The sequence below is a fragment of the Triticum aestivum genome, chromosome 6D (genome assembly GCF_018294505.1).
Source record: "Triticum aestivum cultivar Chinese Spring chromosome 6D, IWGSC CS RefSeq v2.1, whole genome shotgun sequence".
In the NCBI taxonomy this organism is placed as follows: domain Eukaryota; kingdom Viridiplantae; phylum Streptophyta; class Magnoliopsida; order Poales; family Poaceae; genus Triticum; species Triticum aestivum.
Genome location: NC_057811.1, coordinates 414,970,721 through 415,042,809, shown reverse-complemented (window position 1 = coordinate 415,042,809; position 72,089 = coordinate 414,970,721). Strand labels below are relative to the sequence as shown.

Genomic DNA, 72,089 nt, shown 5'->3' with positions numbered 1-72,089 from the left:
CACCAGCAACACACATAAATAGTCCGGAGAGTCATGGAGGTGATGTGGAAGGTACTCAACCCATTGATCGCCTGAAGACAAAGGTACTTGAGTGCAGTACAGCCACGGAGCAGGCGCTCCATGTCACCCTTTGAGAGGCAGACGGCGACGAGCTCGAGGTGCTTCAGTCGTGGTAGAATAAGAGCAGGCGCGTATTAAGGGGCGGGAAATGGCAGTTCTTGAACTTCGCAACGCGTAGCGTGGGCGCGAGACGGAGTGCGGACGTTGGCAGTGACCGCATATGCCCATCATCAAAATTGAGCTCCTCGAACTGATCTAGGGTGGGGGATCGGAACTAGTCGTCAAGCTTGGCTCGGTCCTTGCCGTTGGAACGGAACTTGCCCATTCTAAGGCCTTTGGTTGGGCCAACGTGACTGCCGAGGATCTTGAAGAACGCATCCAAGCTTTTGCGATAGCCATGGCAGAGCTCATGGGTGTCGATGAGGTCGAGAGGGCTGGAGTTCCATAGGGGGCGCCACCGCCGGGAAAGGAGGGTTGTCTGCACCGCATATTTGATTGGGAGGAGGGAGATGATGACTTTCAACATATCATCGGGGAGGCTGCTGATGAAGTCTAGGCCTGCTGGAGTCGCTTGCGGTTCTAGCTCGCCCCGCCTCCGCTTGTTGGCAGCCCCGTTCTCCACCTCTGGAGTCTCCTTGTCAGCGGCGCTTTCTGAGAGAAATGGGAGTACAGGGAATATTTAGTTAAAACAGGGCAATAGAAAAGTGTATTGGTAACTAGAAGTTATTAGGTAGGAATATAGTAAGAAAAGGGAATAACAATTGGTTGCTTAAATACTACACAATTCATTTGACATTGCTGGGTAAGTCAACATGCAGATAGTTGAAAAGAAAACTTACTTCGAACAAAGTCTGGACGGATGATTTTGTCGGGGAAGTTAGCATATATCTCATGACCAGGCCCTTTTATGTGCAGTGCAATTTTAGTGCCAGCTTTCAGTACATAAAACTTTGCAATTTCTTTCCAAAAGCCAGTGCCAAAATAGGAGTCACCACGTTCATCAAGTCTTACAGTAGCAACGATTGTAAATCCATGGTTTGTGTGCAGTATGACATCCGTGGAGCCTTGATCTATGTAAAGGGAAAAATTGTGCACTACATAATCTGTTGCATAGCAAGGGATGTTCTGCAGAAAATGGTAGGATTGTTAAAGAAAATATGGTAACATGCAAATATGGGCCCAAATTGAAAGAACTGTACAACAGTTAAAATCGAAGGACAAAAATCTATAATTAAACAGATAGGGTAAACATGATATCATGGAAATGTGAGAGTAATCGAAAGAACAATACATCATTAATTTGCCTAATATAGAAAGAAGAGGGGAAAATCCCCTTTGACGTATATGGTGCATGTGGCACCTTTTATCCAAATGTAGCAATATTTAGAATATGTTCAGGAAAGTAGGCCATGCCAACCGATTTAGGGTGAGATTGAATATACCGCATGCGTCCTCAAGTTATCTGGTACAGGGAGATGGAATCTCTGGCGGCGGTCGCAAAGTCCTGAAGTGTCGGTGCACTGTACATTCTATGAATGAAAGAAAACCGTCAAATCAGCTCGAATAAAAATGAATTCACGGCGATTTCCGTTGGGTGATTAAAGGAGGCAGATGAACTGGGATAAGAGATGAGATAATATCTCGTTAAATTAGTTACCTTGTCGTCCATGAGAAAGAACCCTCAGTACCGCAGATTCCCCCAACCGAGCGGAGCTGGGTCGACCGCGAGCAGCGTCGAGAAAGTCGATGGCGATAGGCGGCGGCAAGCGGAAGTGGCAAAATGCGGTGAGTTTTGCCGGCAGCCTGGCGGCGGCGACAGGCGGCGAGCTAAGTGTTTACCACCGCGATAGGCGGTGCCATGGTATAGACGTGGAGGAGCTTGTGCAGGTGTGAATGGGGAACGTACTGGAGGGGCCGAGGGGGTGGCGGGCGGGGTGAGGGTTTTTGTGACGTGGGGATGGTGAGGGTTTTCTTTTTTCTTTTTTGAATTGGGTGGTGAGGGTTTTCTGTCCCACAAAGAATTTTGGGGGCGACGGTTTGCTAGAGCGAACCGTGTGTGATTGACGCAGCAGGCAAAATGAAAGTCATTGCACACGGTTCCAATTTTGGGAACCGTGTTTGATTGGTGTACTACCTCTGTCCTGGTTTATTGGTCCCCCGTTGTATTATTTACCAAAATTTGGCAAAATATTTAACATACTCAGACATAGATAATAAGCGTACACGTACATAAGCATAGTTCAACCATAAGTACATAGTTCAACCGTCATTAAGCATACTCAAGCGTACATAGTTTGATCCATCCCACATCTCATCTCACATGCGGCCGGCACGATCCTGAAGCTTCTCCAGGTACTCGGCGTACGCGCCGTGCGCCACCCTGCGAGAATACTTCTGATTGAAGGAGCCAACGGCTAGTCCTCTTGCATGTGCCAGAACACTTAGATACACGTCATGAAGCTTCTGGTTGCAAAATGGGCATCCATAGCCGCCGTTCCAGGTCCTAATACGCCTGTTATGCATTCCCGCATAAAGCTCCCTCAGGATTTGCCTCTTGTACCTCCTCTGGCCATCTTCATCCTCGCTGTCCACATCGTCAGACAGCACCTATACAAATAGTAAAACAAATTGGGCATCAAATCAATTATTACATGCCGTGAAGTAGGATTAGGAATTTATGCCTATTTATTTATACATATCCAGAGATTATGGTTCGATTTTTAAGCACACTCGTCTATGTATAGACCAATCTTGAAGAAAATAATGGCACAAACATATGTAGGTCATTCAAAATCAATTGTCAAGCCCTGGCTAGGAATTATTAGCACGAACACTAATCCTAGTCAGATTACTAGCAGAAATCATTTGCACAGATGAAACAACTAATCACTTATCACCTGTGCCATTCAAACAATCAATACACTACACGGATCTAACGAAACTTACTCAGATTTCATGGATTGGGAGAACATAACCATAGGATTTCTATTCCAAAAAGGGGGAGGCAGGAGTAACCAGAGAAACCCTATGATCTATTTGACACATAAATGGGTATAGATGACTAACCAGCTGTCCGTCGTCGCCGGAGTGGTCGTCGGAGTCCGTGTGGAACTCCGCCTCCGGATTGGAAGCTCGACGCTGTCGACGACGTCAGGGTGCAGCGATAACTTGCCGGCGGTGATGGCAACCTCTGTCTCCATCTCCACGCCGTGCTCCGGTGCTTTAGCTGCCCCGGCGTCGCCACTCCCTCTGATGGGGTGCTTCAGCGCCATCCTCATACACTAACGGCTTTGAGGACTGAGAGCGGCGTCAAGGATGCAAGCGGAGAGAGAGGATTGCGTGTGCGTAGCGAGGATGGGGGGTGCGGCCGCTCGGGCGCACCATTAATATGGAGTAGTGGGAGTTGTGCGAGAGAGGCGGGCGGCGGTCAAACCGATGGCTCGCCTCCCGGTGAGCCTGCGCACCAGACTGCTGGCATGCCTACCAAAGTTTCACACAGCTACTCGCACGCCTCCCAATGACACTGCACAGCGAGAACGCCTCCGTCAATTCACACACCTGCACGCACGCCTCCCCGTCTGCCTGCGCGGTGGACTGCTCGCATGCGTCCCGTCAACTCACGCCTGCTCGCACGGCACACGGGTCGCGCGGTGGAACGTATATTGTTTTTCTATTTGGATGATTAATGTTGCCGCTTTATTGCTTAACCGAAGCATGGCACGTATCCATTGTTGGTCTAACGCTCATGGTTCGAATAAATAATCCATTTGGGATATTGGTTCCCAATTATTAATAATCTCTCGTCTGTAATTAGATAAAGATTACATCAAAACTGGTCTCAAATTTGACAAAAAAAGTACAATGCCACTTTGTATTGGTGTCCATATGACAACACGATAAGTTTCATGAACTTCAAATAAGTTTTGGATGTACTAGAATTTAAAAATCAAGATTCTCAATGTTTGAAATTTGTTTCACGGGAGTAAACATGCACCCAGTGAGACACATGTGTTTTTGCAATCCATTTAGGTGCACTGTCACGTGTGCATGTAGCTCAAATTTGATTTTTGCACATTATACCCATAGAAAATCAATCAATCAATGTACTAAAACGTCTTAATGATCTCTGTGATTTTTTGAAATTAAAACGTCCCTCCTTTGGTAACATGTATGTTCACCGCGGGATAATTAATTTAACATGCATCGTAGTTGCGGTGGATTCGCGGTGTGTGTGTGGGTGTGTGCGTCTGGGGGTGGCGGGTGGCTCGCAGTACACTACGAGTTGTGAGCCACCGTGTGGGTTGGCCGTTTTGTTAGGCAGGCCGGTGCCACATCAGAGTCGTGAAATCGTTATTTAAAACATTACACAACCCTTTCATACATAAATGTTTTGGCCACATGCAGTCAATGGTTGTCCTACACGACACTCGATACTCGCGTGTGACGCTTTCTGTGGGCCCGCGAGGTCGTCGTCCATCACTTTGACGAACAGCCGACAGTGAGGTTAATTTGACCAGCAAGGTAGAATCTTTTTTGTTTGTGTTATGGTGGTATATAGTACGCGTCGAAGAGGTGGGAGGGGACTAGCATATATACTATACGTACGCGTCCGTGAACAAGTACACCTCACTCAGTGTCGGGATTTTTTGGTTACTGAGGCACGTGCCACATCAAAATTGTGAAATTGGTTATTCAAACATCACACAACACCTTTTTGGGCCACATGCATATCCTAGCTAGGACACTCACGTGTGACGCTTCCATCTGTGGGCCCACGAGGCCATCGTCGATGCATGCATGCATCACTTTGACCTACATCGGGAGAGGTTAATTAATTTCACCATCGATGAGGATTCTTTTGGGTTGTACATATATTACGGCAGGAGCATATAGTATGCGGTGAAGAGGGGGGAAGGGGACCATCATATGTAGTACGCTTGATATGAACCTCACTCTGTGTGGGTGCATGGTTTACGGTTTTTGAGGCATGTGGCACATCAAAGTTGTGCATTTTGGGTATTCAACATATATATGTTTGGCCCACATGCAAAGCGGTGGTGGTTGTCCTCTCGCACCCACTTAAGCGGTTATCAGCGATATCGATGCTTTCCATCTGTGGGCCCGCTTGGTCCATCACTACTTTTTGCCTGACAACAAGAGAGGTTAATTTGACTTAGGAGGGGATTATTATTTTTGCTCTGGGATGACAAGCATGATACAGTTTGAGCACACACACATGCATGTGTATGCAAAAATCCCTCCCATCGAGTCGAAGTGGCTAGTACAACGACACATCATGAACCGATCTCGCTCTGTGTGGGGAGCTAGTGTACGATTTTTGACACACGCGCCACATCAATGTTGTGTATTCAAACATGCATGCACGCATCACCTCCATACATATGCATGTAGTGGTTGCCTTCGAACGATACACTCCCTCGCGTGGTTATCAATGACAAGCCTATATATTCATGGGCCCGCGTGGACATCCATGATCACCTTGACCAACAACAAGATAGGTTACCATGGCGGATTCTTCATTTGGTTCGTGTTATCGTAGTATAGGTCATGGTGAGATTCAGACCTAGTTAAGTTTGAGCGCATATACTATGCACACATACATGCATGAATCCCCGTTGTTGGCTTGAAGTGTGGTATAACATACATATGCATCGTCAACCTAACCCTCACTCAATGTGGGGATTTCTAGTTCTAAATCACGGTGCCACATCAAAGTTGTTCCATTGTTACTCAAAAGCACACCTCTCCAGACATATGTTTGGGCCACATGCATGCAGTGGTTGTGTTCGGGGACTAGCTACTTGCGTGATTATTGGCGAGCTAGCCCATCTCCGGGGTCGCATGGACGGCCATCACTTTGACCAACAACAAGAGAGAGGTTGTACGACCAAGGTGGATTATTCTTGGTCCGTTTTACGATCCATCTTGGTGAGATATATGCCTCTCTGGCCCGCCGACTGAAAGTGTGTGTGTGTAGGGGGGGTTGCTACTTCGCACTTTGCTAGGTGAACCTCAATTGGGGGGCATGCATTCATAGCTTAGGATTCCCTTCGTGGCAACACGAGGGAGGTGGGGGGGCTGCTAGCTACTTCGCACTTTGCTAGGTGAACCTCGGTTGGGGGGAGGGGGCATGCATTCATAGCTTAGGATTCCCTTCGTGCCGACACGAGGGGGGCTGCTAGCTACTTCGCACTTTGCTACGTGAACCTCGGTTGGGGGGGCATGCATTCATAGCTTAGGATTCCCTTCGTGCCGACACGAGGGAGGGGTGGCTGCTAGCTACTTCGCACTTTGCTAGGTTGAACCTCGGTTGGGGGAGGGCATGCATTCATAGCTTAGGATTCCCTTCGTGCCGACACGAGGGAGGGGGGCTGCTAGCTACTTTGCACTTTGCTAGGTGAACCTCGGTTGGGGGGCATGCATTCATAGCTTAGGAATCCCTTCGTGCCGACACGAGGGAGGGGGGCTGCTAGCTAATTCGCACTTTGCTAGGTGAACCTCGGTTGGGGGGCATGCATTCATAGCTTAGGATTCCCTTCGTGCCGACACGAGGGAGGGGGCTGCTAGCTACTTCGCACTTTGCTAGGGTGAACCTCGGTTGGGGGGCATGCATTCATAGCTTAGGATTCCCTTCGTGTCGACACGAGGGAGGGGGCTGCTAGCTACTTCGCACTTTGCTAGGGTGAACCTCGGTTGGGGGGCATGCATTCATAGCTTAGGATTCCCTTCGTGCCGACACGAGGGAGGGGGGCTGCTAGCTACTTCGCACTTTGCTAGGTGAACCTCGATTGGGGGGAGGGGGCATGCATTCATAGCTTAGGATTCCCTTCGTGCCGACACGAGGGGGGTGGGGGCAAGCAATACCGTGCGCTTTGCGAGAGAGGTGCCACATCGAAGTTGCATTTGGTATTTGAAAATCAAACCACCCTTTTGATACATAAATTTGGTCCACATGCAAGTGTGTTCGTGTTCTGACCCTCTCCCGCGTCATTTTTCGCCAAATTTATAAACATTAGACAAGTCAGATGACGAACAGACACGGTTCACTCAAACTAACCGCGCGCCATGCCGGTGCACCTGTCACGCACACATCCGCACAGTACATTGGGCTCCACGAGGCTCCCCCTCTCAAAAATATCTGCCCGCCTCGAGGGTTTTTCTGTTTCATAACACACGGTTGTTCTCTTCGGACCGTGTGTGATGTTTCTTGTTCCCAATCCCGCCTGCATCCCTAGAAAATATCTACCCGCCTCGAGGGTTTTTCTATTTCATAACACACGGTTGTTATCTCCGGACCGTGCGCGATGTTTCTTGTTCCCAATCCCGCCTGCATCCCTAGAAAATATCTACCCGCCTCGAGGGTTTTTTCTATTTCGTAACACACAATTGTTATCTCCGGACCGTGTGCGATGCACTATCATCAAAATTTTCAATAACCCGGCATTTGAATCCCGCGTAGTAAAATTTTCAGTACTCGCGTCATTTCCTCAAACACCTCGCGCCCCCCTCCACACACACACCAAAACCTCCTCGGGCGTGCGCGCGCGCACACACACACCCTCCCTCGCTCAAAACCCTAGCAAGGTCCCCGCCGCCGCAAGGCCTCCATTGTCAACATCTGCCGGTTTGCCCGTGCAGCTTACCCACCGATCTCCATACCCAGGCCGCCCTGAGTTTCTTAGATGACGCCTACCAAACGCCCCCTTTCCCACAGATCCCCATCCCCCACTCCAGAGCGTCGCACCCTAAGCCCGGCTACGCTTCCCGTGGAGCTCGAGGAGCGACTGGCCCAAAATAGGTGTATAGCGGTCTCTTCGCCCGACGTCGCTGAGGAAGCTGACGACCATTACTGGCGGTAGGCACTCAAGCAGCAGGCTAGAGTATGTGGGCATGTCTCGGCCGCCGGCTACGACATCAAGGTCATCGACAGCGACGGCTGGAGGCGGGCTGTGTCACAGGTTAAGTGGCCCACCCCCAACCCCTCGGGTTCAACCGCTGTTGATCTCATCCATGGCCCCACCGCTGATCTCCTCTGGCTCGCTGTCAACAATTTGCCATTCTACATCGCCTCGAGCCCCTTTTGTCATTTCTGAAGGACACGTTCTGCGACGCTGGCTTGGGATCCACAGCTTCCAAGTCAGACCTCATCGACGGCGGCCACGAGGAGGGCACCCTCTCTGGCTCTTCCAAGGGGAAAGAGCCCATCTGCTCTTCCAAGGGGAAAGCGCCCGTCTGCGACATCAGGGAGGGCACCCTACAGCCGTGCTCTTCCAAGGGGAAGGAGCCCATCTGCGACAACATGGAGCGCATCCAGGGTCCGTGCTCTTCCCACGGGAACGAGCCCATCTGTGACAAGTGAGGAAACCCATGATTTGTTTTGCCGTGCCTCTTCACAGGGGGAAACCCATGATTTGTTTTGTCGAGTCCCTTTTGTAGTGTAGTGAGAATATGTCCAATTTTAATTGCTATAACTGGTTGTTTGCAGTATGCCTTGTTTATTTCAGTTGTTCACAATGTGATGCTCTATATGTGCAATTATTTACTGTGCAGTACATTTCATCAATCCAGTTTTAAACATACCGATAGGAATGCATATATTTGCTTGATGTTAAGCCTGTTATAGCTAGCATATGCCTCTTTTAAAGTTTTTTGATTGTTCGGTTGTTTGTAGTTAGCATATGTTCAGTTTCAAATGCTATCTTTGGTTGTTCGTAGTATGCCTAGTTTATTCCAGTTATTCACAACGTGATGTTCTATATGTGCAAGTATGAACTGTGCAGTTCAATTTCATCAGTACCAGTTTCAACAATACCACTATGAATGACTACATCTGGTTGCTTCATCTTGTAGTTAACACGCCTTTTCATTTTTATTTAGCCATAACCAGTGTACTTAGACCGGCACAATACCAATTTGAATGACTATGTTTGCTTGTTGTTAAATGTTAGGCATGTTGCAGTTAGCACACCTTTCCACTTGTTTTGCTTTACTAGCGTGCTTAAACCTGCACACTGAAGCTATGTTTTGGAGATTATTTTGTCTGCCATGTATAATTTTGGTTGATGTTTAGCCTGTTGTGCTTAACATGCTTCTCGATGTACCTACACAGGACAATTTTGGGAACGACTGTTGTTTTCCATCGAGGTTAGTTTCATCCCGTGGCTTATATCTGCTCACTGTTCAGGATATCGGTAGCTGGTACCATATAGGCCGGCGGCTGATAAGGGACTAATAGGTGAATCGGACTTTTAACTGAATATATCTGCAACCCATTTTTTCGTTAGGTTAACTAGGGCCATATGTAATATATCTGAGGCTACATAGCAACATGCACTGTACTTAATGTCTAAATATGCAATCCTAGGCTACATAGCAACAAGGAAGAGTGTTACATTAATGTTCTAATGATGTCTAGATATACGTAGAAGAGCAGCAGTAGCAACAGCAACAACACAACCCTGTTTGGATACTCAACTTAGCTAGAGGTTAGAGTTAGTTTCTAGCTCATTACTAACCCTAAACTAACTCCATCCAAAGAGTTGTCTGAATGGCAAGGTTAGATTGACAATAAATGCACTAGGAGAACTAGCTCCAATTAGCACCTCTTGGGTTGGATAGTTTTTTGGGTGGGTTATAGATGCAACTAGCTCAAACTAGCCCTCATGTTTAGATATACTTTAGGGCTATTTGAGCCTGAACTAGCTCAAACTAACTGTAACCCATGGATACAGCAGTAGCTAATCAGCCGATAATTTGTAAGAATGAACTAAACTCCTTCCGGCCCATAATATAAGATGTTATTCATCTAATATGTGAGTATATTGGATGTTATAAGATACTCCCTCCGTTCCTAAATATTTGTCTTTTTAGAGATTTGAAATGGACTACCACATACGGATGTATATAGACATATTATAAATGAGTGTTGTACTACATCATTGTGCAATTGTTGTTTAGCTTCTAATATTAACTTGGTGCTTTTAGGTACATATGTCATTGGTAAAGATCCGTGTTTCGACCCTTTCTGCGTATGGGGCAATGAGATATCGATGAACCAGCATCAAGTGAGGAAGCTGATAAAGATTGTTAGTAAAATGGGTCCAAAGATGGCAATTAAACTATTTGTTTACACTTTATCTAAGACAACAGCGAACTGCAGGATGGTAAGTAAGAACTCTGCAACCTTCTTTTTACTGCCCATAATGAGTTGTGTTAGATGACAACGTCTGGATCTTTTTCCTTTGCAGTGGTTGCCAAAGCAGTTTACTCAAGATTATCTCTCAAACTACATGATTGGTGGGCATGCAAAGGTTAAAGTATTTCTACCAGAACACGATGATTATCTAGATGTTTTCATGAAGACCGTGGAGGATGGGCGGTCGGCCATCACAAGGGGTTGGACTAGAGTCGTGTGTGCCTTCTGCATGGAGGAGGGCACAATATGGGCATTCCGCTTCACCTTGTTCAGCAACCAGAATATATTTCGCCTCTTTCTTTACCGTCTTTAATAGACAAGTATACAACTGTGGTTCATCATTCTTTATTTAGTTCTTATGTAATTCTTGAACATATGTACCTATGAATCGAATAATGCATTGGTTGTTTGAACCTGATGGATATGAATAAAGCTGTAGCATACATTCAAATTCAAATCCAAATCAGGTACAATTTGGAAAAACAGCAATTAAATTATGGTGAAATTACGCTCTCCAGGTTGTTACGGCACACACGGTTGGTAAAACACAAACGTTTGTGATATGCACCATAATCCGAGACGGTTCACAGAGAGGAAACGTGTGCAAGCATGCACATAGTTGTCGTTTGCAAAGCGTGTGCGATGTCAGACAATATCACAAACGGTGCGGGCAAACTAAACATTTGTGTTAGTTGCCTTATCGTACACGATTCGCAACCATGAACTATTTCTGATGAAGTATGCATCATAAATGTTGCACCACAGAATAGCGTGTGCGACAGTTGTCGTGTACGACAATGTTGCGACGGTCCCACATTTCGTAATCCTGTCCGACACTCGTACGACGATTAGCTAATCTTCTTAACGGTGAACCGTTTGTGATGGGCCGCGCATCATACACATTCTATAATAGTGAACCATTTGTGATGGGCCGCGCATCATAAACGTAGCACCACAGAATACTGACTGCGATGGCAATGCGAGCAGAAACGAGTAGGAGTACTGTAGGGGCCCTATCCTTGACGGTTTCTGGGTCGTGTGTGAAGGACCCCCCTATCGCCCACACTCACTTGGCGACGGTTCCAAATGCCGTCGCAGAAAGGGATTAAAAATGGTTTGTTTAGGACCGACGCGTACCAGTGTATGTAACCATAATATGTGTTCTTTCCCCTCTTGGTTGTTGCATCAAAGCGGACACCGTTGTTTTGGTTGGTGCTCTTTTGATCTTGGGCGATCGTGTAAAATGTATTCCCATTTATCTCGTATCCTTTGTAAGTCAATACAGTCGAAGATGGTCCCCTGGCCAACGAGTACAGCTCATCAGAAACAGTGTTGTCACCTCTGAGACGTGTTTCCAACCAACTGCCGAAAGTCCTGATGTGTTCACATGTAATCCGGTCGTCACACTGCTCCGGGTGTTTGAAGCGCAGAATGTTCTTGTGTTCATCGACATACGCGGTCACCAAGGTAGAGTTCTATAGAACTGTGTAGTGTGCTTGAGACCAAGAATGCCCGTCCCTACATATTATTGAGTCCCCTCCTAGTGTGCCTTTTCCAGTCAATCACCCCTCATACCGCGATTGAGGGAGACCAATCTTCTTAAGGTCAGGAATGAAGTCAACACAAAACCCAATGACATCCTCTGTTTGATGGCCCATGGAGATGCTTCCTTCTGGTCTAGCGCGGTTACGGACATATTTTTTTAGGACTCCCATGAACCTCTCAAAGGGCCCAGAATGACAATCTCGTCGACTAGATGAACTAGGACGTGTGTCATGATATTGAAGAAGGATGGTGGGAACACCAGCTCAAAATTGACAAGACATTGCGCCACATCACTCCTTAACCTTTGTAGGATTTCTGGATCGATCACCTTCTGAGAGATTGCATTGAGGAATGCACATAGCTTCACAATGGCTAATAGAACTTTTTCCGGTAGAAGCCCCCTCAATGCAACCGGAAGCAGTTGCGTCATAATCACATGGCAGTCATGAGACTTTAGGTTCTGGAACTTTTTCTCTGCCATATTTATTATTCCCTTTATATTCGACGAGAAGCCAGACGGGATCTTCATACTGAGCAGGCATTCAAACAAGATTTCTTCTCTTCTTTGATAAGAGTGTAGCTGGCAGGACCTTCATACTGCTTTGGAGGTATGCCGTCTTTTTTGTGCAAACGTTGCAGGTCCTCCCGTGCCTCCGGTGTATCTTTTGTCTTCCCATACACGTCCAAGAAGCCTAGCAGGTTCACGCAGAGGTTCTTCGTCACGTGCATCATGTCGATTGAAGAGCGGGCCTCTAGGTCTTTCCAGTAGGGTAGGTCCCAAAATATAGATTTCTTCTTCCACATGGGTGCACGTCCCTCAGCATCATTCGGAACCGATAGTCCGCCGGGACCCTTTCCAAAGATTACTTGTAAATCATTGACCATAGCAAGTATGTGATCAGCGGTACGGATGGCGGGCTTCTTTCAGTGATCTGCCTCGCCTTTGAAATGCTTGCCTTTCTTTCGACATTGATGGTTGGTCGGAAGAAATCGACGATGCCCCAGGTACACATTCTTCCTGCATTTGTCCAGGTATATACTTTCGGTGTCAACTAAACAGTGCGTGCATGCGTGATATCCCTTGTTTGTCTGTCCTAAAAGGTTACTGAGAGCAGGCCAATCATTGATGGTTACAAACAACAACACGTGCAGGTCAAATTCCTCCTATTTGTGCTCATCCCACACACATACACCGTTTCCATTACACAACTGTAAAAGTTCTTCAACTAATGACCTTAGGTACACATCAATGTCGTTGCCGGGTTGCTTAGGGCCTTGGATGAGAACTGGCATCATAATGAACTTCCGCTTCATGCATAGCCAAGAAGGAAGGTTATAGATACATAGAGTCACGGGCCAGGTGTTGTGATTGCTGCTCTGCTCCCCAAAAGGATTAATGCCATCCGCGCTTAAACCAAACCATACGTTCCTTGCGTCACCTACAAACTCCTCCCAGTACTTTCTCTCGATTTATCTCCACTGCGATCCGTCAGCGGGTGCTCTCAACTTCTCGTCTTTCTTACGGTCCTCTTTGTGCCATCGCATCAACTTGGCATGCTCTTTGTTTCTGAACAGACGTTTCAACTGTGGTATTATAGGAGCATACCACATCACCTTGGCAGGAACCCTCTTCCTGGGGCACTCGCCGTTAACATCACCAGGGTCATCTCATCTGATCTTATACCGCAATGCACCGCATACCGGGCATGCGTTCAAATCCTCGTACGCACCGTGGTAGAGGATGCAGTCATTAGGGCATGCATGTATCTTCTGCACCTCCAATCCTAGAGGGCATACAACCTTCTTTGTTGCGTACGTACTTGTCGGGCAATTCGTTATCCTTCCACTGCAGCAATTCCTATACGGTACCGAGCTTTGTGTTGCCATCTTCGCAATTGGGGTACAACCCTTTTTTGTGATCCTCTAACATGCGATCGAACTTCAGCTTCTCCTTTTCACTTTCGCACTGTCTCTTTGCATCAACAATGACCCGGTGGAGATCATCATCGGGCACATCGTCTAGTTCCTCTTGATCTTCAGCTTCCCCCGTTGCAGCATCACCGTATTCAGGGGGCACATGGTTGTCATCATCCTCTTCTTCTTCGCTGTCTTCCATCATAACCCCTCTTTCTCCGTGCTTGGTCCAAACATTATAGTGTGGCATGAAACCCTTATAAAGCAGGTGGGTGTGAAGGGTTTTCGAGTTAGAGCAAGACTTCGTATTCCCATAGCTAGGGCATGGACAACACATAAAATCATTCTGTTTGTTTGCCTCAGCCACTGCGAGAAAATTATGCATGCCCTCAATGTACTCGGAGGTGCGTCTGTTACCGTACATCCATTGCCGGTTCATCTGCGTGCACTATATAATAACAAACAATAATAAAAGTAAGAAAATTATACAAGCATCTATCTAAATCATACAAGTAAGAATTTTTTTCTTTTAGAAAGAAGATAAGAATAAGAGGCTCACCACGGTGGTGCCGGCGACGAGATCGGCGCGGGCGATCGACGGCGGTGAAGCCGGGGACGGGACATGACGGACCGGTAAACCTAGACAAATCTTGAGGAATATGGAGCTTGGAGGTCGAGCTTGGAGAGGAGAAAGCTTAAGTAGTATGGCTCGGACATTTGATCGAACACCTCATGTGCATAGGAGGTGAGCTAAAGCACCACGAAGCTCTCCCCTCGCCGGCCAGAAAAAACTGAGCAGTGGAGTGCTCTGTTCGCGGGCGAGGGGGTATATATAGGCACCTCATCGGTCCCGGTTCGTGGCTGGAACCGAGACTAAAAGCCCCCCTTTGGTCCCGGTTCCAGCCAAGAACCGGGACCAATGATTGTGGGCCAGGAGCGAGGCCCATTGGTCCGGTTCGGGTCTGGAACCGGGACCAATGCCCCACGAGGCCCGGCCGGCCCCTTGGGCTCGCGAACCGGGACCTATGCCCCCATGGGTCCCGGTTCATGACTGAACCGGGACTAATGGGCTGGCCAGGCCTGGACCAAAGCCTTGTTTTCTACTAGTGGATGCTGGGGCGGCGGCCCTGGTGGAGATAGCGCGGTGCTCGTGGGCAGAGCCCGTGCCTTGGTGTTGCCCGGTCACCATGACCGTGTGGGCGGCGTGGTTGCCGGGGTGTGGCGTTCGGTGCCGGTGAGTGTTGGCCGAGGTGAAAACCTGTTCTATCTTCGGACGGACCGGCGATGGCAAAGATCGTTCCCTTCTTGAAGGCGTCATCGCGGCTCTCATTACCCGTCAGGCGGCTCCAGGGGAAACTCTGATCCTTGGATTGGGTGGTGGTGGCGCTCCGATGTCGTACCCTTCCTGAAAGCGCAGCCTTGGAGCACATGGTTCGTCATATGTAGCTTCACCTCTGCATGGTGGTAGTACTAGGGATGATGTTGCCGCGCTCAGCGCCTTGTATCGTGCCATGGATGTGTGCGTGTGTTGCGGTGGCGTGGCGTGTGTTTGTACTGGATGCTTGTTGATTGGTGATTTATATACAAAGCGGGGCGAAAGCCTTTTCGGTATTGTTTTGGAAAGCACTATATTACAGTAACATATTATGTTATCACTTCTCATTAACTATATGACACATAAGTAAAAAAATCGAAGTGCGCTATGTTACCGGCTAAGTTACTTTCACTATGGCTAGCCTTATCCGCGGGATTTGACGAGCAGTTCCGGCATGGCGGACCGGCGGCACTGTGCGGCGCGGCGCGCGCATGCATGCATGCATGCATCATTCTATCCAGCCGCTCCCGCCTGGGGATTCGGCCTCCCACCTGTCCACGTCTGCCTGCCTACCTCCTCGATCCGCCCGCCCGCCTCGGGGTCCGATACGTCCCGCCTGCTCCTCCTCCCTCCTGCGCGCCCAGCCCGAACGAACGGAGGGTCGGTCGGAGTCTAGGGCCTAGCTAGAGGTCGTACTCGTAGTACGTTGCGCGTGGGAGTGAGAGCATCCAAAGGCATCCATCCGGTCGCTGTTGGCGGATGATCTAGCAAATCTCGCTCTTTTTTAGCTTGAGGGCCTTGGGGGAACTGGCCGCCCGCCCGTCGTCCCCGGTGGTAACAGAGGTCAACGTGCTGGGTCACCAAATCAGAAGCTGTAGGCGGGCTTTACCGTACACACGTGACAGCGCAACTACTCAGTTCTATACGCTTTTTGTAAGTGGGGAATTCAGGCTATTTTTGGTGGTGAAAACGGGGACATTTTGGGGGTAATTTAGTTCAGACTGTTTTCCTGTGGAAATGAGAAAGGAATTCAAATCATAGTTCAAACATAGACTCTTTTTTTCTTTTATTTAAGAAGAAGAGTGGAACTTTTCTTCCAATATTTGTGCCCTCTACTCTGAACAAAGCCACTACACATCACTGACAAAACCTTTTCTTTTCAGAAATGGCAAAATCTTTTTTTATCCCGTTGTCACAATCCTCGGGGCCCATGGATTGATGGATATCAGGACATACCGTACCACCAGGCGCGACAACTATGTGTCGCCCATACCAGTTCCTAATTAAAATTGCCTATGGGCAATGACCAGCGGACCGGCCCATTTAGCACGGTTGCTCGCTGCCGCTCATGGTTGTCACATTAGGTTCGCTCGCTCTGGTTTACTTTGTTTTTCACATTTTCTATCTTTATTTTACTTTGATTTTATTTATTTTCTCAATGGTTTTTTTTCTTTTCTCTTTCTTTCTTTGCTATACTATGTTTTTTTTTCTATTTTCTTTGCTTTTCTTTTTTGCTTCTTTGTCAGTGTTTATTGGTTATCTTCTTTTCAACGCATGTTTACCTTTTCTCAGTACACAATGAACATTTTTAGAACACACATGAAATATTTTTCTGATACACACTGGACATTATCGAATATGTGATGTATATTTAAAAAAATATGTTTCGAACACTTTTTTGCATGCATGGTAACATTTTCCAAATGCTCGTCTTACATTTATTTAATAGCAATAAACATTTTTTTACTACGCAAACATGGTATAAAAATTTTGTTCATTTTGTAGACAATTTTATATTTCGTTCATGTTTTTCCTTTTTATTTTTAAATTTGTGTTTACATTTCAAAATATTGTAATATATTCATTTCTTAATATTTCTTTAGGTATGTTTCAAAAAAATTTGCCGCAGGTTAAAAATGCTCATATAATGTAAAACGTTGTTCATGTAATTTGAAAAAAAAAATTATATCATTCCCAAAATGACCTCGCTTTAAAAAATGTTTATATAATGTAAAATCCTGTTTGCGTAAATTTGGAAAAATGTTTCGTATCATTCAGAGAAATATTATGACATTAAACGCTTAAAATGTGTCCATGTCATTTATGAAAGATGTATACTACTAAAACTATCAAGATGTAGCTAGAGGGGGTGGATAGGGACAACTACAAATTTTAATTTAGTACTAGCAATTATGGTGAGATAAACAACCTATGTGATGCTTGCAAGGTCAAATGACCAAAATAAACCACAAGGAGTTAAGGTTTAGGGTAACCGAAGACACCTAAGACGATGATGTGTTCTGATGTTCACTTCCTTGGAGGATCACCGTTGAAGGGATGAGTATTTTTACAGAGGCACACCAACACCACAAAGGGTCACAATATTCTTCTTGATATATCACCACCAAGGCGATTCCCAATCACTAGTGGTAGACCTTGAGGTGACCTTCAAATACTCGCAAGTCGTTTTAGGGGTAAAACACTAGTTGATTTCTCACCGAAGAACACCTACCACCTAGGAGTCTTCAATTTCCAAGAGTAGCAAGAGCAAAGGGGAAAAGCTCAAAACCAACTCAAATCACGAATTACTTTGGTCAAAAGAGAGAGGGGGGAATGGATCTATGTTCGGGTTAATCTATCTAGAAATCTTTGATTTGATGTCGGGATATGAGAGGGTGCCTTTCTTAGATCTAGTAAATGTACATGTGTTGGTCAATCTCCCTAGCAGGTGGTGAAGGGGTATATATTGGGCGAGGGGGAGAAGCTAGTCGTTTTAGTATGGGAATACACAGTCGGATAGTCCGGCCACCAAACTTTGCTTAAGTCAGCAGCCACACGCGGAGAAGAAGAGTGGCCCGGACAGTTCGACAACTTTTGACCGAATAATCTGCCCACCTAGAGAGGCAGTCCGGACGTAGCTTGGACCTTCTGGTAGACTTCCCGACTACGATTCTGAGGTTATGTTACCCGGAGCGAATTAGCAAGATAGTCCGACTATCGCATGAATAACCCTGGACAATCCTACTAGGTTTTCTTTGGCTTTTTTTGTGTGATAAGAGTTAGCCGGACAGTTTGACAAAAAACTGCCCAGATAAACTCGCTAGGTGGAAGTACATATGGCTTTGGTATTTTGCAACAGGAGTGTGTTTAGGCTTTTGGGCTTTTGGGAAAATATGCATGTAGTGATGATTGTGACCTATGCTTGTCATTTTCAAACCCCTCTGGCCCCCGCTTAGTAGTGTAGAACCCCTATAACTCAGAAATGAAAAGAGTAAAGCTATGCTTACTTTGTTATCGCATACGTCTTTGAGTCATTAGCACTTTTGGGGGTCTATGATCCATGACACGATGTATACATGGGACTAACACGTATAAAATTACTTAGCAAATGTATTAGTCCTCTATAAGTACATTATCATCAATATTAAAATATGATTAAGGGCGGCGTGATTGAACTTTCAAATGTGTGTTAGGAAATGTTCCCCGTCTATTTTGAACATGTTCAATGTGCATATGACAAAATGTTTAACATGTATTCAAAGAAAAATGTTCAATGTCTATTTAGAAAATGTTCAATATATATATATATATGAAAAATGCGCAACCTGTATATAAATAATGTTTCATGTGCATTTGTTCAATATGTATTCAAATAAAATGATCAACGTGTATTTGTAAAAATCAACATGTATCTAAAAATGTTGGCGTGTATACGAAAAATCTTCAACTTGTATTAAAAAAACAATAGTATTTGAAAAAAAAGAAACAAATAAAAATAATACTCCCTCTATAAAATAATATAAGAACGTTTAGATCACTAAAGTAGTGTTCTAAACACTCTTATATTAGTTTATGGAGGGAGTAATAATCAACAAATTAATGCACAGAAAAAGGAAAAAAACTGTCGGAGCCTTTCCAGAACTGGATGGAAGGTTTCCGAAATAGACTTCCACTTTCAGGCGAGACACTGTTTCATCTCGCAACAGGCGATTTCTAGCATTTGCGGTATCACCTCCCAGCCTCTTTTCTCTAGGGGGCTCGTCCCACCCGGGCCGGACCCAACTCTAGCTCGTGCTTTATAGCAGGAAAAAAGAACAATTCCACGCTGACGCGCAACGAGATCTGGGTCCACGCGTCCCGCCCGTTGCTCACCAGAAGCAGAGTCTTCAGGTCTGCTGCTCACCGGAAGGCGTATATATAGGTGGGAGAGAAACTAGTCATTTTAGTACGGGAATTACACATTTGGACAGTCTGATCACTGAACTTTGTTTAAGTCAGCAACCAAAGACGGAGAAGAATAGTGGCCCGGACACTCCGACAACTTTTCCCTGGATAATCCGCCACCTAGAGAGGCAATGTGCGGATGTAGCCTGGAACTTTTGGGCTTTCCGGCTATGATTTTGAGGTTATGTTGCCTGGAGCCAATTAGCCACATAGTCCGACCATCGCTCGGAAAACCCTGGACAAACTCGCTAGGTGGAAGTACATATGGCTGTGGTATTTTGCAATGGGAGTGTGTTTAGGCTTTTGGGAAAATATGCATGTAGTGATGATTGTGACCTGAGCTTGTCATTTTCAAACCCCTCTGACCCTCGCTTAGTAGTGTAGGACCCCTATAACTCAGAGATGAAAAGAGTAAAGCTATGCTTCACTTTGTTATCGCACACGTCTTTGAGATATTGGCAGTTTTTGGGGGGGGGGGGGGGGTCTATGATCCACAACACGATATATCCATGCGACTAACACGTATAAAATTACTTAGCAAACGTATTAGTCCTCTATAAGTACATTGTCATCAACATTAAAATATGATTAAGGACGTGATTGAACTTTCATGCATGTGTTAGGAAATGTTCCCCGTGTATTTTGAACATGTTCAATGTGCATTTGACAAAATGTTGAACATGTATTCACAGAAAAATGCTCAATGTCTATTTAGAAAATGTTCAATATATATCTGAAAAATGTTCAACCTGTATATATAAATAATATTTCATGTGCATTTGCTGAATATGTATTCAAACAAAATGATCAATGTGTATTTTTTTAAAAATCAACGTGTATCTAAAATTTCAGCATGCATACGAAAAATGTTCAACATACATTTGTAAATAAAAAATAAAACAAATAAAAATAATAATAATCCACAAAGTAACACACAAAAAAAGGAAAAAGGAAAAATATGCTCGGAGCCTTTCAAAAACTGGATGGAAGGTTTCCGAAATAGACTTCCGCTTGGGGGCGAGATATCACGTCCCAGCCTCTTTTCTCTGGCGGGCTCGTCAAAACATTTCTCAAAAAAAAAAGCAGAAAAAAAAGTTCCCGCGGAGAGATCTGGGTCCACGCGTCCCGCCCGCTGCTCACCGGAAGCACGGTGGTCAGGTCCACGAAGCAAAAGAAACACACAAGGCAACAAGAAAGCGTGGGTCGGCGGAAGGAAAGGGTGAAGAAACCAGAGGAACCCAAGAAAAGGTAGGTGGCCTCCTTCCTAACCCAACCAACCCCGGGCGGCGGAAATAAATCGGCAATCCCCTGCGATTTACTGACGCTTCAAGGTTCAACTCCTCAGATTCGCAGCTTCGGGGGAGCGGATTGCTGGGCAAATGGGGTCCGGATCTTTCCTCAAGGTGCTCGTCAGCAACCTGGACGTTCTCGCCGGGTCAGTACCGCCTCTCTCCCTGATCTGCTCCATGTTCCTCTCTATCCTTGGACGGATTAGCTTCGTGTTCTTGGTAGCAATGGCGTGCCGGGCGGTGCTGTTTCGCTCGGGTCGGGGTGGTCGTTTTGCGCGCTGTGTCGTGACGGCTGGCTGAGGGGGAGCGTGCGCGAGCCGTGGCCGTGGTTTCTGGGCCGCGGGCTGTAGTGTCGCTGACAGTCTCGCCCCGAATCTTCAAATGTTCAGTGGTTTTGTGGTAGGAACCTCGATTGTTAGAGTTTATAGTGGGGAAATTTATCATATATGGTTGGATTTGGGCAAATAAATTCATTGCAGGGTTCAGGGTTTTTGGTTCGTCAGACATTACGACACACCAACAGAATTCAGACGACTGACTGCCAACGAAGCTCTGAAAGTTCCTACAGAACATTGATGTAATGAAGTAATCTTCTGGCTTAGGACTTCATCATATGTGACCTGTCTTCCGGCCTAGATTATGTAGATTCTTTTATTTTTCCTTTTTTGTGGGTCAATTATGTAGATTCGTTCCTCAGCTTCTTTGGCAAGACATGTCGTCGTGTATGGTTCCACAGAAGGATCAACATACAGTGAAAACCCCACATACAGTTAGTGCTTTCGATAAAAAAAATCCCTAGCATTTTACCAGTAGGGCTTGCTATTTAGAGTTTATGGTTTTACATCTTTTGCATAACTTACCAGTGCCCTCTGACGATGTTCCGTAAGACTGGGATATCCCCACATTATACTACCATAATAGTCAAGATAACACATCTTTATGTTTATATGGGACATTCGTGACATGGCTATGTCATATATGCCATCTACAGAATATGGCATTCTAGCTGCAGTTAGCGTTATTTCCATTAGTTAAGTTGCACTTACTAGTTACTTGGGTGCTGTAAATTGGGGAAACAGCTAATGCAGTCAACTTGTGGATTTTAGAACAGTTCTCATCCTGTATTAGTACTGATGAGGTGCTTTTATTTTTCTTCCAGGCCCATAGTTTCACTCGCTTATCCTCTGTAAGTAAATGTTTTCTCGTCAAGCAGATACAAACTTATCCTTGTCCTTCCATTTTGCCACAATTGTTTCTTTTTTTCCCCTTTTTTATTTAAGACTCGAATTGACACGTTTGCAGGTATGCGTCTGTTCGAGCAATAGAAACAAAATCTCCTATAGATGATCAGCAATGGCTCACTTACTGGGTGCTGTACTCGTTTATCACTCTGTTTGAGCTCACTTTTGCTGCAGTAATTGAATGGTAAAAGGCAGTTCCCTATCTCATTGGACTTTTCTTTTTTGTAAATCCTTCAGTACTTCCTTGTTACTATGATACTGTCTAATATAGTGGGATTAGTAGAGCGCGTGTCTTACTGTAATGATCACCTGGGGAACCTTATTTGTGACCTGCAATTTCTTTAAATAAATTTCTTTCCCCGTACCTTCTCTGCTTTGGTAGTATAAATATAATTTGTGATTTGCTACTATCCTCATGGCTGGGGATAGATTTATGTTAAGTACATCATGAGATGGATGGATATGCTTACTAGTTACTACAGACTAATGTTTGCGCTTTGCAGGCTCCCTTTCTGGTCTTATGGAAAGCTGTTTTTCAATTGCTGGTTGGTCTTGCCCTACTTTAACGGTGCTGCGCATGTTTATGAGCATTTTGTGCGGCCAATGATTGTGAACCAGCAAGTTGTAAACATCTGGTATCTTCCAAAAAAGGAAGGTTCGGATAAACCTGACGATGTAATTTCAGCTGCACAGAAATACATTGAACAAAATGGATCAAAAGCATTTGAGACTCTCGTTAACAAGGTATGGTCTATCTTATGTAAATTTTACAGTACTCGTTTATGAATATGGTGGCAAGTGGCCAGCAGTTCTTTGTGCAGTAAGAAGTGTCACCATTGATACTTCCTCAGCGATTAAAGTTGACTTTTGTAATGCATGATAATGTGATTACTGATTACAGAATTTTAGCATTAAGTGTCGAGGGTTCTATACTGCTGCATCTTACATGGTTATCTGATTCACTAGATGTCATGGTTATCCTATGAACCTTCAGATTTGGATCATAGAATGACTATCAAAATGACTATGTCACATCTAAACAATAGATTGTTTTTGTCAATACCGTAAGCTACTCTTTACAGAAAAGTGACCATTGGTAGGTTTAATGTTTTATAGGCTTGTCGTGGGTTTAGAATGTAGGTCCACTCGCCCTAGTAAGTTGGCTTATTAAGTTCAACAGTTAACACTAAACTTGCGGCAAGTGTTTTATCCCTTTGCTTAGAAGATGTACTCCGTCCATCCTGAGTATAGTGAACAACTGAACATTCAAAATTTGTTCATAAAATACATATTCCATTGTGACATAACTTCTACACTAAGTTTTCCCTTGCATACCCGTCCCTTTGTCTATTTCCAGTAACCATTTATTAGTATGGTCTAGAGAATACAACTTCCCAAGGTAGCAAGTGTTTTTGTGGTATGACCTGATTAAGGGAGGTAACGCAGTTTCTACATGTGTTTTTGTTGGAGTATCATGTCTTCAGGGACGAATATAAACAAAGTGGAAATAAGTGCCCCAACTCAGTCCCCTTTTCTTTTACAATTAACATCCTTCTTGTTCACACCAGAGATGTTTTCAATTTCGCGTTTAGCATCTTTTTTGTTGACACCAGAGATGTTTTCAATTTCGTGTTTAGCATCGTTTTTGTTGTTCAATGCAACAGTGCAATATGTTCATGCGGATTAATCTTTGGCACTACCTAATTTTCACTCACAGTTTAAGACTACAAACACAAGGCGCTCAATTTTGGAGGAGGTAGAGGCGGAAAGGAGAGCCAGGGCTGAACGAGAACTGGAAGCAAGGGATGTGAATCCATTCTTCCACCCGAATTACTGATTCTGGAAAGCTCTTCTGTTCAGGCATCAGGTGACACAATGTATGTTCACCTGATGTGCTGCTAGTTCTTTTTAGCTTATATACTATATTTAGCCCTGCATTTTGTGTGATTTCTCCTTCAGTGCCTTTAATGTAGGAATTGATCAGACCAGGTCGAGGGGAGAATTCTAGAGGATCGTATTTAGATTTGATATATTACATAGCTGAACAATTATGAAATCTTGTAAATAGGTTCTTGCTGGATGGTTGTATGAATCTGGACCATGTAATGGTTATGACTTTCTCATGGATGACTGAAATTTGTGTATGCATCATTCTGGCAGTCAGAATATTTCTCCAAGCAACATGTGTTGCAGCACTGGCAAATGAACGGAAAAAATGAAGGCAAATGGATTGAAGAAGCTGGCTCATGGGAACATACACTTGAATATTTCATTAAACCAAGCATCAAAACTTAGAAGTAAAACGTATTCTCCGATTTAGACATGTGAAATGAAGCAACATCTTCCACTGCAACTCTAGCCTACAAACACTATAACAGTAATGCATGGTCAAAATCTTGTCTGGACACAAAGCATGCTAAATTACTGAAATTCTATCTGAAAGAACTATATATAATCTGAAGAATCATACAGCAGCGGATAATGACAGGCTGCGACCAGTTCTTCTATCTGTATGTACCACTAGGCTCCAAAATACGGCCAACCAAATCTGTTCAATATACGATGCCAAATCAGGTACTATTCTGGCTTGGTTGCAAGCAGCTTCAACCCTGCGCCTTCTATACAATGCATGCCCCTGTCCATGTAGTTGCTTCTGTCAAAGTTGGTCACCGCATTTTTGCCGCGTATCTCGATGGCAGCAATATCATAAGCTTCTGCGGCTTCTTCCTCAGTTTCTAGTTCAAACACGAAAACAGAACATCAGGAAATTGAAATGGGATGCTGTCTTTCAGTTAAAAAATGGTAACTATTGATGAGAGTTCAAGGGGGCAAGAATTAGGGATGTGCATCGTACTGAAAGTTCCAAGGTAAATGTCTCTAGTTCCAGCAATCAGTCCTATGCGTGCCTGCCATCGACCATCTTTCTGCCTCCTGTCATAGGGACATGCTTACATGTGAGTTTTGAGCTGTTTTGAAGAAGAAAAGCTAGGTTTTTGAACAAGCTAAACAAAATGAAAAGGAGGCCACCTTGTAACTCCTCTGTAAATAGACGCCCCTCTTGAGAAGCAACTACTCCTCCTGCAGGACAAATCGACTTGTTATAAAAGTCATCATCTCACTGGAATACTGATCTGAAGAGTCTGAATTAATATACCCTTGATTTACCTTCTCAAGTATGTCACACATTCCTCTGGAGACATGTCTTGTATGTCCGCCAGTTCCTTCTCATATTCCGAAATCTGGAATAGTATTGACTCATGAGATCCACTTGTCCATAACTATATCGGTGGAAGCAAAAACAAGAAAAAAAAACATACTGAGAAGTTCAGCTTTGTATTTAGTCCAAAGAATTTAAGAGCTGCAACATCATATGCCCTGGCAGCTTTTTGCTCAGTATCATAACTTCCTGCGTGGTAGAAAATTTGGAGAGAAAACAATCAGATCCTAAGCACAGATCCTTAGGCCCTAGGCCACAACAGAACGCCTAGCGCTTAATAATGCTAGGCGTGCGCTTAGGCGAATAGGCGCTAGGCGGTGGCAAAACGCACAATTAATGCCTAGCGCTTTTTTCCTTGAGAATAACAAAAGACATAATGTCAGGACTGAAATAAATAATGCTTACCTAAATAAACTGAAGCACCGCCGTATTTGAACACCATTGCAAGAAACCATCAGTAACCAATCAGAATATATATCTAATATAACAGTATATCTTAAAGAAACAGGAAATAACAAAGCTACAAGAAAAGGTTAACATGATATATGTTAAAACTCATGACAATTAAATGTTATGCCTAATTTTGAAACAATTCAAGAAAAGCTAGTATGTTATACTTGCTAAGAGATAACGTCCAAGACATAGATTTAAGGGGTCGTTTGGATCATAGTCCTGAGCTGCCGCACCAAAAATTTGGCGTTGACTGCTAGGGCGATCGGCCACTTGGTTGGAAGCAAAAAATTTGAAGCCATGCCAAAATATTGGCTGGCAGTTCAGCTTTTACGCCCACGAGCGGGCAAAACACTGGTGGCGGATTCCCTCGCCAATATATTGGCACACCAGCTATTGGCAGGGCGGGCGCGGGCGGGGGCGGGATCCAAACAGCCTCTAAGAGCCAAAACAGGAGGGACAGGGTAGTACGGTAGTGCCAGAACCAGTTAAGTTCATGAAGTTGGTATCAAACCCCCCACCTCATGGTCGGAAGGGAGACACACTGCCAACCTACCTACACTCCTGGACGGGATGTAAGAGGCAACATAGTTTGTATATTATCTTGTTACAACTATTACCACTTGACATTTTTAGCAATTGCTTCCTAACTAAAAGAAGATGCTAAATAATTTTCTTATACCCGATTGGTCAACCACTAAATTGATCTTCGACCAGTAAATCAGTGAATTGGTCATTTGACCGGCTAATTGTTCGGTTTGAGTTTTAAAAGTATGGCCTTATGGGACACAAAACTCCAGAATGATATGTTAGCAAAACAAGCACTCCTAAAGCCATAACGCATAATGCAAATTCTTACAGTAAACTTATGGAAGTCCAGGTTGACAAACAGGACATTATTCTTCCTGTCCTCATGCAAATTCAGGAGCTCACTATGGTGTTTAGTGATTTTGATATCATCTTTGTAAAGCAAGAAGCCAACTTGGTAGCGCATCTGACAGCTAAATTTTCTTCGCATTCTAGTCCGGTTTGTGTCTAGGCGTCCCAGGCCCCAGCTTTCTTAGCACCATGTACTCAGCAAGAATTTAACCTTGCTAACTTATCACTATAAGTTCCTGATTCTAAAACAAGGCACAATGCATAATGTACTACCCTCATGTCGAATAGAAGATAAGTCAAATTCAATAGGTACCTCTGCATGGCACAGTGCGATAGGATCTCACACCCCACTAAATGCATGCCAAATATAGTCTTCACTTAAACCAAAACAAGAAAACCTACGCACGGATACAATTCCTTGCAAAGCTATGTCTCTTTGTTTATTTTTATTGAGGAAAAAAATTAAGAGTGGAGTTCGAAGTTGCACGAGACCTATGTTGAGTCGGTACGCTTTTGCTGGAGATTGGTTAAATAAAGGATAACATTAATGCAACCCAAGAATGTAATGTCAGCACTACTAACTACCAAGTGTAGTGAATCAGATGGCGCAAAAAGGCATGATGATACAAATTATAAACTTGGACAAACAGAAAATTTCGTGACATGCAGAAACGATACAGTACTACCTTGCTGACACAGAAACTACGGGAAAAAAGATAACGTCACAAAGAAACCGCCAGTAAACTGGCATTTTCTTTTAACGAAAATGATAAACACGTGAGACACAATCTTCCATAATTTTTCCCTTTGAACTATATATATTGCCTACTACTCCCTCCGTCTTGACACTAGTGTAGTGTCAAAAATGCTCTTATATTATGGGATGGAGGTAGTATTTATGATACTTCCGGAGCTAATCAAACTATACGTCCTACTCTGTCCTTGTATTTGTTTAACTATTAGCCAGCCGAATTGCACATCATAAATTTTCTTTGTGATCCATATAGCAAGGTCTCCATCAATAGGGAAAGTAAGAATTATCTACCTATTTATCTCTAGTGTTTCTATGCCTACGCGTGGGCTGTGGCTCTCTCCTGCATGCATGCTGCCCTAGACCTAGCCACATTCTACAATGGACCGCCGACGACGAGGCTATAAGCATAAACCGCCAAATATCACAAATGTATCCTTCACAAATAGATCACGGCACAGACATACAATGTATATAACTGCCCCTTAGAAGCTCCAAATAAAAGAGGCATACCTTGCTTTCCTTTCCTTCTCCGTCCTTCTACTCTGCAAGTACTGTCCCACAAATGAGCTTCATATTTCCCACTCCACCTATGCCTGCACAATTGATTAAGTTTGGTAAGCATCGCCATCTATGATTTGTTTAGTTAATATAGTGAAACACATTGTTGTGTTTCCACTGATCAAATACTAATTACAGGAACACAAAACCAAGCTTACCTGGTCACACCATGGAAACAAGATGAGCGGGAGCCAGGTGCTCGCACCGCAGTAATTGCAGAAGTAGAACCGGCGGTGCCCTTCTCCTCTCTATACTCCGCAACCGTCACAGGATTAATAGAATCAACAATTTCCTCAGACTCGTCCTTTTTGACAATGCTGAGAACTTGAACTCCCTTATAATTATCGCCACCATCCGCACAACCCTCATTTTCTGGCACAGTTACCAAAGCATCCTTCTCCCCGGCATGGTTCTCGCTATTCAAAGGGTCAACCGAGTGGCTCTTCACATCTGCACAGGCCTGAACTTCACCTTCATCAACCTCCTCATTCTTCGGGACCTTCTTCTGATCAGTGCCACTGGACTCATCTCCCTTCTGAGTGCTTGCATCGTTGGCCTCTGACTCCACTGCACAGTGCAAGACACCAATCTCCGTAGTGGCAGGGGCAATTGCAGGCAAGGAATTCAGATTGATGGAAGGGCTCCTCTCGATCTTCCGACCATCCCCAGATTCCCCAGCAGCTTTCTCCTCCACAAAACCGTTCATTTGCTGACCCTGACTAACTTCCTCCCCGGATTTCATCATCTATGTACTGGAGCAGAGACAAAAACAACTCCCAAAACCCTAACCTACCTATCAGCCTTCCTATTCACGAACTATCTGAAAGACGGGAAAGAGACACAGAGCATCCCAAACAAGAAAAAAGAATCAAACGGTTAGATCCCAACCAGGCAATCATTCCATCGCCCAGCAGAACTTCCTCTGCCGCTGCCAGAATCGGGAAAACAAGAAAGTACCTTGAGCCGCCTGCTCGCCGCGATCGAAAGATCCGGAGGCCTCCAGGGGGACGGGCCGAGCCGCGCGGCCAAGAAAGCAAAAGAAGAAATATCCCAGCGCGGATATTAGCAGCAACGGCGAGGCAGCGAAAGCTGGAAAAATCTATCAACGGAAATGGATACCGAGGCAGGAAATAAATATCGGGCGGGGTGGGGCGGCGGAATTGGGGAAGGAAACGACGAGGCCAGCGCGGGCGAGGGGCGGCCTAGTGCGGAGTGATGCCGGAAACAACAAACTAATCGCCGGTGGAGAAGGAGAACAAAAGATTTGGACAAATCGAGAGAGGAAACGCGGAGTGGGGGAAATCGCGGGGGTCCGGCGGATTTTATCTCGCGCTTGACAGGGCGCCGCCGCACTGGCGCTCTGAAACCATCGGATATTTGCTGGATCTTTTACTGCTACCACCTGCAGCGGTTTCTGGCAGCACTACACCAGGAGTAAAATACAGTAGAAAAATAAAATAGTGCTCGTTTTATTAATATAAATGGGGGATTTGCTGGTGATAGAAAATGGAGGTGATGTGGTGATGTGGGAGTTTTGCTTCGTGGACGACGCCCTCGTGATGCGTGCCAGGCTGGAGGAGCCTGGCAGTGGCAGTCCGTGCCTCGGAGGCCCCGTTCTGTGGCGGTTACACGTGGACGGAGAAAAATGTGTCGCGAGTGTGGAGAGAAGATCTGGGCCGTTCAGGAGGCATGAGGGCTGAGAGTGCGTGCTGGAACGTTCTAGCGGATGTACGGTGGGGAGCTGATCTCGAGGCCGACGGCCTCGACGGCTCGGAGCTGCGGAAGATTAGAGGGCTAAGATCCTGCGGCTGCGCGTCTTTGCTTGCTTATGTGATTTTATTTTACTAGCACAAGGCCCGTGCGTTGCAACGGGGCATATAAATTTTAGTGGTTTGACATTGTGTTATAGCATAAAAGACCATGCGTTACAGCGAATACAAAATAAATAAACGTGTGGTTACAAACCTGAAAATTATTTTACCAATCAAACAACTTCTATTATTTGGTGGTTCAAATGAATGGTGTCAAATACACATCAACATTGTCAACTAATAGAATTTGCAAATAATTCCAGCTCAGTAGTCATGTGGCATGTTCCCAATTGCAACAGAGAAGATTCTATTTTAGCTTGTTACACGAAATTTACATTTTTTTTCTAGAAGAAATATTGCCTATAAATAAATTAAATAATAATGATAAACTTTAGCACAATGCAATGGTTCATATTTTTTAGTTTAAGATGAAGGACATGAAAGAGAAAACGATGACCATACTAAGGCTACAGGAAAGGCACACAAAGCATATCATACAGTTATTATATAACACCACGCCTTTAGACATTTCCAAATATACAAAACATAAGGTACTGAATTCTTTTACATAGATTGATATGACTCAAAAATACAATGGTCAATGAGAGGACAAAAAAGGCACAGGATTTTCTTTTGTACATCAATGCCAACTAAAAATAATAAGAATTGTAATTAAAGAAAAGCGACCAAAAAAACTGTTAAGAGCATTTGTCTTGCACTCTGACTCAATGTTTTGCTGGCACATTTGCTCATGAACAAATTTGCTTTACTAACCCTCCTATAAAACTTTCAGCTGGATGTCGGTGCCACCGAACTACCCGCTCAATTTTAGGCTCAACTCCAACCAGCTCCATTCTAGGAATAGATGGATTTGTAGTTTTCGACTCCTACTTCAAAAAATTTTGTTGGGCCTCTACTTTGAGTGAGAACCATACAGTCATACTGCAAACACATAAAAAGTAACGGTTGAAGTAATGCAGAATAATATTCTCAAGTTTAATATACACAGGAAAATGAAAATATCATTATAACAAACAAGGAAAAAGGTTGCCTCTATCCAGCTCAGAAAGTCATTTTACTTTTGAGAGCATCATCGATTTAATCTTTATTTTCTCAAGTGGATAGCAATTCATCATTGTCACCAACTACACAATAGGAAATGTGAATAAAAAGACTACAGTAAGAATTAAGGGAGAAGTCCAGGGAAGTTTAACCCCCACTCTCAAATGAGGGATCCATGTGCTTACTTTGCTTTCCATGTAGCTTCAAAATAATGTATTACCTGTTGTAGATTTTTACTCGTTCTCACTGCCATTCTACTGGAAATTCCACAAGGAAAATATATGCCTCCTTCTTTCATAGTAGTGAACGCTGAACCTGGACCATCAAAGAGAAGATAATTTCTCATCAAATTGCCCAGCACTGTAATGAGAAGAGAAGCATCCATAAAGTAATATAAACAAACCGAATCTGAATGTACCTCATCAAATGAAGGTGGCAGAAGTGTGGCGACCTAGCATAGATGTTTCACAGCCTCAAGGCTTGCAGAATCAGAGAAGTCAGAAGCCTGCTATGTATAATATGTAGGCATGTATTCTTACTTCATGAGTCTCTTATCTACTTTCCAGTAGGCAAATTTTTGTAAGCAGACTTATCTTACTTGAGAATCCTCGCTTCTTTCCAGATTTCTTGAGAAAAGTGACCCCAGTGGTAACTCTGAAGTTGATGAGTGCGCTAGGATGCTAAAAGATGCAGCTGAAAGCTCGATTCCATATTTTATTTAAAATAATAGTCAGTGCTATTACTTGCTGGTAGTGACTGCAAAACGTTTGAATTTTTCACTTTTTAGCACAAAACACAGCTATAGAAGAGTACTGGGGAAAGTGACACCAGGAACATTAAAAATTGCAGGAGTACAGAGTAAAGAAGCCCTACTTCCAGATATTAGCTTATGCTGATAAACACAAAAATGAAATGATAATTGCTGCTAACCAAGGCAAGCCCAGCATCTTCTCCCTTCTTTAAAGCTTCATCTATCTCTAGGTCACCAGAGTGATTCTTTGCCCAATCCTGTATAGTTTATGGTCATTGGTCATCATAACATCTACATTTTAGCGCTGGGTAATGAAAACAGAACATGGTAAATTTACCTGAATATGTCCCACAAATATTTGTACGATGGATGTTAGTTTAACTCGAACCAATTGCACTAATAAAATAGAACACTTAGAAAGAAGGTAAAATCAGCCTCAGCAACAACGACTTTCACTAAGTAGAAGGACATTCCCTTCCCCAGCAGCCCCACACCAAGACCTCGAAGCGAGCTTCTGCTAAAAATCATAAAATGAAATGTGGCTTTACAGAAGATAATGATTTTCCATCAATGTTAGAATATCAGAACTTATCCAGTTCAAAGAACGGAAAGGTAAAGAAGGTGGACCTGTGGGAAAGATCAAGCCTTCCTCGGCAGTGCAGAAATAGTCGCAGTACACGCTCCCGCAGTGCACTGCCTAACACAAAGTTCTTTATTGCTTTCTCGGATATAGAGAATAACTAAATATTTCATATTTTTATATTAGGTTTTTAAAACATTCCTTCCACTCTCTAAGTCTCCACTAATTAGACTGAAATAGAGTCTAGTAAATTAATAGCCGATTTCTTTTTCTGTTCAGCTAGTACTATAACAAAATTCTGTAGATACCTTGGCAACAGTAGCGGAATCCTTAACACAAACCAGTAACCCAAGTACATGGTAGCTAAGAATATATAGGCGCTAACTTGGAGCAAGAGAACTCCTTTAGGTATTACCATTATTATTGTCAAGCACATCTACCAGAATCTTTTTTTAAGGGATAAACATGACAGTAGCCAATTTATTTAGTTCTCATTAGTAAATAAAAACAGGTACTAAAATAGTTATCCAGGAAGGGTAGCTTCCTAGTTGTAATCATACCTAATTGTAGAACTTCGGGTACGATTTAGTGTGAAGGACGCACCTTCTGACCTCCTGACCTCCAGCCAGAACAATCAAATTGATCAACATATTGGATTGGCCTGCTTGGGACGTAGCTAGTAAGTCTAGCTATCTTGATTGGGACGTAGCTAGTAAGCCTCATGAAATCAATCCAGTGGCCTGCTTGGGACGTAGCTAGTAAGTCTAGCTATCTTGATTGGGACGTAGCTAGTAAGCCTCATGAAATCAATCCAGTGGCCTGCTTGGACGTAGCTAGTAAATCAATCTAGCCGAAAACGTCCCAAGCACCAGGAGGAATCTGCTACTTAGTAATAAAATCGATCAGCAAAGATGGTATATGTTCAGATCTTGGAGAAGTATGGACAAATAGTTTACAGATAATCAATTTGTAGATTTCCTAGCTTATGCAGAAATACAATACATCATCTATCCAGGACCGGGAAGCAACACTAAATTATGGCATGATATCATTCACTTCTTTTTGTTGCCAATGAATACTAAATTGACCACTTGCTACTAACAAAACTGAGATTACCAGAAGCAGGTCCACCTGATCTCACGGCGCTCGTTCTGCCGCCACCACGAAGGCAAGATTGATCCACCGCCTACAGGAATCCAAGGGAGAGGAGAGAAAGAGAGAATCGGTCGATGGATTCCGATCCGCCGTCCCGAACTCTACTTCCGCGCTCGCCCAACCTCGAGCGAGGTGGGTGCGCCGAGCGGGCCGGCTGCGAGCGCGACCGGCGGCACGCTGCGGCGGCGGGGGCGGGCAACGCGCGACGGCGGCGGGCGGCGCGCGGTGAGGCGGCGCGGGGCAGGAGGTGGCGGCTGCGGGGTGGGGGGCGAGCGGCAGCGAAGGACAAGGCGGGGTGGGGCTGGAGGTCGAGATGGGATCGAGGAGGCAGGCCGTGCGGTGGTTGGGCTATTTTTTTCCTTTCTCTCTCCAAACCGATTCGGGCTGACTTATGTTGAGGATTGCGGGTTGATTACTTAAAACTTCAGGGGCTTTTCTGCAAAATTGCTGACGATGTACGACCAGAGGAGGTTGGACGAAAAGTAAGAGGGGAGAGGGAACCTTACGTTTCTTTTAGGTAGTAGAGACTCTCTCCAAACCGATTCGGGCTGACTTATGTTGAGGATTGCGGGTTGATTACTTAAAACTTCAGGGGCTTTTCTGCAAAATTGCTGACGACGTACGACCAGAGGAGGTTGGACGAAACGTAAGAGGGGAGAGGGAACCTTACGTTTCTTTTAGGTAGTAGAGATTTGCGATGTGATTCATGTAATTTTTAAATGGTAAACGTTCCCAACTGGAAACTAGTTGAGGACAATACTTTTTTGATATTTTATCTGAAACTCAAAATCTATCTCCCAATTCTTTTTTTAAACCCTATATTAATTAATTAATAAAAGGGAAACCTTTCCAGACAGTGCGACCGGCCGACACGCCTCATCACGCGCCCAGCGCGAGCGTAGTGGGCCGCGTCTCCTTTTTTGTGGGCCCATGTAACCATCGTTCCTCCTCCCCTGATCCAATCTCCCCTTTTTTCACCTCAATGCCGCGAGCTCACCCTCCGTTCACCGCTGCCAAGCTGCGTGCCTCCACCGCCGCCTCCCCGCGCTCCGTCCCCACCCCCACCCCGCTCATCCGCCGACAACGATGCTGCGTTTTTGCTGCAACTGGTCTTGAGGAAGCTAGCACCGACGCTCGATTTTGTTGCAACCAGGACGACGGCGAGCGTCGCCAGCGGCGATGGCGCCTGACTTTTGCTACAACCAGATGTTTTCAAGTGCAAAATGTTGCAACCGGCGAAAACAAAAGTTGGAACGGGCATTCACGTTTGCTGGAAGCGTTTTTCGATTTTGCTTGAACCGCCTACCGGAGCTCTTGACACCCTCGCCGGCGACGCCGTAAAATGTTACAACCGACCAAACAAAAGCTGGAACGGGTGTTCAATTTTGCTGGAAGCGTTCGTCGATTTTGCTTCAACCAACCCCTGTAGCTCTGATTTTGTTGCAACCGGCAGCCGGCAAAGCTTCCACCGGTGAGTTTTTTTGCTTCAATGGCGACAGATGGAAGTGGCGACCAGGGATACGGCGCCGATGCGAGCGGCATGCACCTGGCGGCGAGGGTCGGCGAGGGCGCCGTGTTGCAACCATGGGTGCGGCAAGGTGCAACCGCTGTTGGCCGGTGCTACATAGGCGTGATGTCGAAGCGGTGACCCGCCATGGCAAGGAGCTGCAAAGAACATGACGGACGGCGATGAGGGATGCGAACGGCGGCGACGAGGTTGCAAGCGCAGCGCGGGAAGGCTAGTGGTGTGGCTCGCTGTCGGGTGCGGGGGCGGCGCTCTCCTTCCTTCTCCTTTTCCCCCGTGCGGGAGGTTGATGATGGGTGCTGGAGAAGACGAGAGAGAGAGAGAGAGAGATCTAACGGTTGCGCGTGTAGATCAAACGGATCTGGCCAGACCGGCCGAAACTTTCGGCCGGTGCGCCGGCGCAGAGTACCGCCCTTAATAAAAAGGTTATTATCATTCATTACAAAGATCTACTAATAAAGTTACAGATTTGCTATTTCACATCTAAATCTGAAATAGTATCTCACATCTAACTTTCTAACCACATGATTTAGACATCAAGATTTTCTTTGCTTTTTTTATTAATTTATCGTTTCTGTACACGTCACTAGTGAGGCGCCCGTCGTGGCAGTAGGCCGCTGTTTTATGGACTGATTTTGTCTCTCGTGCGTTGCCTCGTTGGCTGTTGTAGCCAGAAGTGAACAATTTTATTTTTATTTTTTCCTTTTTCTTCGTTTTTCATTTATTTTTGTTTCAAATTCGTAAGCTTTTAAAATTCATGATTTGTTATTTGTTATTTTTTCTTTTTTTTAAAATTTTTAAAATTCATGATTTTTTCATTGTTGTTAGTTGGTTGTCCACCATCAATCATGGGTTATCTTTTTTTCCTAGTTGCAAGTCTACCCTGAACTTGCAACTCAGGTTCGACCTTCTTTTGTCATAGTTGTAATCCCACCCTTGACTCGCAATTAGACTTTGATATTTTTTATCTTAGTTGCAAGTCTATCCTCAAATTGCAACTGGACAAAAAAAAATTGTTCCAGTTTTAAGTCCACCCTCGACTTGCAACTGAGACCCAACTTTTTTTGTCCGAGTTGCAAGTCACCCTCAACTCGCAACTGGAGCCTGATCTTTTTAGTCCCAATTGCAAGTCCATCCTCGACTCGCAACTGGACCCGACTTTTTTTGTCCCGATTACAAGTCCACCATCGGCTCACAACTGGACTCGACCTTTTTCCCTAGTTGATAGTCTAACCTTGACTCACAACTGGGTCAACATTATGTCCCGGTTGCAAGTCTACCGTCGACTCGCAACTGGGCCAACCTTTTTTGTCCCACTTGCAAGTCTACCCTTGACTCGGAACTGGGGTCCGATCTCTTATTGTCCCAATTGCAAGTCCACCCTTGACTCGCCACTGGGTCTAACATTTTTTTTCCTAGTTGCAAGTCCACCCTCGACTCGCAACTGGAGTGCGATATTTTTTGTCCCAATTGCAAGTCCATCCTTGACTCACAACTGGGCCCCATTCTTTTTTGTCCCAATTGCAAGTCCACCCTCGACTCGCAACTGGAATCCGACCTTTTATTTTCAGTTGCAAGTCCACACTCGACTCGCAACAGGGGCCCGACATTTTTTTGTCTAAGTTGCAATCCCTGCCTGCACTCGCAACTAGGGTCCGACCTTCTTTGTCCCAGTTGCAAGTCCGTCCTCAACTCGCAACCTAGGCCCGACTTTTTTGTCCCAATTGCAAGTCCACCCTCAACTCGTAAGTGGGGTCTGACCTTTTTTGTCCGAGTTGCGACAGAGTGGGTGCGTGACATTTTCGTGGGCGAGAAACAAAAAAACACTAAGAAAACGAAACAAAACAAACAAACAAACAATACAATACAATGGTGAGGCTTTATTTATCTGCTAATGTGGGATGATGTCATAGTTAGATTATCTCACATCTAAATGTGACATAGTCCAACCCAACTTTTTGAAATGCATGAACATTTCAAAATTTCAACATCTTTAGAATTGTACAAACAAACTTTTTATTGAAATTTTATTGCTAAAATGAAAATAGAATAAATTTATCCGTGTCTTCCAAAAAATGTCCAAACTCTAAAAAATGTTCGGGGATTTTAAAAAATTGTGCATGTTTAAAAAAAATTGAGAAGAAATTGTTCGGAATACCAAATTTTGTTCTTATTTTAAAAACTGAATTATAAAGTTATTCACATTTGAAAATAAATTTTCAAAATTTCAAAATTGTTTGTGTTTTAAAAAATATGGGGCATTTCAAAAAAAGAATCGCAAACTGTAAAAAAAGTTCCAAAAAAATATTCAAACATGTTTTCTAATCTGGACGATGTGCTATGTTCTTAAATGTTTCCGGTTTACTAATTGTTAACAACAGTTGTTGGTTGGAGCGTAGGAGCTGCCATTTCCTAATATGGGGTCACGAGATCGATTTCTGTGTAACGCACACATCACCTGCATTTTTTTGTCATGCTTTTATCAAAAACAAAAAACAAAAAACAAAAAAGAGACTTAGATGTGAGACACCCATAAAGTTAAACTTTGCGATTTCGTGAGCTACCACATTGGCTAGCCGATTAATTTTCGCAATTCTAAAATTCTTGATCATCCTGGATATACCCAAGGCTCCTTTCTTCAGATCAATGAGGGGAGACCTGAAAACCTTCTCATTTGCAAGGAAAGAACGAACTGAAGCACAATTAGTCTCCAGAATAATGGACTGGTGAACGGTAATACCGATATAAAGACCTGTCAGGCATGCACGCAACTCAGCTTCATTCACATTGGAACACTGACCTAGAAAGTCCCACGAAGAAATAATAACTTCATCAGATGAGTTTCTAGCAACCACCCCAACATAGGCGGCAGTAATACTCTCCACATAACTGGCATCGACATTGATCTTGATATAATTATCTAGGGGAGGTTTCCACAACACATGATCTTGTAATGGTGCGGAAACTGGTATAGCACCTCCCATTTTTTCTTTGCTTTTGTTACCAAGAACAATCTCAATAGTGTCGTCACATGACGTAAAAGAAGACCCATAATTGTCCACAAAATTTGCAGAAGCAGCAATGGATTCCTTCCCCTTTCTAAAAATGAAATCATTTCTCAGGTGTAAGGCTCGCCAGAAGAGAAACAAAATTTGCTCTCGCTATTGCAAGCTCAAATGATCCAACAAAACCAAAAGCCAATCTGCTCTTGAGAATGTGAAGAACTCTTCATCACGAATATTCCAAGACACTCTCAAAGCCAATCGTAAAAGCATGAGCCTTTGAACAAGTAACGAGAGCATGAGAAGTGCTTTCATCTTCTACTCCACAAATAGAGCACATATCTGAAGTAATCTAATGGTGTTTAACTCTATTAGTCTGGACCGCCAAGCTATGGAATGCGGCACGCCCTGAAAAAATCCTTATATTCCGACGAATATTAGCCTTCCAAAATAGATTCCAAAGCCTTCTTTCTTCGTTTGTTTCGCCACTGCAAAACTCGATCAAGCTTGCTTAAGCAATCATCAAAAGAGGTTCCGTAAACGAAAAAACCATCCATGTATACCTCAACAATATTTTCACAAAAATCAGATAATATAGCAGTCATACATCTTTCAAAGGTAGCAGGTGCATTGCATAAACCAAAAGGCATGTGTCTACAAGCATAAGTTCCAAAAGAACAGGTAAAAGTGGTTTTCTCTTGATCTTCTTTTGATACAGATACAACAACAACAACAACAACAACAACAACAACAACAAAGCCTTTAATCCCAAACAAGTTGGGGTAGGCTAGAGGTGAAACCCATAAGATCTCGCGACCAACTCATGGCTCTGGCACATGGATAGTAAGCTTCCATGCACCCCCGTCCATAGCAAGTTCTTTGGTGATAATCCAATCCTTCAGGTCTCTCTTAACGGACTCCTCCCATGTCAAATTCGGTCTACCCCGACCTCTCTTGACATTCTCCGCATGCTTTAGCCATCCGCTATGCACTGGAGCTTCTGGGGGCATGGTTGAATATGCACAAACTATCTCAGACGATGTTGGACAAGCTTATCTTCAATTGGTGCTACCCCAACTCTATCTCGTATATCATCATTCCGGACTCTGTCCTTCCTCGTGTGGCCACACATCCATCTCAACATACGCATCTCTGCCACACCTAATTGTTGAACATGTCGCCTTTTAGTCGGCCAACACTCAGCGCCATACAACATTGTGGGTCGAACAGCCGTCCTGTAGAACTTGCCTTTTAGCTTTTCTGGCACTCTCTGTGGCACTCTCTTGTCACAGAGAATGCCAGAAGCTTGGCGCCACTTCATCCATCCAACTTTGATTCGATGGTTCACATCTTCATCAATACCCCCATCCTCCTACAACATTGACCCCAAATATCGAAAGGTGTCCTTCTGAGGTACCACCTGCTCATCAAGGCTAACCTCCTCCTCCTCACACTTAGTAGTACTGAAACTGCACATCATGTACTTGGTTTTAGTTCTACTAAGCCTAAACCCTTTTGATTCCAAGGTTTGTCTCCATAACTCTAACTTCCTATTTACCCCCGCCCGACTATCGTCACCTAGCACCACATCATCCGGAAAGAGCATACACCATGGGATATCTCCTTGTATATCCCTTGTGACCTCATCCATCACCAAGGCAAAAAGATAAGGGCTCAAAGCTGACCCCTGATGTAGTCCTATCTTAATCGGGAAGTCATCAGTGTCGACATCACTTGTTCGAACACTTGTCACAACATTATCTTACATGTCCTTGATGGGGGTAATGTACTTTGCTGGGACTTTGTGTTTCTCCAAGGCTCACCACATGACATTCCTCGATATCTTATCATAGGCCTTCTCCAAGTCAATGAACACCATATGCAAGTCCTTCTTTTGCTCCTTGTATCTCTCCATAAGTTGTCGTACCAAGAAAATGGCTTCCATGGTCGACCTCCCAGGCATGAAACCAAACTGATTTTTGGTCACGCTTATCATGCTTCTTAAGCGGTGCTCAATAACTCTCTCCCATAGCTTCATTGTATGACTCATCAGCTTAATTCCACGATAATTAGTACAACTCTGAACATCCCCCTTGTACTTGAAGATTGGTACTAATATACTCTGTCTCCATTCTTCTAGCATCTTGTTTGCCCGAAAAATGAGGTTGAAAAGCTTGGTTAGCCATACTATCGCTATGTCCCCGAGGCCTTTCCATACCTCAATGGGATACAATCAGGGCCCATCGCATTGCCTCCTTTCATCCTTTTTAAAGCCTCCTTGACTTCAGACTCCTGAATTCTCCGCACAAAACACATGCTGGTCTCATCAAAGGAGTCGTCTAGTTCAATGGTAGAACTCTCATTCTCCCCATTGAATAGCTTGTCGAAGTACTCCCGCCATCTATGCTTAATCTCCTCGTCCTTCACCACGAGTTGGTCTGCTCTGTCCTTGATGCATTTGACTTGACCAATATCCCTCGTCTTCCTCTCTCGGATCTTGGCCATCTTATAGATGTCCCTTTCACCTTCCTTCGTGCCTAACCGTTGGTATAGGTCCTCATATGCCCGACCCCTTGCTTCACTGACAGCTCGCTTTCTGGCCTTCTTCGCCATCTTGTACTTCTCTATGTTGTCTGCACTCCTATCTAGGTATAGGCGTCTAAAGCAATCTTTCTTCTCTTTAATCGCCTTCTGGACATATCATTCCACCACCAGGTATCCTTATCTTCGCTTCTCCTTCCCCTGGACACTCTAAACTCCTCCGAGGCCACCTTACGAATGCAAGTCGCCATTTTCATCCACACATTGTTCGCATCCCCTCCTTCCTCCCAAGGGCCCTCCTTAATGACCCTCTCCTTGAACGCCTGAGCTACCTCCCCCTTGAGCTTCCACCACTTCGTTCTAGTGACTTTGGCACGCTTATCCCGCTGGACACGAATCTGAAAGCGGAAGTCAGCAACCACCAGCTTATGCTGAGGTACAACACTCTCTCCAGGTATCACCTTATAGTCTAGGCACGCACGCCTATCTTCTCTTCTCGAGAGGATGAAATCAATTTGGCTAGAGTGTTGGCCACTACTAAAAGTCACCAGATGTGATTCTCTCTTTCTAAAGAGGGTGTTAGCTACAATCATGTCGTAGGCTAGAGCAAAGCTTAAGACATCTTCGCTTTCTTGATTCCTGATGCCATAGCCAAAGCCCCCATGCGCCCCTTCAAAACCTGTGTTAGATGTACCTACGTGGCCATTGAGGTCTCCTCCTATGAAGAGCTTCTCGCTAATAGGTACACTCCTAACCATGTCTTCTAGGCCTTCCCAGAACTCCCCCTTGGTGTTCTCATTGTGGCCTACTTGCGGGGCATACACACTGATAACATTGAGAACTAAGTCTCCAACTACCAGCTTGACCAGGGTAATCCGGTCCCCACGTCTCTTGACGTCTACCACTCCATACTTGAGGCTCTTGTTCATCAAGATGCCTACACTATTTCTGTTTGCAGTCGTCCCCATGTACCACAGCTTGAAACCAGTACCCTCCACCTCCTTCGCCTTTGTCCCCTCCATTTGGTTTCTTGGACGCAAAGGATATCAACACCTCTCCTCACTACTGCATCAACTAGCTCCCAAAGCTTCCCTGTTAGAGACCCTACATTCCAGCTACCAAAGAGAATCTTCCTAGGCTCGGCTAGCTTCCCTTCACACTCGTCGAGTCAAATGCGAAGACCCTTACTCATTTTCCACTACATCCGTGCACCGATGTAGCGCGCCACTAAGGATGCGACGAACCGATCCTCGCTCACTTGCCATCGTATCCGGATCAAGATACGGCGCGCCGCCGGGGGGTGACGGCCCGGCCCTTGCCCATTTTCCACCACACCCGGGTTCCGTTGTGGCGCGTCGCTGAGAGGGTTACGCCCCAATGAAAATCTTTTGGATTTCATCTCCATAAGAGTGGCTGAGTTTTTACGTTGGCTCGCCGAGCCTATCACAACCCTCCTCCTTTACCCGGGCTTGGGACCGGCTATGTTGAGACAACATAGGCGGAGTACTTCTTTTGATACAGGTATTTGAGAAAAAACAGAATATCCATCTAGGAAATAAAAGTGTGTATGCTTGGATAATCTTCCTAACATTTTATCAATGAACGGCAAGGGGCAATGATCTTTTCTAGTAGCTTTATTTAATTTTTTGAAATCAATTACCATCCTATAACCAGTTACAATTCTTTGTGGGATAAGTTCATTTTTATCATTAGGAACAACAGTAATGCCTCTTTTCTTAGGAACACAATGAACGGGACTTACCCATCTACTATCAGCTCTAGGATAAATTATACCTGCCTCCAGAAGCTTTGATATTTCGATTCTTAACACGTCCTTCATCTTAGGGTTCAAGCGTCATTGATGATCAACGACCGGTTTACCATCAGGTTCCATATTAATCTTATGTTGACATAAAGTGGGACTAATGCCCTTAAGATCATCAAGAGTATATCCAATAGCAGCACGGTGCTTCATCAAAGTTTTAAGTAATCTCTTTTCTTCATACTCTAAAAGTTTAGCATTAACAATAACATGATATATCTACTTTTCATCAAGATATGCATATTCAGTGTATCGGGTAGTTTCTTTAATTCAAACACGGGGTCACCCTTAGGTGGGAGAGGATCTCCCAAAGTATGAACAACCAAATTATGCTTAAGGATAGGTGCTTGTTTAAACAATGTCTCATCTATTTCATTTCTTTCATTCATATGCATATCATTTTCATGGTCTAGCAAATATTGTTATAATGGATCAATAGGAGGTATGGCAATAGAAGTAAGACCAATAATTTCATCTTTACTAGACAATTCTTTCTCACGTGGTTGTTACTAAACTTGAAAAAATTGAACATATGAGATACATCACCAAATTTAACTCTAACCTTTTCTTTAACACAATCAATTTTAGCATTAACAGTATTCAAGAAGGGTCTACCAAATATAATGGGACAAAATTATCTTGTTGTGATCTAAGTACTAAGAAATCAGTAGGGTATTTGGTCTTAACACACAAGACTTCAACATTTCCATCAATCCCAAGCAGTGAAATAGTATCTTCGTTTGCAAGCTTAACAGTAACATCAATATTTTCAATCTCAATAAGTGCAATATCATTCATAATTTTTTTATATAAAGTAAAAGGAATATCACTCACACTAGCACCCATATCACATAAATCGTGATAGCAATGATCTCCAGACTTACCAGAAACAACAAGCATGCCAACCATATGTTTATTATTATCTAACATATCTTGTTCATTTCTAATAGGTTTAGCAACTCTAGCAGCCTCGGAACAAAAATAACTAACACGCCCATCAATATCATCAACCTAGAGATCTTTAACCATTGCAATATTAGGTTTCATATTAATTTTTTCAGAGGGTTTAGGTGTTCTAATATTACTCTTATGAACCATGGTTGTAGCTTTAGCAGGTTCCTTGATCCTAACACGGAAAGGGGGTTTGTCAATATAAGCAGTAGGCACAACTAGATCAACATTATAAATAATTGTTTCATCTTTAGCTCTAATAGGTTCCTCACAATTTTCTTCAATAGGTGCATGAAATTTAAACCACTTTTCATTAGGAAGATCAACATGAGCAGACAATGATTCACAAAAGGTAGCCACTATCTCAGAGTCAAGTCCATATTTAGTACTAAACTTATGAAAATCATTTGTTTCCATAAAATATTTAACATAATAAAACTCAAGTTTTATACCTGACTCTTTACCTTTGCCGATTTCCCAATCTTCGGAGTTGCGTCTAATTCTTTCCAGAAGATCCCATTTGAATTCAATAGTTCTCTTCAAAAAGGAACTAGTAGAAGAAGTATCGAGCATGTATTGATCATCATGAGAAAGCCGAGCATAAAAGTTATGTATAGTTATTTCTCTTGAGAGCTCATGATTGGGGCATGTGTGCATCATACATTTAAGCCTCCCCCAAGCTTGAGTGATACTTTCTCCTTCATGAGGACAAAAATTATATATATAGTTCCGATCACTATGAACCAAATGCATAGGATAAAACTTCTGGTGAAATTCTAGCTTCAATCGGTTCCAATCCAATGTTCCAGTGTCATCCAATAGCCTATACCATGCCAATGCTCCCCCCAAAGATAAATGGAATACTTTCTTATTAACTCCATCCTCAGATAAACTTGCAAGCTTAAACAATCCACAAATTTCATCTATATGGATCAAGTGCATATCAAGATGTGTTATTACTCCTGCATAAGGATTAGCTAGCAGTTTCTCTCACATACCCGAAGGAATCTCATAATAAATGTTTTTAGTAGGTTCAATAGGGTGATGAGAAACTCTTATTGCTTTCGTTCAAGGTGAAGAAACCCTGAACAAACCCCTCAAAGGATTATTTTCCAAAGTGACAAGTGACCGTAAATTTCAGCACATAATAAAAATGTTTCCTTACCAAAGGCACTTCATTCCGTGGAAATGGCGCCAGAAAAGAGTCTTGATGACCCACAAGTATAGGGATCAATCATAGTCCTTTCAATAAGTAAGAGTGTCGAACCCAACGAGGAGCAGAAGGAAATGATAAGCAGTTTTTCAACAAGGTATTCTCTGCAAGTACTGAAAGTAGCGGTGATAGATAGTTTTGTAGGAAGGCAATTCATAACAAGTACTCCCTCCTTCCCAAAATATAAGGTGCTCTTGACTTTGCACGGTCTTTGATGCACGACTTTGATCGCTAATATATATCAAAGTACATGGATTGAGAATGTATAAATGGCATCGTTGATGTCGCTTGAAGCCACGTCGGTATTTCCCCAAAGAGGAAGGGATGATGCAGCACAGCGGCGGTAGGTATTTCCCTCAGATATGAAACCAAGGTTATCGAACCAGTAGGAGAACCAAGCAACACAACGTAAACAACCCGTGCACACAGATAACAAATCCTCGCAACCCGACGTGTTAAAGGGGTTGTCAATCCCTTCGGGGGTACAACGCCTCAAGATAGGCAAACTGACATGAGGTAAATTGTAGTAGATTGATAGATCGAACGCCAAACAAAGTAAATAGAAATAAAACGCAGCAAGGTATTTTTGTATTTTTGGTTTAATAGATCTGAAAATAAATGCAAAGGAAAAGTAGATCGCAAAGGCAAATATATGAGAAAGAGACCCGGGGGCCGTAGGTTTCACTAGTGTCTTTTCTCAAGAAAAATAGCAAACAGCGGGTCAACAAATTACTGTTGGGCAATTGATAGAACTTCAAATAATCATGACAATATCCAGGCAATGATCATTATATAGGCATCATGTCCAAAATTAGTAGACCGACTCCTGCCTGCATCTATTACTCCACACATCGACCGCTATCCAGCATGCAACTAGTGTATTAAGTTCATGGAGAAATGGAGTAATGCAATAAGAACAATGACATGATGTAGACAAGATCTATCTATGTAGAGATAGACCCTATATTTTTTATCCTTAGTAGCAACAATACATACGTGTCGTTTCCCGTTCTGCCACTGGGATCAAGCACCATAAGATCGAACCCACTACAAAGCACCTCTTCCCATTGCAAGATAAATAGATCAAGTTGGCCAAACAAAACCCAAATATCGGAGAAGAAATATGAGGCTATAAGCAATCATGCATATAAGAGATCTAAGAAACTCAAATAACTTTCATGGATATAAAAAGATAGATCTGATCATAAACTCAAAGTTCATCGATCCCAACAAACACACCGCAAAAGAGTTACATCATATGGATCTCCAAGAGACCATTGTATTGAGAATTCAGAGAGAGAGATATAGAGACGAAGCCATCTAGCTACTAACTACGGACCCGGAGGTATACAAAGAACTACTGACGCATCATCGGAGAGGCACCAATGGAGGTGGTGAACCCCATCCGAGATGGTGTCTAGATTGGATCTGGCGGTTCTGCACTCTGCGGCGGCTGGATGAATATTTCGTCTACTCCCCTAGGGTTTTGCGAATATTGGGGTATTTATAGAGCAACGAGGCGGTCCGGGGGGCACCCGAGGTGGGCACAACCCACCAAGGCGCGCTTGGGCCTCCTGGCGCGCCCTGGCGGGTTGTGCTCTCCTCGGAGCACCCCCAGGCGCAACCAGGACCCATTATGTTCCTTCTGGTCAAAATAAAATCTCCGTGGAGTTTCGTTGCATTTGGACTCCGTCTGATATTGATTTCCCGCGATGTAAAAACATGCAGAAAATAACAACTGGCACTTGGCACTATGTTAATAGGTTAGACTACAAAAAAAGACACATCCGTGACATTTTGGGCGGAACGAAAAAAATATGTCATGCTTATGACACTTCTATGGTGATAATTGTGACAAAACCCGGTATCATCATAGATGTGGTGGGCTCCTACTTCTATGACAAAAAATCATGACAGAAAATGGGCTCTTCGTCCTGGGCGAGCCGGAGACGTAGCTGCATGACATTCTTTGGGCCGCCCATGACGAAATAACCTGTTGTAGAAGCGAGGGCGAGGAAAATATCGGGGAGTTCCTGGTTACAGTGGGTGGTCGGGGGCTGAGCGATGCGCGTTTCTCTCGTACACATACGCGCGTGGGTGCGAGGCGTTGGGCTCTAACTGAACCCGAGCGAGGCGTTCGCCTACTGAACCCGAGCAATTGCACTGCAGGCTACGCGTTACTGAACCCGAGCGATCGATTGATGGCTGTTAACTGAACCCGATCGAGCAATTCCTTCGCTACTGCTGCTAACTGAAGCCGATCGAACCTGCTGCCTCTGGATGAACAATGAGCGTTGTTGGGGGAGGGGTGGATGAACAGTTCCCGGTGGGGGGGGGGGATGAACAGGACCCCGTGGTAGTAGAGGCCGTTGCCGCTGGATGAACAGTACCCCGATTGATCGAGCCGGTTGGGGGTGGATGAATAGGACCCCGTGGAGGGCTGGATGAACAGGACAACCCCATGGAGGGCTGGTTGAACAGTAGTCGGTGGAGGACTGGATGAACAGTAGCCTGTGGAGGGGTGGTTGAACAGGAACCCGTGGAGAGGGCTGGTTGAACACTAGCCGGTGGAGGAGCACGCGGTGGAGGCTAGATGAACACGAGCCTGTGGATGAACAGTCGTAGGTGGAGGCTGGAGGAGGTTGACGGTGGATGAACAGTAGCCCGTGGAGGCTGGAGGAGGTTGACGGTGGAGATGAACAGTATCCCGTGGAGTCCCGTTTTGCGGTACGCCACACCCCTCCCGATGAACAGGACCCCCGTTTCGACCGTAGCGCTCCAACACAAGTCTATTTCCTCTGTTTTGCGGTACGCCACATCCCTCCCGATCAACAGGACCCGTTTCGACCGTAGGAGGTCCAAGAGAAGTCTGTTTCCTCCATTTTGTGGTACACCAGACCCCCCAGATGAACAGGATCCCGTTTCGACAGTGGCCGGTCGAAAACAAGGCCGTTTCCTCTGTTCTGCGGTACGCCAGGCCTCGTTTCCACCGGCTGTTCCGTCCTAGCCGGTTGGCTCCTGATGAACAACACGCATTCCATTGCCTCCCGATGAACACGACGCATTCTGTTGCCTCCCCATGAACACGACGACGACGCAGTTTCTCCGTTCCTACCCAGCCATGTACACGAGACCTGGCCATACGTATGCACGAGTAGGCGTTCGAGACCCCACCCGTATGTACGTACGTGGCCGTATTTACTTTCTTGCACCCTGGCCGCTGTACGTACATGTACATGCTACGTGCGTGCCTCTACTACGACACGTGCGTGCCTCTACTACGACACGTGCCCTTCCTTACACGGCCACGGTTCATTGCTGCAGCCTACAGACAGACCGATCGTATGTACGTACACGTTCGCGACCAGAATGACAACGCTACGTACGCTTCGACCAGGTGGGTCCTGACTGTCAGACACTTCCTTGCGTGCGAAGATGTAGCTGGTGGGTCCCAGCAGTCAGGGGGCGAATCATTTTTTTTGCCCGTAATATGGACGCACTTCCTTGCATGCGAAGATGTAGCTGGTGGGTCCCAGCAGTCAGGGGGAAATGTTTTTTTTCGCGAAATACGATGGCCCATCCGATGGGTCCCTGCTGTCAGGTGGAGGAATCATTATTTTCCGTGTAATAAGGAGGCACTTCCTTGCTGCGGTCGTGGACCCAGTTGTCAGCCTCTCCACGTACAGTACTCTTCCGATGGAAGTCGTTCCTTGACCACATTGACCACGTCGCGCCGAGAGCACCAGGGCGGTGGACGACGGCGAGGCCTAGGAAGGGGATGACGCGGAGCCGGGGAAGACGCGGCAGTGGATGCCCACGCGGAGAGGAGTGAGGGTTCACTGGTTCGGCTGTGGTGTGAGGCTGCCATCACTACAGAATAACAGGGGGTGTGGGTGAGTAGAGGGATGGCCTGGCCAGCGGCGGGAGTAGTAGGGGGCGGTGAGGCCTCCGCAGCAGCACAGCCAGCCACGGGAGGCAGGAGCAGGCGGCACGACTGGCGCTGGTTTGGGCGGCTGGAACAAGAAGACCAGAGGTTGAAGAAGCACTACGGCCATTGGATGGACATCGTACGATCACTGGAGCCAAAATCATTCATATTGACTAAGTTGACAAAGCCCTCCATCCCCGTCAACTTAGTAGGCCCACAAGTCAGCCTCCGACTATGGTGGGTCCTAGCTAGGAGGGGGAGTATTCATTTTTTTGTGCGTAATAAGGAGGCACTTCCTTGCGTGCGAAGATATAGCTGGTGGGTCCGAGCTGACAGCGGGGGGAACGTTTCTTTTTTGCGAAATACAGAGGCCCTTCTGGTGGGTCCCAGCTATTAGGTGGAGGAATCATTATTTTGCGCGTAATAAGGAGGCATTTCCTTGTGTGGGCCCCTACTGTCAGCCTCTTCCGATGGCTGTTGTTTGTTGACCATGTTGACCTCGCCGCGCTGAGAGCACAAACGCGGTGGACGAGGGCGAGGCCTAGAAAGGGAACGACCCGGAGCCGGCGAAGCCACCACAGCGGATGCCCACGCTGAGGGGAGTATGAGCGCTGACTGGTCGGCTGCGGGGTGAGGCTGACGTCACCGGAAAATAACAGGATGTGCGGGTGGGTAGAGGGATGGCCTGGCGGTAGCACAACCAGCCAGGGGAGGAGGGAGCAGGTAGTCCCGCCGACACTGGTTTGGGCGGCTGGAGCAGGAAGATCAGAGATTGAAGAAGCACGGCGGTCTTTGGATGGACATCCAACAGTCACTGCTCTGTGTTGACTAAGTTGACAAAGCCTTGTGTACGCGTACAAAAAATTTAGGACAGCGTCATCGTCAACCTAGTAGGCCCAGAAGTCAGCCTCCAAATCTGTGGAACACAACATACAACCCATTAGCCATTATTTTTAATAATTTACAGCCCATTTGCTAATTCTTAAGGATATTTGAAGCCCATATTCTTTTTATTAGGGTTACAGACCATATATTCTGGGCACTGCTAAAAAATTCAACAAAATTTGCATATTTCGGTGGGGTCCGAACTCTTTTAATCACGAAATTTCGAGTCACGTTAAAAATAATTTTTAAAAATTATATCAAAATAAAATTCAAAAAACAATTCTCCGCAAAAAAATGAATGAAATTTAAAATCCTAACTAGCAAAATGCCCGTGCGTTGCACGGAACATGAAGATGCATTTGTGAGTAGTTTATCTTGTGGGAGAAAAGACGATATTTTAATGTAATTGCCAGTTGGCTTTGGTTTTTATAAGAGTAGAGAGTAGAGAAATCCAGAAAAAATGATATTTTAATGTAATTGCCGGTTGGCTTTGGTTAAAAAATTTACAGCCCATTTCTTACAACTTATAGCCCATTTTCTGGGAAGCCCATTTCTTACTACTTACATCCCTCCTCGTCTTGAAAGATTTGCAGCCCAGCAGGGCTAAGAAAAGCAAGTAGGCCTCAATTTTGATATTCTCCAAAAAAAGAACCGGGCTAGCCATTTTCAGAAAGAAAAAAGATATCAACTGGGCTCGTCATGTGCTTAAATAAAAGCGTAAGCATGGGCTAGACGGGCCACAGCCCCCACACAGCGCGCAGTTGAGCTCCGTCTCTGAAACTAAAAAAACAACTGGGCGAGCTGCTGGGTCCCTGGTGTTATCCGCTCGTTGTGTAATTTTCTCGTTTATTGACTACATTGACAATGGCCTGGGACCTAGTTGTCAAACAATTAGGAGGAAGTATTTTTTTGGCTTGTAATAACGAGGCACTTGCTTGCGTAATGCAATGACCCTAGTGGGTCCCTACTGTCAGCCTCTCCACGTACAGTCATCTCCTGATTCCTCTTGGTTGTTGACCATGTTGACAACGCCAGACGGCGGGGGCACAACGAGCGAACCAAGGCGGAGAATGACGGCGAGGCCTCGGACGGGAACGAACAGCAGCCGTGGAAGATGCAACAGTGTAGTGGCAGGTGGAGGGGAGTACGAGGGCAACAACATGCAACTCAAGCTTACAAACGGTACAAAAAGCCCAAGGATTAATTGTTCATCAAATTTTTAGACAAAACCCAGATTGAAGATGGTAGTAACATCTAACCCAACCACTCTTTTTCGCAGTCACAAACAAATGGATCGGTCTGATCCATAAAATCAACATCCTGTGCAAAAAAAATTATTTCAGGATAACTACAACGTGTTGTAAATAGAAGCCGAGCACGTTTAGAAGCCCATTTGTCCACCTGAAACTTCTTTTTTTGCTGTTCAACGTGTCCGTCCGTGAGAAATCTCTTGCGGTAAAACTTAAGCCTCATGGACAATAGTAACCTCGCATTCAACATGAAGAATGTGACAAATCTTCTGTTTGCCTGGTTGGATGCATATCCTTCCATCGTTATTGTCCTCGAACAAATGTCATGAAAACTGAGAAAATCTTGGTGCTTATTACGCCACCGATTGGTTATACGTTTTTCTCCATGTGGTTGCAGTACCTAAGTAGACATGAAGATTTGAAAACAGTTAAGGTCTGAAAAAAGAGTATGTCGAAAGAGCAACAGCTGAACGGTTAATTCTAGTACAATATATACGGTCTTTCAATGTGCATGAAATCATCACCTTTATATATAAATTCTCCAGTGACGGAAAGCATCGCAGCAAGCCAATAATTATGTTCAGATCATAACTATACACTCCGATATATAAGATCTTGACAGAATCCAGCAGCATTGATAGGCTATCCATGGACGAAATCTTAATTGAGCATATAACATAATATTAGTACCAAAAGTGTACTCCAAGATGATATAAAACTTATGCGCACAAATAAAAAATGCAGCCAAATGTGTAGATGATAATATACAGTACCTGAAAAAGTGAGGAGCCAAACACCAACTTGTTGTGATTATCAAACGGAGCACTAATTAGACCCAAGGTCTCCAGTTTGGGCGCAGAGACGACAGTTATTTGCGAAGGTTTATAACAATAATCAAGGAGCAACCTTTGAAGTGAAGGGCATCTTCGATGATGAGCTGCTGTCCTTCAAAACAAATTCCAATGCTTTTAAGGTGAGGCGACTTTATTTGGAGACAACAGATAGGGATTTCTATTCCCAAAACAATCAGCAAGCGCTCCAGGGCAACTGGAGTGGATGATGCTTTGCAGTGAGGCCTCCGACAGATAAACCACCACAAGCGAAAGTTTTTTTAGCAGTGGGAGTCGAAGCATTTGTACCAGATCGTCTGGTAGATGGCACCGGGCGAAGGTAGCAGTGTGGAGAGAGGAGGAAAACCGCGAGATGGACAATGGTGGTGTGGGCACGAATTCTTAGTGTGTTCGTGGTATGAAACTTTTGTGGTAATGGTAGAACTCAAACTGTTGGAGTTTTCCGAATTCAGGGGATGTCAGCCAAGCGTCCACCGTGCCGGGTATGGACAGCAAGTAGCGTGTCGAGATGCAGAGGCGTCGAACGGGGCCCTGCTGGTGAGTGGAGACGATGGCTCTGAGGAGATCAAATTCAGGAAGGACAGATATCTGACGACAGTCGAGATTGAGGGGCGCGGTGCGCCATAGAGGGCGCCACCGAGTTGAGAGGACTTGTGTGCGGCAGCAATCCTTGGTGGGGAGAAGCGAGATGATCTCCTCAAGGATGACGTCTGGGAGATCGCTGATGTGGTCAACCGGAGATTCTACCGGTTCCTCAGATCCGGGTGGGGGGGGGGGGGCTCGCCGCTTCTCCCCGCGATGCTGGGTGCGGGATCTACAACTGGCGTCCCCTCTGGCGGGAGCCTCATCTTCTTGGCGCTGGGGCCAGCCGACTCCATTTTCCTTGTGGGTGTCGCGCCGAGCTCACAGGTTTGAGCAGAGTAGCCAGAGACGAGCCTAGTGGCAGTGCAAGTGGGGAAGTGATGACCCACAAGTATAGGGGATCTATCGTAGTCCTTTCGATAAGTAAGAGTGTCGAACCCAACGAGGAGCAAAAGGAAATGATAAACGGTTTTCAACAAGGTATTCTCTGCAATCACTGAAATTATAGGTAACAGATAGTTTTGTGATAAGGTAATTTGTAAAGAGCAACAAGTAACAAAAGTAAATAAAGTGCAGCAAGGTGGCCCAATCCTTTTTGTAGCAAAGGACAATCCTGGACAAACTCTTATATAAAGAAAAGCGCTCCCGAGGACACATGGGAATTATCGTCAAGCTAGTTTTCATCACGTTCATATGATTCGCGTTTGGTACTTTGATAATTTGATATGTGGGTGGACCGGTGCTTGGGTGATGTCCTTACTTGGACAAGCATCCCACTTATGATTAACTCCTATTGCAAGCATCCGCAACTACAAAAGAAGTATTAAGGTAAACCTAACCATAGCATGAAACATATGGACCCAAATCAGCCCCTTACAAAGCAACGCATAAACTAGGGTTTAAGCTTCTGTCACTCTAGCAACCCATCATCTACTTATTACTTCCCAATGCCTTCCTCTAGGCCCAAATTATGGTGAAGTGTCATGTAGTCGACGTTCACATGACACCACTGGAGGAGAGACAATATACATCTCATCAAAATATCAAACGAATACCAAATTCACATGACTACTAATAGCAAGACTTCTCCCATGTCCTCAGGAACAAACGTAACTACTCACAAAGCATATTCACATTCATAATCAGAGGAGTATTAATATGCATATAGGATCTGAACATATGATCTTCCACCAAATAAACCAACTAGCATCAACTACAAGGAGTAATCAATACTACTAGCAACCTACAAGTACCAATCTCAGACTTAGAGACAAGAATTGGATACAAGAGATGAACTAGGGTTTGAGAGGAGATGGTGCTGTTGAATATGTTGATAGAGATTGGCCCCCTCCCGATGAGAGGAGCGTTGGTGATGATGATGGCGATGATTTCCCCCTCCCGGAGGGAAGTGTCCCCGGCAGAACAGCTCCGCCAGAGCCCTAGATTGGTTCTGCCAAGGTTCCGCCTCGTGGCGGCGGAGTCTCATCCCGAAAGCTTGCTTATGATTTTTCTTCGGACGAAAGACTTCATATAGGAGAAGATGGGCATCGGAGGGCCACCAGGGAGCCCACGAGGCAGGGGGCGCACCCAGGGGGTAGGGCGCGCCCCCCACCCTCGTGCCCAGGGTGTGGGTCCCCTCTGGTATTTTCTTCGCTCAGTATTTTTTATTATTTCCAAAAATAACTTCTGTGGAGTTTCAGGACTTTTGGAGTTGTGCAGAATAGGTCTCTAATATTTGCTCCTTTTCCAGCCCAGAATTCCAGCTGCCGGCATTCTCCCTCTTCATGTAAACCTTGTAAAATAAGAGAGAATAGGCATAAGTATTGTGACATAATGTGTAATAACAGCCCATAATGCAATAAATATTGATATAAAAGAATGATGCAAAATGGACGTATCAACTACCCCAAGCTTAGACCTCGCTTGTCCTCAAGCGGAAGCCGATAACGATAAATATGACCACATATTTAGAGGTAGAGGTGTCGATAAAATAAAATATGGACATGAGGGCATCATGATCATTCTTATAACAGCAACATATATGAATATTTTCATATGATTTCTTATGCTCAAGTAATAATCTATTCACAATGTCAAGTTTGAATCATAAACTTTATTGAGAACCAGCAAACTATAAACTCAGTCATTGAAGCAATTGCAATTTATCATAACATTGGAAAGAGTCTATGTAAGAGCTTTTTAGCAAGTCCACATACTCAACTATCATTTAGTCTTTCACAATGCTAACACTCACGCAATACTTGTGGTTACGGAGTTTTAATCGGACACAGAGAAAGACAGGGGCTTATAGTTTCGCCTCCCAACCTTTTACCTCAAGGGTAATGTCAACAATAATAGTTCATGCTAACTTACATCCAATTGGGTATATGTATCAGGATCTTTCCAACATACTGTGCTTGCCAAAGGATAAAATGTAAAAAGGAAAGGTGAAGATCACCATGACTCTTGCATAAGGTAGAAGATAAAAGTAAAAGATAGGCCCTTCGCAGAGGGAAGAAGAGGTTGTCATGCGCTTTTAGGGTTGGATGCACAAAATCTTAATGTGAAAGAATGTCACTTTATATTGCCACTTGTGATATGAACCTTTATTATGCAGTCCATCGCTTTTATTTCTTCCACATCACAAGATCGTATAAAGTTTATTTCCTCCACACTAATCAATCATACATATTTAGAGAGCAATTTTTATTGCTTGCACCGATGACAACTTACTTGAAGGATCTTACTCAATCCATAGGTAGATATGGTGGACTCTTATGGCAAAACTGGGTTTCAGGGTATTTGGAAGCACAAGTAGTATCTCTACTTGGTACAAAGAATTTGGCTAGCATGAGGGGGAAAGGCAAACTCAACATGTTGGATGATCCATGACAATATACTTTGTTTCAGATATAAGAAAACATAACCCATTACATTGTCTTCCTTGTCCAACATCAACTCTTTAGCATGTCATATTTTAATGAGTGCTCACAATCATAAAAGATGTCCAAGATAGTATATTTATATGTGAAACCTCTCTTTCTTTATTACTTCCTATTAATTTCAACGATGACCAAAACTATGTTTGTCAACTCTCAACAACTTTTAATCATCATACTCTTTCTATGTGAAGTCATTACTCTCCATAAGATCAATATGATCTCTTTGTTTCTTTTTATTCTTTCTTTTTCTTTTATTCCCTCAAGATCATAGTAAAATAATCAAGCCCCTGACTCAAAACTAATCTTTATTATATAGCTCATGGACTCGATTACATAAAGGGATCATAAAGCAAAACTCAAAACTAAATCATACCAAAAACTTTATTCTACTAGATCAAGATATTACTGAAAGTATCGAACTAAGAAAAACGGTAAAGATAGAGATGTGATGGTGATACGATACCGGGGCACCTCCCCCAAGCTTGGCAGTTGCCAAGGGGAGTGACCATACCCATATGATTATGTCTCCTTCTTCGGAGGTGATGGTGTGTGTAACACCCCCAAAATTTTGACCTTGTTTTATCAATTAAAATTTTGCCAGGAAATAAAACTTTTCCATTTGTCTAGATTTACTCTTTGATATTATGGGCTTTACCTCAAGTGGAACTTTCCAAAAGTTTTATTGGACTCATATGCCCTTTCTATAAAAACAATTATTTATCAATGGATTTATTTGCATAATTAATTTCCATGAACTTTAATGCCTTTAAAATGATCTTTCATAATTTTGGAGCCCCTTTTTGCACTACAACCTCTTGATAAATGCATTTAAAATTTTGCACCAAAATTTGGGGATGTCATGTGATGTTTCCACATCACTTTTATGCAAAAATATCTTGTGGTCATTGGAGATTTTGAGCTCTACATCAACTTTTCAAATCTGGTCCAGTAGGCATTTTTGCACTACAACCTATTTAAATATTCCTTTAAAAATTCTTCCAAAGGTTTGGAGATGTCAGTAGATGCATATAATTAAGTTTTATTCAAAAACCCAATGATGATCTTTGAAAGATTTGAGTGGATCAACCTCTTCTTCATTCTGGTCCAGTTTGGTGATTTGTACTGCAACCCTATTTTATTTTGCTCTAGTGCCCCTGAGCTTTTTCCTACCTTTAGCCCTCCTTGCAAAACCCTTAAGACCAGGAGATTGGACCCATTGGAGGATTTTAAGTGCCTGCAAGGAGCCCCTGTTCTTTCTGGCCAAAACTGAAGTTTTGCAAAACTTGCACTAGCAAGTTTCTGGTTTTGCCCAAGTGATCTTGCCATCATCTCCTACATCTAAAGAGACCCTGATCTGGAGATTTTGGCCACTCCAAGAGTTGCCTAAATGCCCTTGGCATTCTGTCGAACACTTAGTGTGCACAGTCAGTTTTGGGCATGTTTCCTAGTTTGCACTATGATCTTGATCCACTGACCCAGCAACCTTGTCCACTAAACTCCTGGCTATCCCTATCCTAGTCCTGGTGATTGCCAGCCTCACCCTCGCACTCTAGGCCGCCCTGGCATTTCGTCGAGTGTGTCCCGTGCGTGCTCTGGGCGCGCCCAGAGCGCATGTTTTGCACGCGCGCGCACTAAGCCGCCGCGTCGCACTGCCGCCCTCGTCGCGTCCCGTCCCTGGCCCCTGCTCGCCCGCTGAACCGCGCACTACCTCGCCCACTCCCCACGCCACCCCTGACGCCCTGCAGCGCTGCTGGCAGAGCTCTTGGCAGCACGCCGGCGTCGGCAGCGAGCCTCTGCCATGGACGGCGCCGCCCAAACCACACCAGCGCGCCAGTTGCCCCTATGAACAGCTCGATCTTATCCCGAAGCTCGCCGGCACGCGCTCGTCGCCGCCACGTCGCTCTGCAGCTACAGCACGGCTGTCGCCGGCGTTCTTATCCACAGCCGCCACGGTCCGGCCTCGAGCGCCTATTTAAGGGATGCCCGAACTCGTTCAAGACCTCAGGCGACCTCCAGCCTCCCCTCTAGAGCTCCCCAAGCAGTGGATTGGCCGGGAGAGGCCATCTTCCCCAACTCCGGCCAGTTCGGCCGCCGCCGAGCTCCGGTGCAATACGTCGCAGCCAGGCTCTCCCCCGCCCATCCAACGCCACCAAGAGTCTCCCCATAGCCTTGCGGAGCTGCCTAGCGACTCAGCCTCGACCAAGGACCACCGGAGCCCAAAACTCACTCCACTCCCGTAGCCTCCGTCCGCCGCGGGACTCGCCGCCGGTGACCTCCTCCGTCCCCACCTGCCTAGCGCCCACCGAGAGGACCGCCTCGGTCTGGCCGATCCATCCTTGGCCTCAGGTGCCCTCGAGGAGCCGCTGTTCATCGCCGGCGATCGCCGGAGCCCCGCTCCCGTTCGGGCAGAGAAGAGGAGGGAGAGAGAGGAATGGTCAAACCTGACCAGTGGGCCCTCTGGACTCACTGTCAGTGACTCGCGCGCCCGCCCTCTCTGGTTAAGTGATAGCGCAAAGTCCCGAGTACGTCTCCTCTGCTTCGAAAGCGTATTCTCCCCCGAAGCGTTTTCTTTTCTGGTTTTATTTTAAAAACAGAAGTTTGACTAATCTTTGACTGGCTATAACTTTTAAAATAAAACTCCAAATGAGTTGATTGTTTTTCCTACCTCTCTCAAATTTCATCTAGTTTATTTTAAGATTTATTTCGAAAATATTTGAGACAACTTTTTGTACTGTGTTTGAAATATTTGCTATTTGAATTTCTTTTTTTAAAATAGGAGATGGAGAGAAGAGAAAGCTTTCAAAAAGTGCATCCTTTGCATACTCTTGAAGGCAAGCATTTCTGAACTCTGGCATAATATTTTATGTGGTGTTTTGATGCGGTTACAACACCACTTTGACTTGGAGCATACGTTATTTTTGCGTAACGGTAAAGTCACACACATGAGTGCATTTTGGAAATGCTTTACATTTGGTAATGGATGTGCTGGTGTTAGTGATCGTCCTCGTGAACTTCTCATGCTTACCGGAAGTAAGCCGGGAAAGTCGTGGTCTTGGGAAGACACGAGCTTATCCCTAGTCCCCCGTCGGGACGAGGGTGTCCGGTGCGACATGATGAGTTTTGATGAGCAATGACTCTGTCTGTCTATGGAAACATTTTTGGTTATGCCAATCGTTCGGTAAATACTTGGACTACCTGAGTCGGTCGTAGGACGAGTCTTGTTCAGCTTTTTTTTCTACTTGTTTTGTACGACCACTTGTCCCTGCCGCAGGTAGGGTACGGTTCAGTAAGTTGTCAACCCCTTACCAAAGCACACACCGTACAGAGAGGCCATGGTGGAAGATACCGGAGGCCTCCGGTAGGCATGCCACCTGGTCCGGGGGCATGGGTGTTTCCGGTTGGGACCGAGATGGGGGCACCCCTTAGAGCGCGCGAATATAAATTTGATCCCATGCTACGTCGAGGTTGTAGCCTCCCCACTTAGAGTTTTGCTTGGCAGGTGTCGTGGGTGATTCCAGACACCGGTGAGTTAAGCTGGTGTGTGCAGGTCAGGCGTGTTTTCAATTAAAAGGCCGTAGGCGGAATTAGTCCCGATGGACTAAATAAATCCGTTACTCGTGGGAAAAGAGTACACCCTCTGCAGAGATTATATCTTTTCGGACAGCCCCATCCTTGTGTAAGGACTACAGTCTGAGATAGATCATAGTAACGGTATTCGGATGGAGACACGGCTTGACTAGATCATAGTAACGGTATTCGGATGGAGACACGGCTTGACTAGATCATAGTAACGATATTCGGATGGAGACACGGCTTGACTAGATCATAATATCGGTTTTCGGATGGAGAAACGGCTGAACTAAATATTGTTTATGATTGTGGCACATATGGATTATGATCTTTATTGTTGTGGACTAACCATTTACATTATTTGGATTATTGAGTATCCCTGGGACGGTTTTACCTCCTGGATATTCACTGTGATTATTCTTATATAAGCCCTTTATGTGGTGTCGCTCAGACGCCCGACTGTGGCACGTTTGTTATTTAATTATCCTTTATAAGCCCTTTATGTGGTGTCGCTCAGACGCCCGACTGTGGCACGTTTGTTATTTTATTATCATTTATAAGCCCTTTATGTGGTGTCGCTCAGACACCCGACTGCGGCATGTTTGTTATTTAATTATCCTTTATAAGCCCTTTATGTGGTGTCGCTCAGACGCCCGACTGCGGCATGGTTAATTTATTTACAATTTCTCGAGGAGTCATTTCAGACACTCGGTCAGAGCATTCTATTTTACTCCCATATTGCATGTTCATGTTCCTTCCCGCATGCGTGCATCTCAGATTTTCATTTAATTTGTGACAGACGTATAATCATGATTATTTCGGAGCATGATTATCCCTTGTTATATTGTACCCGTGTTCTAAATGTTTTGCGAGTACATTCAAACGTACTCACTGGCTTGTCCCTAGCTATTGTCTTGGCCAGATTTCGCGCATGGAGATAGCATTACGACGACAGCCCCGGAACCCTTGTAAGGGCGATAGTAGCCTCGCGAAGATAGGAGTTATCCTGGTCAGCTGTTCTCGTGGGAAATGGAGTCCCATAGACGCAGATGTACCACAAACCGCTTCCGCCATCAACCATTAGAAACCAAGTGTTGTACTCCTAGGCCACAATGGTCTTGTACTACATATTTTGTACTTTGCTTGGAATTCTTGTATCAAGTTGGTGCCTCATCAGCTAACAGTAATCCTGGGGTTGGTGAGCACAAAGGCCGTTTTTCTGGGAAATTAATATCCCGAAAATCCGGTCGTGAGAGTGTGATATTGGGTAGTCGCACATCGAGCATAAGAGATCCTCCAACTTGCGGATAATGCCCTTGAGTGCAACGATATGCTCCTTCAACAAAATATTTTCACGTGTGAGATACTTGTTTTGTATACGAGCTAACTCAATCATCTTGAAAGCTTCGATCTCAGTTGGGGTAAGAAGATTGTGATCAAGTTGAAGGATGTCTTCTGTTGCCGGAACTTGGTCCTCCGTGGCCTTCTTGATCCCCTCATCCTTGTTGATCTCCATGGGTTCTTCCCTCTTCAGCTCTATCTTCATTAGCCAAGCATCGTTGTCACCATTGTTGGAGGAGGGGGACGACATGATGCCTGGCCTTGACAACCCTGACAGAAAACAGCTCGAAACAAGAACAGAGGATAATTGCGTGATACGGTGGTCAAAACCTTCGGGGGATTATATAATGAATTTTTATCGACCAAAATACGTATCGTGCAAGAAAACGGAGTCCAGAGAGCGCACGAGGTGCCCACGAGGCAGGGGGCGCGCCCTCCACCCTCGTGGAGGCCTCGTGTCCTTCTCGGACTGCTTCTTATTTTTTCTATTTTTCTAAATATCCCAAAACGGAGAAAAATTGCCATTAGAACTGTTTTGGAGTCGGTTTACTTACCGTACCACATACCTATTCCTTTTCGGAGTCTGAAATGTTCTGGAAAGTGTCCCTTATGTATTCCTCCGGGGTTACGGTTTCAATAACATTAGTTTCAACATTTATAGGATTACCTGAGATATAATGTTTGATTCTTTGACCGTTCACCACCTTCGGATTTGTGCCTTCGAAGTTGTTAATTTTTATGGCACCGGAACAATAGACCTCCTCGATAATGTAAGGTCCTTCCCATTTAGAGAGAAGTTTCCCTGCAAAAAATCTTAAACGAGAGTTGTATAATAATACATAATCACCTGCATTAAACTCACACTTTTGTATTCTTTTGTCATGCCATCTTTTAACTTTTTCTTTACACAGTTTGGCATTCTCATAGGCTTGGGTTCTCCATTCATCAAGTGAGCTAATGTCAAATAACCTCTTCTCACCTGCAAGTTTGAAATCATAGTTAAGCTCTTTAATAGCCCAATATGCCTTATGTTCTAGTTCGAGAGGTAAGTGACATGCTTTTCCATAGACCATTTTATACGGAGACATACCCATAGGATTTTTATATGCAGTTCTATAGGCCCATAATGCATCATCAAGTTTCATGGACCAATTCTTTCTAGATCTATTGACAGTCTTTTGCAAAATTAATTTGAGCTCTCTGTTACTCAATTCTACTTGACCACTAGACTATGGGTGATAAGGAGATGCAATTCTATGATTAACATCATATTAGGAAGCATTTTACGGAAAGCACCATGAATAAAATGTGAACCACCATCAGTCATTAAATATCTAGGGACTCCAAACCTCGGAAAAATAACTTCTTTAAGCATCTTAATATAGGTGTTATGATCAGCACTACTAGTTGGAATAGCTTCTACCCACTTAGTAACGTAATCAACAACCACTAAAATATGTGTGTACCCATTAGAGGCAGGAAACGGTCCCATATAATCAAAGCCCCAAACATCAAATGGTTCAATAACAAGTGAATAATTCATAGGCATTCCCTGATGTCTACCAATATTACCAATTCTTTGACATTCATCACAAGATAAGACAAACTTACGGGCATCCTTGAAGAGAGTAGGCCAATAAAAACCGGACTGCAATACCTTATGTGCAGTTCTATCTCCAGCGTGGTGTCCTCCATAAGCCTCGGAGTGACACTTGCGTAGGATCTGTTCCTGTTCATGCTCAGGTACACAACGTCTAATAACACCATCTACTCCTTTATAAAGATGTGGGTCATCCCAAAAGTAATGCCTCAAATCATAGAAAACCTTTTTCTTTTGCTGGTATGTGAAACTAGGTGGTATAAATTTAGCAACAATGTAATTAGCATAATCAGCATACCATGGAGCAGTATGAGAAGCATTTATGACATTTAATTGTTCATCAGGAAAGCTATCATCAATAGGTAGTGGGTCATCAAGAACATTTTCTAACCTAGACAAGTTGTCTGCAACAGGGTTCTCAACTCCCTTTCTATCAATAATATGCAAATCAAATTCTTGTAGCAAGAGAACCCATCTAATAAGTCTAGGTTTAGCATCTTTCTTTTCCATAAGGTATTTAATAGCAGCATGATCAGTGTGAATAGTTACTTTAGAATCAATAATATAAGGTCTGAACTTATCACAAGCAAATACAACTGCTAAGAATTCTTTTTCAGTAGTAGCGTAATTTCTCTGAGCACTGTCTAGAGTCTTACTAGCATATTGAATAACATTTAATTTCTTATCAACTCTTTGTCCTAGGACAACACCTACAACATAATGACTAGCATCACACATAATTTCAAAGGGTAAATTCCAATCCGGTGGCTGAACAATAGGTGCAGAAATCAATGCTTTCTTAAGTATTTCAAATGCTTCTACACAATCATCATCAAAGACAAATGGTACATCTTTTTGTAATAGATTAGTTAGAGGCCGAGAAATTTTTGAGAAGTCCTTAATGAACCTCCTATAAAAACTGGCATGACCAAGGAAACTTCTTATACCTTTTATGTCCTTGGGACATGGCATCTTTTTGATAGCATCAACTTTAGCTTTATCCACTTCAATACCTCTTTCAGAAATTTTATGCCCCAAGACAATACCTTCATTAACCATAAAGTGGCACTTCTACCAATTCAAGACAAGGTTAGTTTCTTCACATCTCTGCAAAACTCAATCAAGGTTGCTCAAGCAATCATCAAAAGAGGATCCATAAACGGAGAAATCGTCCATGAAAACCTCACAAATCTTTTCACAAAAGTCAGAGAATATAGCCATCACGCATCTTTGAAAGGTAGCAGGTGCATTACATAAACCAAAAGGCATACGTCTATAAGCAAAAGTACCGAAAGGGCAAGTAAAAGTGGTCTTAGCTTGATCATCAGCTGACACAGGTATTTGAGAGAAACCAGAATAACCATCTAGAAAGCAAAAATGTGTATGTTTGGATAATCTTTCTAGCATTTGATCAATAAAAGGTAAGGGGTAATGATCTTTTTTAGTAGCTTTATTTAATTTGCGGAAATCAATTACCATCCTATAACCTATAATAATTCTTTGCGGGATCAATTCATCTTTATCATTAGGAACAACAGTAATACCTCCCTTCTTAGGGACACAATGGATAGGACTTACCCATTGACTATCAGCAACAGGATAAATTATACTTGCCTCAAGGATCTTTAATATTTCCTTTCTTACCACTTCTTTCATCTTAGGATTCAGCCGTCGTTGGTGATCAATAACTGGTTTGGCATCTTTCTCCAAATTTATTTTATGTTGACATAGAGTGGGACTAATGCCCTTAAGATCATCAAGAGTATATCCAATAGCAGCACGGTGCTTCTTCAAAGTTTTCAATAATTTTTCTTCCTCCTTCTCTAAAAGGTTAGCACTAATAATAACAGGATATATCTTCTTTTCATCAAGATAAGCATATTTAAGAGTATCAGGCAATGGTTTAAGCTCAAACACGGGATCACCCTTGGGTGGAGGAGGATCCCCTAGGATTTCAACAGGCAAGTTGTGTTTCAGAATAGGTCCCTGTTTAAAGAACACTTCATCTATTTCCCTTCTTTCATTCATAAACATATCATTTTCATGGTCTAGCAAATATTGTTCTAAAGGATCACTAGGAGGTACGGAAATAGAAGCAAGACCAATAATTTCATATTTACTAGGCAATTCCTCTTCACGGTGTTGTCTACAAAATTTATAAAAATTAAATTCATGAGACATATCACCCAAACCAATAGTAACAACATCCTTTTTGCAGTCTATCTTAGCATTAACAGTGTTCAAGAAGGGCCTACCAAATATAATGGGACAAAAGCTATCTTGTGGGGAACCAAGAACAAGAAAATCAGCAGGATATTTAGTTTTCCCACACAAGACTTCAACATCTCTAACAATTCCAATTGGTGATATAGTATCTCTATTGGCAAGCTTAATGGTAACATCAATTTCTTCTAACTCAGTAGGTGCAATATCATGCATAATCTCTTTGTATAAGTCAATAGGTATTGCACTAGAACTAGCACCCATGTCACATAAGCCATGATAACAATGATCTCCTATTTTAACAGAAATAACAGGCATGCCTACCACAGGTCTATGTTTATCTTTAGCACTAGGTTTAGCAATTCTAGCAGTCTCATCACAGAAATAAATAACATGCCCATCAATATTATCAGCCAAGAGATCTTTAACAATAGCAATATTAGGTTCAACCTTAACTTGCTCAGGAGGTGTATAAGTTCTAATATTGCTCTTACGAACCACAGTTGAAGCTTTAGCATGATCCTTTATTCTAACAGGGAAAGGCGGTTTCTCAACATAAGCAGCAGGAACAATAGGATCATTATAAGTGATAGACTTTTCTTCAACTTTAATAGGTGCAACTACTTTTACTTCTATGGGAGGATGATATTTAAACCACTTCTCCTTAGGGAGATCAACATGAGCAGCAAAAGATTCACAAAAAGAAGCTACTATCTCAGAGTCAAGTCCATATTTAGTGCTAAATTTACGGAAAACATCGGTATCCATAAAAGATTTAACACAATCAAACTTAGGTGTTATACCTCACTCCTTACCTTCGTTGAGGTCCCAATCTTTAGAGTTGCGTTTAATTCTTTCCAATAAATCCCATTTGAATTCAATAGTCCTCATCATAAAAGAACCAGTACAAGAAGTATCGAGCATGGTGCGATTGTTGTCAGAAAGCCGAGCATAATTTTTTTGAATAATCATTTCTCTTGAGAGCTCATGATTGGGGCATGAATATAACATTGACTTAAGCCTCCCCCAAGCTTGAGCGATGCTTTCTCCTTCGCGAGGCCAAAAATTATATATGTAATTACGATCACGATGAACAAGATGCATAGGATAAAACTTCTGATGGAATTCCAATTTCAATCACTTGTAGTCCCATGATCCCATATCATCACATAGCCTATACCATGTCAATGCATCTCCCTTCAAAGATAAAGGGAAGACCTTCTTCTTGATAACATCATCGGGCATACCTGCAAGCTTAAATAACCTACAAACTTCATCCACATAGATTAAGTGTAAATCGGGATGCAATGTTCCATCTCCTGCAAAAGGATTAGCTAGCAGTTTCTCTATCATACCCGAAGGAATTTCAAAGTAAACATTTTCATTTTCAGTAGGTTCAGCAGGTTGAGGAGCAACTCTTTGCTCTACTGGTCGAGGTGAAGATACCCCGAACAAGCCCCTCAAAGGATTACTTTCCATAGTAACAAGTGATAGTAAATTTCAGCACACTATATAAATTTTTCCTTACCAAATTCCACCTACCAAAGGCGCTTCACTCCCCGGCAACGGCGCCAGAAAAGAGTCTTGATGACCCACAAGTATAGGGGATCTATCGTAGTCCTTTCGATAAGTAAGAGTGTCGAACCCAACGAGGAGCAGAAGGAAATGATAAGCGGTTTTCAGCAAGGTATTCTCTGCAAGCACTGAAATTATAGGTAACAGATAGTTTTGTGATAAGGTAATTTGTAAAGAGCAACAAGTAACAAAAGTAAATAAAGTGCAGTAAGGTGTCCCAATCCTTTTTGTAGCAAAGGACAAGCCTGGACAAACTCTTATATAAAGAAAAGCGCTCCCGAGGACACATGGGAATTATCGTCAAGCTAGTTTTCATCACGTTCATATGATTCGCGTTCGGTACTTTGATAATTTGATATGTGGGTGGACCGGTGCTTGGGTGCTGTCCTTACTTGGACAAGCATCCCACTTATGATTAACTCCTATTTCAAGCATCCGCAACTAAAAAAGAAGTATTAAGGTAAACCTAACCATAGCATGAAACATATGGACCCAAATCAGCCCCTTACAAAGCAACGCATAAACTAGGGTTTAAGCTTCTGTCACTCTAGCAACCCATCATCTACTTATTACTTCCCAATGCCTTCCTCTAGGCCCAAATTATGGTGAAGTGTCATGTAGTTGACATTCACATGACACCACTGGAGGAGAGACAATATACATCTCATCAAAATATCAAACGAATACCAAATTCACATGACTACTAATAGCAAGACTTCTCCCATGTCCTCAGGAACAAACGTAACTACTCACAAAGCATATTCATGTTCATAATCAGAGGAGTATTAATATGCATATAGGATCTGAACATATGATCTTCCACCAAATAAACCAACTAACATCAACTACAAGGAGTAATCAACACTACTAGCAACCTACAAGTACCAATCTCAGACTTAGAGACAAGAATTGGATACAAGAGATGAACTAGGGTTTGAGAGGAGATGGTGCTGGTGAAGATGTTGATGGAGATTGGCCCCCTCCCGTTGAGAGGAGCGTTGGTGATGACGATGGCGATGATTTCCCCCTCCCGGAGGGAAGTGTCCCCGGCAGAACAGCTCCGCCAGAGCCCTAGATTGGTTCCGCCAAGGTTCCACCTCGTGGCGGCGGAGTCTCATCCCGAAAGCTTGCTTATGATTTTTCTTCGGACGAAAGACTTCATATAGGAGAAGATGGGCATTGGAGGGCCACCAGGGGGCCCACGAGGCAGGGGGCGCGCCCTGGGGGGTAGGGCGCGCCCCCCACCCTCGTGCCCAGGGTGTGGGCCCCCTCTGGTATTTTCTTCGCTCAGTATTTTATATTATTTACAAAAATAACTTCCATGGAGTTTCAGGACTTTTGGAGTTGTGTAGAATAGGTCTCTAATATTTGCTCCTTTTCCAGCCCAGAATTCCAGCTGCCGGCATTCTCCCTCTTCATGTAAACCTTGTAAAATAAGAGAGAATAGGCATAAGTATTGTGACATAATGTGTAATAACAGCCCATAATGCAATAAATATTGATATAAAAGCATGATGCAAAATGGACGTATCAGGAAGAAGGAGGGCTGGTGTTTTCTGTAGGAGTGGAAGAAGAGGAGCAGGCGTTTTCTGTACGAGTGAGGAAGAAGGTGAGCGGGGGTTTTCTGGATGAGTGAGGAAGATGGGGAGCGGGGGGAATTGGGGCGAGACGGAAGCGTAAGTGGAAGCGAGGAGGAAGGAGGGTTTCCTGGGATCGCCCCCTCTTCAAGAAATATGGGCTTCTCCTCGCGAAAACAAAAACAAATGGGCTTTAAGATGGATAGGCTTTTGTATCAGCCCAGTCGGCTGCCCATGTTTCGTACTGGAGGGCCTTGTGCTAGAGGCAGCCCAAACACTCTCCAGCTTATTGCCCATTCGAAAGAGAAAAAGAGACGCCTCCAGCTTATGGCTACTCATCGGTAACCTTTTTCAACTTGGCATCCACCAAATTAGAGGATGCGGTACTGGATGCAGACACTCACACTGGTCACGTAGCGTGGCAAAGTGAGGTGTCAAATAACATGCCTACAATATACTTACTAGATTGTGAAGGTTCACAGGCTAGTCAACATTCACATTAAACTAAGCTTCAGAAGATACGGTATGCATACTGACATTCAGAAGAACAAAAGTTCAGCATGTTTTATGCATCTCAATGATTCACCATACTATAACCAATACAAAGCTGTGAGAAGGTGTGGAAATAAAGAAAATCGGTTGATGCTTCTCTGAGCAAAGGGCCTCCCTGCGCACGCATTAATTTCCTGGGCATGCTTGCTTCTTCTCAATGTTGCGAGCACTTTGAGCATGTTGGCAACTCCATAGCTAGCTAGCTGCCTCATCTTGCAATTGATGCTGACACATTTGCAGCAAACACATGAGGCAATAGAGATGACTCAACATGAGTCCATATTGTGCAGTTCCCCTGAAATCATCTTCATTGTCCCGAATCTGAAAAGATAGGAAAACAATAGCTATACTTAAACGGTGTTGCAAAACAGTAGCACATATCAATAGCTCGGCATGACAAAACACGATCATCTGGACGAAGGGGATACCGACCTGCCTGAGGAAGATTATATATAATTTCATAAGTCCTTGGTTGATTTCCACCTTTGGCTGCACTGCTTGTTTGCTCCTCCACACATGACATGATCATTCCGCACTGCAATCAGCAAGTCAACGTACGAATAAGCTTATTTCATCTTACGGTGGTCATTGTACCTAGTTACAAATGTAGGAATACCTGGAGCACCATGAGGTTAGCTGACAGCAGGTAGATGCAGCCATATAAATTTTGTGCGGTGCTACCAAAATTGGGGTTTGTATCCCTTCCCGTTATGAGAATTCTTCTTGAAGTTGGTAGAATGTGACGGCTTGTTCTTTGCATCAAACTTGCCTTCCCCCGTAGATTTGTTCTTGTTGCTTTGGGGCTGGTTGGGCTGGAAGTTATTCTCGTGTACCATGTGGGCACTAGAAGCTCCCTCAGCGACCCGAGCACGCGTATCTTTTGCTCTCGCCTTCTCTTCAAAATCAAGAGTGCTAATGAGATCCAAAATGGAAAACTCATGTCTCTTGTTTTTCAGAGAAGTAGCAAAATCATTCCACGAAGGTGGAACCTTGGCAATGATGGTCCTAGCAACAAATTTGTCCGGCAACACACACTTAAAGTACTCAAGTTCCTTAGCGAGTGACTGTATCTCATGAGTCTGCTGAACAACAGAGCGCTCAACAGCCATCTTGTAGTCACATAATTGCTCCATGACGTACAACTCGTTGCCAGCGCCCGAGGCCCCAAACATGGCCTCGAGCGCAGCCCACATGTCTTTGCCGCTGTCAAATGACATATATGAATTCACAATGGAATCGTCAAGAACACTCAGCAGGGCGGCTTTGAAGAGGGTATCCATGTTCTCAAAAGCTTCCTGTTGTGTAGGATTAAGATCGCCCTCAGGCTTACCCTTAGTGGCGTCATAGCAGTACATGATCAGAAACCAATATACTGCTCTTGTGCACCACCTTTTATATTGCACCCCCTTAAAAGTAGGCGGCTTCAAAAGCGCAGCAAAACCACTTGGAGTAAATTGCCTATAATCAGGTTTTTGGATTGGATTGTTGAATATATGAGCAATTTACTATGAGATTTAATCCGAATCAACAGTAAATAGATCATGAGGACAATTGCAAAGATGAAAGTAATGATGCAGACTAAACCAGGAGGACAGAATCACATAGGGCGTGTTTGGTTTCCTGGGCTCATCCGACCTGCGTCGTATGAGGGAGCTTGGCTGGGGCCGGCCTGGTTGAGCTCATGCAAGATGGAGTGGAAATGTGTGTTTGGTGTACTTGCATGACATGAGTCAGGCTCATCACAGATGTTGTTTGGTAAGCTGCATGAGGCCAAATGTTATGATGGATGTGGAATTTGATTCTAGGTATTTGTACATGTATGTAAAATAATTAGAAGATTGTTTTGGTGACATGCACTCCAACTCAGATATCTTTTCTGATTGAAGTAAACTAATATGATCAAATACAGATAAAAAATCATAATTTCTAGATCTTGCAAATTTCATATGAAGATCCTTTGAATCAAAGAGGCAGCTAAAAAGGGAAAGAATACAAATGAAAATCCATGTACTCCTATGTGTATTCCATTATCAGCATTCATGAGGTCCTATATTTTGCATATACACAGAATAGCAAGCTCCGAAGGCACTTTTTTACTGTCTATATATCTGCTCTAACTGCTGATCTATTGATTCCAACAGCACAAATACAAAACAAAACTAGCTTGTCTCTCTTGTTCTTCTTCCTCTCGCTAGCTGATCTCTTGTTCTGCGTTTTCCTGATCAAATCAAAAGAAAAATATGCACAAATTACTCATGAAGTTAACCAAAAAAACATGCATAATCATCTCTAATCAATAGGATCTCACAGCTAGATCGGGCCTCTACAAAGCCAGCGGCCGAACCAAGCAAGAGATCGAGCTGCTCAACCGGCAAGGGCACATCGAGCAGGCCCCGTGCTTTCTCAGATGCGTGGATTTGGATGGTGACAACTCTCAGATCGGGCAGGCAGCCACGAGTGCCCGGCCAGTGCGTGTGCATACGTGGTCTACGTGTCGCCGGAGTCCCGTGCTTGCTCTCATGGCCTGGCGGGCGGCCGCGAGCGACGACGAGCAGGTCGCCAGAAGTTGGGGACGAGAGGGAGAGACTAGATCTTGGGACATGAGGGAGGGGAAAGAGAGATGGAGAGCTTTATCTTGGCACCGGCGAGGAGATGCGGCGGCGAAGGGCAGACGCAGCAGGGACGACGAGATCCAAACGCGTCGCACCAAGGAGAGAGCGGCGGAGAGCGGGGGGGGGGGATGCGAGCCGACGGGACCGGAAGAGGAGACCTAGGTTGCGACTTTGCACGCGCGGGGTGTAGGCGCAGGCCTGGCTCGCGGAAACGGCCGATCCCTGCGTTTCCGCTCAGCCTGGCTGGGGGCTCGATTGTGCATCGGTCGGGCCTGGCCCAATGAGAGGTGCAGCCTACCAAACATTAGAAAGTTGCATAGTGGATGCGATGCAGGTGCAAAACGAGAAACCAAACATGCCCATACTGTACAGCGGGAGCAGAACCGCTATGGGTGATGTTGTCACTCGTGTCGTTGATGAAGAGGTTACCAAGGTCGGGGAAGAAGGCTGTTGTTGAGGAAGTCGTCGCTGGCAGCAGTCACAGGAGTGTGCTCCCTAAAAACCTGATCGCCCCTCTCCCGTACAAGATCATGAAAGGCGGGGTTCAAAGGACTGCTGTCCCTTCTCGCGGTGCACGCCAGAAGGAGGGATGGAGAAGAATTGCGTGGCGGTGCTAAGATCTGGAACGATGCGAAACCATATGATACAGCGGCGGCTAGGGTAGAGCCTGTCAGGTCGGTCGTGCGAGTAAGACCAAATATAATAGTAGGCCTTTGGCCCAAACCCCACATCCAAGTCAATAATAGCCCCACTATCCAAAAGAATCAGAAACGGCTGAGTAATTAAGGCGTCCGTTAATTATTAATCAATGACTTAATAAATTTTCTGACTCACGCCACAGTTAGAGCATGGTTAATAGTATAGCCAACATCCAGCTATATGAAGTTGACACAACATCTAGAACCAACCTAATAGCCTGCTTACAATAGTTAGTCCCTTTAGTATAATACTATATCATTAATAATGGCCACACCCTTTGTCTCATAAAGTATGTGTAGTCTGAAATGCCGGGCATGCAGCGGGCGGTGCCCTCGGTCGGCGCGCCGCTTCAACGGCGGAAGCAGTGAGAGGTCGCGTTGCCCTGACTTGCCATCAATGTGGAGCGGTGGGCTCAGCTGGCGCCGGGCGGGTAGTGCGCGCGGGAGGGGGGAGGGATTTTTGATGGGCCAAGAAGGTGAGATGCCAACTTGGGATCGGTCCGGACGGGGAAATATCATGTTCTCCCATACTCACTACTTTCATGCATATGACACTAGTCTATGTTAGTACTCCCTCCTTTCCGGTTTATAGGGATTATCTCAAAATCTTAGTTTTTCCATTTTATAAGGATCAATTTGGTTGTTCCCCATCACAAGTTTAGATTTCAAGGTGCATTAAATAATGGCATGCAAGTATTAAGAGAAAAGTGACCAATGCATGTACTTTATGCATGCATGCATTGCAATTAATACAATGGTAAACATAAATTTTTGAGGAAAACAAGAGCATTAATTGGGTGCTTTTGCAAATTACAAAAAGTATTCCACCACTCATCATCTACCTTGGTTGGTGAGATTTTCGAATTGAGCCCTATAAACCGGAAAGGAGGGAGCCCTATAAACCGGAAAGCAGGGAGTAGTACAGTAATGTTATGATGGCTTCATTTATTAGCTTGTAGACTCATCTTGTCTTGGGAAATGTTATGTTACAGTAACATATTATGTTACCACTTCTCATCGTTCTGCGAGTTGATGGGACACATCAAAGTTATTTAGTACGTACTCTCTCCAAAAAGGGCCGACCATGTCCATGCCTACCATCACGTGCTCGGTCATTGAGTGCATGCACTATTCACGTGCCATCGAGGAGGAAAAATATTGCGTAGCACTAGGTGCCATCGTAGTGCACGACTCACTTACGCACTGCTTATCTCCATTTTCTTGCATGACACATGCACCTTGATGCTAGATGTCCCGCGTGTGGCAAAAGGATGAACAAAGCTCACATAAAAAAAAGAGTGGAAGAACATAGATTCCCGACGACCGAGAAGGAGCAAGGAACCTCGTGGTGGAGCGTCTGCACTCATAATATTTTATATTATTCAGCGATATAAAATCAACCAATCATCTCCACAGTAGACCGAAAGAGTACGAAACACGTCAGCCCAGTGTAGTTACATAATCATACTACATGGCTAACCCACGCTATCACCATATTTCTTGGCCTCCATGCGACACCTAGCTCTAGTAATCCACCAGCCCATATTGCTTCTCGCTCCTCGTCTCTCTCAAAGTGTGGCGGGCTGGCGTTTTTTCTGTCTATTGAGGTCGGTTAACTCATCACATGTTAGCGGCTCTTGGGTGGGATGGTTTTTTTGGTGGGTTTGGGGCAACTTGCTCCAATTTAACCCTCATGTTTGGATACTTTAGGGCTATTTGAGCCCCAACTAGCTCAAACTAACTCTAACCCATGGATCCAAACAGGGCCAAAGTTAGTCTCACAAAACGCATTAAGCCCTATATACATGGATAGACGGAGTACATGATA

General features: G+C 44.3%; 2 protein-coding genes and 1 long non-coding RNA gene across 8 annotated transcripts; 1 reads left to right on the top strand and 2 right to left on the bottom strand.

Annotated features, from left to right (window-relative positions):
* Positions 1–20,417: 20,417 nt before the first annotated feature.
* On the top strand, positions 20,418–23,955 carry LOC123145489 (HVA22-like protein a). Its single transcript, XM_044564915.1, has 6 exons — positions 20,418–20,522; positions 20,620–20,709; positions 21,723–21,749; positions 21,866–21,988; positions 22,308–22,548; positions 23,522–23,955. Exons 2-6 carry the CDS (start codon positions 20,654–20,656, stop codon positions 23,639–23,641), a joined length of 567 nt encoding a protein of 188 aa, XP_044420850.1. The 5' UTR covers positions 20,418–20,522; positions 20,620–20,653; the 3' UTR covers positions 23,642–23,955.
* Positions 23,956–24,048: 93 nt separating this feature from the next.
* On the bottom strand, positions 24,049–29,087 carry LOC123145488 (AP2-like ethylene-responsive transcription factor BBM1). Its single transcript, XM_044564914.1, has 9 exons — positions 28,620–29,087; positions 27,821–28,482; positions 27,615–27,697; positions 25,427–25,435; positions 25,122–25,210; positions 24,970–25,043; positions 24,832–24,882; positions 24,659–24,735; positions 24,049–24,539 (listed from the first exon to the last, which is right to left on the bottom strand). Exons 2-9 carry the CDS (start codon positions 28,405–28,407, stop codon positions 24,382–24,384), a joined length of 1,128 nt encoding a protein of 375 aa, XP_044420849.1. The 5' UTR covers positions 28,408–28,482; positions 28,620–29,087; the 3' UTR covers positions 24,049–24,381.
* A 906-nt stretch (positions 29,088–29,993) lies between these two features.
* Positions 29,994–33,196, bottom strand: LOC123141810 (uncharacterized). Of its 6 annotated transcripts, none has more exons than XR_006470426.1 (7): positions 32,998–33,187; positions 32,470–32,745; positions 31,624–31,979; positions 31,466–31,543; positions 30,954–31,291; positions 30,756–30,850; positions 29,994–30,415 (listed from the first exon to the last, which is right to left on the bottom strand). It is a non-coding gene; the product is annotated as an uncharacterized lncRNA (long non-coding RNA). The 6 variants fall into 6 exon arrangements; XR_006470427.1 differs by having other exon boundaries at positions 30,954–31,543; positions 31,624–31,800; positions 31,914–31,979; XR_006470425.1 differs by having other exon boundaries at positions 30,954–31,543; positions 32,983–33,196.
* Positions 33,197–72,089: the final 38,893 nt, after the last annotated feature.

Bases quoted from the DNA above. Each gene is read 5' to 3' on its own strand.
- LOC123145489 (XM_044564915.1), top strand. From the start codon at position 20,654: ATGGGGTCCGGATCTTTCCTCAAGGTGCTCGTCAGCAACCTGGACGTT. The intron at 20,710-21,722 runs GTCAGTACCGCC...TTTTTCTTCCAG, and splicing joins AACCTGGACGTTCTCGCCGG to GCCCATAGTTTCACTCGCTT. The intron at 21,750-21,865 runs GTAAGTAAATGT...ACACGTTTGCAG, and splicing joins GTTTCACTCGCTTATCCTCT to GTATGCGTCTGTTCGAGCAA.
- LOC123145488 (XM_044564914.1), bottom strand. From the start codon at position 28,407: ATGATGAAATCCGGGGAGGAAGTTAGTCAGGGTCAGCAAATGAACGGT. The intron at 24,883-24,969 runs GTAAATCAAGGG...TTTGTCCTGCAG, and splicing joins TGTGTGACATACTTGAGAAG to GAGGAGTAGTTGCTTCTCAA. The intron at 24,540-24,658 runs GTACGATGCACA...TGTTTGAACTAG, and splicing joins CATTTACCTTGGAACTTTCA to AAACTGAGGAAGAAGCCGCA.